Consider the following 72,089-nt stretch of genomic DNA (forward strand, 5'->3'; position numbering starts at 1 on the left):
GGCTCTAGTCCTCTAAAGTTCGAGGATATGGGTTAAGTCAAAAAGGTCCATGGTTAAGAATCCATATGCATTGCACATAAGCCTACCGTGAGGGTTGGAGCGAATGGACACGATTCCGCGAGTTCGTGATGAAATCGAACTCGACTCCATGCTATGGTGGATTCACAAACATTACACGTACCCAAATCTGAACTTTGCACATGATAGTGGAATATTCCATTGGGCAGGTGAAGCAGGAACCCCCAGAGGGTTATATCCATATGTAGAACACATATGGGTTCAGAAAAGTGAGAAAAGGACTCAATCAATAAGCAAAATCAAGCCAACAATGCTAGAAATGGTCAAAGCAAGAAGGCAGACCCCTGGCTCGGTATTGGAAGAACTTGGCGCCAGACTACAGGGACTGTCGCCGCAAAAATCTCCTGTCGCCAAGCGACAGAACTGTCGCCACGCGACAGAAACTTTTTACGGGCGACAAGCCCTGTTTTCTAGACGCTAGTTCCTACATGCCTTGGCAAGTTTCTGTGTTCTTCGAATTTTCCAGATTTCGCATCATCTTTTCGATTCTAGTCATGAAAGATATTTCTCAAATTTCCTACGTGTAAAATTCCTATGGATTTACTCATGGGGTATTCCCATGACCTTTTAATGCATATGACAATAATGTTAATCAAATCACGCACATGAAATACTTAGAATTTTTCGAGTCTCATCCGCTCACTCTAAGTAATTGCCAAAATTAAATAAATCCAGGAATATAAATAGAAATCCTCCCCAGTGGAGTCGCCAAAAACTGTAGGGAATATTTCAAGCATTATGATAACCCCAAACTTGAACCCCACTGTGATCATACACTAAAGTACGGTGGCGTTCCAAAGGGAAAGACAAAGAGCAAAAAGAGTCGCCAACAAGTTTTAGGAACTTGTAAACCCAAAAGACAATCCAAAAGGACCATCAACTACTCCATAAGATCTTGAACCAAACAGGGTCCGGGGATGAAGGTACGAATCCAATCTACAAAAGAAAGGACCCGCCCTATAAAATAGGCCTCTACTTTGTTCTGCTCGTATTCATACGCGCTTTTTGAATAACATACAAACATTATATTGAACCTAACCTGTTTATCTATGTTGGTTGAATATCAATGCACAAACAAGACTATTATTGGCGATCACTTGAGTTAAAATCACATTAGCCTAAACCAAATTATTAATTATCTTATTAAGCGTGATTTCAAGTACAAATTCCCTTTAACCTGCATAAAAGGTGCGATCAAGCAATAACAATAAAAAATATCGAGCAACATAATAATAAACCAATAACAACGCTTAACAATAATAGCAAGATCCTAGGCATGATACTAACAAGATTAATAACAAATCCTAGCATGTCACTAAACAATAAAGATCCAAGCTTTAAACCTAACATGGTACTAACATGATATTAGAAAGAATAAAGGCACCCTAAACATGATATTAGAAAGCATTAAAAGCATCCTAACATGATACTAGGAATAATAAAACAATAAACATGCAATCTACATTGTTAAAGAAATAGGGAGTAAGCTAATCTACTTATTTTGAAGCCTCGTACCTCTTTCTAATAACAAAATACATAAGTTAGTAAACTTCAATGAAAATAATAAAGAATATTAAAGAATTAAATTGAAATCAAATTAAATAAAGTTTAGACTAGTTTTGGACCAAACCCTCAGAAATTATCAAACCTTTCACGTCTAGGGCGAAGGCAACTTCGAACTTGGCTAAGAGACTCTAAGTCTTGTGAATGCGGAATATTGTATGTAAAAAACTAGTTTAGAAAGAGAGGGAGAGAGAAAGAATATATTGCTCAAGAGAGAAAAGAGAGAATTAAGGAATAATTGAATATGAATTGATGATTTTGAAAACAGGGATCCGGACGCTATTTATAATGAAAATAGTCTCGAAAAATCATAGAATTTGATAAGGAATAAAACTCCACGCTTTCGCCAGGAATTAACCTGTATTAGCGCGTTTTTCTTCACGCGGAATCCGATCTTTAATCAACTTGATCTACGGAATCCGTACAGAAGATAAAATATATATTTTTAAGATAATAAAACAATATTTTACTCCAAATAAAAATCTATTAAAGATAATTAATTATTAAATCTAATAATATTAGAATTAAAAGGAACTTTCTAGAAACTTCTAGAAAACTATAATTAATCCTAATAATTTTAGGGATAATAATTAATATTGAGCCCTCCTCTAGATCATGGGGCCGCATTTAAATAATTAACCAGGCCCAGTTTAGTATTTTGGCCATAACTTCCTCAATATTCATCGGAATTGATCTTATAATATATCGTTGGAAAGGTCCCTTCGAGCCCCATCCATCTACACTATTATTGAACCTTAATTATGGACCAAACTAAACTGATTCGGCTATTTTCAAATAAATTTGTCATTTTCAAAAACAGAGAAAAAAGAATTTTGATTAAAACTAAACCGCAACACTTGACTTTCAATCACTTTCACCTAATTCGATAATAACACAACGTGAAAGGCGTTCATCACTGGGTTTGGTTTTGGGGAGACACAAATGGGTGTCTACAACATGGAATAGAGAAATTCCCCGAATCCTCCATCTTTTCAGGCAATTCCTTATGAATGAGGGCACTAAAACACTTTCCAACTTCAACCGAGTCAACCTCATTGCACTCTCTCTTCCCATCTAGAATCTCCTTGAGGAACTTAGAGTACCTATGCATTTGGGTGATAGCATCGGTGAAGGGAATAGAAAAGTGGACTTCCTTGAGCATCTCAAGAAACTTACCAAATTACTTATCCATTATGTGCCTCAAGAACTTTTGTGGATATGGTAGATCGGGTATTCTCACTTCCTCACAGTCTTTCTCATCATCCTTCTTTTTCTCTTACTTCTACTCATAACTAACACTCTTAGACACACCTTTCTCATCTTCCTCTCTCAAAACACTCCTCACCTCGTCCTCCTCAATGGACCTTGAAACACCCTCATTAAGAACTCTCCCACTCCTAGTGGTGACGGAATACACGGGTTTCTTAGGTTCCACTCTTTAAGAAGGCAAAGAGGATGGACTAGCACAATCCTTAAGAGTGTTGGCAAGTTGGGTTATTTGTGTCTCAAGCATTCTGTTATGAGTCATCATCTCATTAAATTTCTTATCACTCACCGCCATATAGGTGTTAATGATCTTGGTTTGATTATCAATCAATTCTTCCAAATTTGTCTTAAATGATGATGGTTGGGAATAAGAATTTTCACCATTGGCTTGGGGCTTTGGATCAAAATCGGGAGGGGGTCTTCTTGGTTGTTGTTTGGAAAACTTCCCAGACTTTTGTTATTGTTCGAATTCCCTCCGCCTTGACTATTGCCACCATTATGATAATGGTTACCAAAGCCTTGAGATTGACCTTGGTTGCCATACCCATGGCTTGAGTTTTGATTACTATAACCTTTGTTGTTATAGTTGCCTCAGAAACCTTGGTTTCCTTGGCTCTTATAACCTCCATTATTATACTTATCGAAACCACCTTGAGGGTGAGAATTCCTATTGCCAAAATTCTTAGGTCCATCAAACCTTTGACCACCATTGGCATTAGACACAAAATTCACATGTTCATATTCATTATTCTCAACATCATCACATCCATCAACAAAAGCTTGTGAACACATGGAAAAATCATGACCATAAGATCCACAAGAATCACAAAATAGACATCCACTTGGCAAATTATTGGAAGTAGAAGGAGAAGAGTTAGAAAGTGTACCTGTCCTTTTGGGTTGGGAGTGAAGACTCAAAGAATTCGTAGAAACACTCTCAAGCTTTTCTTTGATCGATCTCATCTCCTTCCCTAGATTTGAATTTGGGATGTCAAGTTGTTAATTGCGTTGGGATTATCCACGAAATAAACCGTTGAGCCACTCTTACTCATAGACTCTTTCTCTCCTTCTTGCTAATCTCGATAGTATCTCACCACATCCTCAATTATGTCAACTACCACTTCTTCCGTCCTATTCATTATAAGACCACCGGCTCCTCCATCTAGGCATGACTTTCCTTGAGCACTCAATCCTCCATAGAAAATTTGTATTACTTTATAGGTAGGAATCCCATGATGTGGACACTCTCTTTGGTATTCCTTATACCTCTCCCATGCTTCTTAAAGATTCTCATTAGGCCTTTGTTTGAATCCTTGGATCAATGCCCTAGCCTCCGTCGTCTTCTTTTGGGTGTAAAAGCGAAACAAGAAATCTCTAGTGACATCATCCCACGTTCTAAGAGAATTAGGCTTAACCTCTTTATCTAATCACTCTAAGGCACGACTAACATGAGAAAAGGGAAACAACTTTAGCCGAATGAACTCTTGAGAAATTCCGTTCACCTTGATGGTATTACAATACTTCTCAAATTCTTTTAGGTGATTCAACGAGCTCTCACTCTTGGCTGCATTAAATTGCCTCCGTTCTATCAAAGTAATCATGGCCGGTCTTATCTCAAAATCGTTCGCCGGTGTTGTAGGTGGAGCAATGCCACTCTCAAACCTATAAGCACCGGGAATTCCCAACTCATTCAAAGCTATTCTTGGAATCTCTCCCATGCCTTGCTCTTGCTCTTCTTCCTCAAACTCTTCTTCACTTGAAGAACTTAGGCTCAAAGATCGGTTGGCTATCCTTCTCCGTGAAAGAGTTCTTTCAATTTCCGGATCCAAAGGAACTAAAGGCCTGTCTTGAGTCCTACTATGCATGCAAAACCTCAAAATAAATTGTTAGTAACACGGCTACAAGTGTAGCCTAAACGAAAGAAATAAAATCTTTTGGTGTTTTTGAAATAGATTTAATAGACACAACAACAATACACAATCACGACACCATTCCCCGGCAACGACGCCATTTTGATCGAGGGTCAAAGCTATGTTGTTGAGGCTAACCCCTCCCCAAGGTCAAACAAAATTTATAAACACTTAACCAACCCTATACTAGTGTATGGTAAGTCAAGGGTCGAACCCAAAGGAATGGTGGGCTATTACCTATTATCTATAATCAAGCTATCCCAAAGTCTATAGGTAGGGTGTGAATTCTATGCTAGGACAAACACGACAAATAAACGAGAAGAAATCAACTGTAATAAGCACTAGGGCTACGATCCACATGCATTCATAATGGTATTGACTAATTGAGAGGTCAAATTGGCTAAGTCAAACAATGTGAGGGAAGATCAATCATTGATGCATGCCATTTTTGGCACTCTTAGGATAGGTTTTCTACGTATTTTTATGCTCGTTTCTAGCCTTTTATGTCGTGTTTTTAGGGAATAATGCTAAATTTGCATGTTTGTGTGTTACTTTAGAGAAATGCGTGCTTTTAATGTTTTTCTTATTATTTTATTCATCTCTCGGCTATTTCCCTCGCCTCTCCGTTTGTTTGACTTGTTTTGTAGGTGTGTCGAGCTTCCCGGGATTTAATTATCAAGGAGGAAGCTCAAGTGCATTCAAGGAAATTAACGAAGCAAAATAGGGAAGCCAAGGATGCAAAATCAAGCCAATCAAGCAAACTTCGGAGACACGAGTCCCAAGGCAGCAGCCCCGAGCAACAAGGCAGCAGCCCGGAGCCCAAGGCCGCTGCTCTAAGATGCCTCGCACAGCATCCCCAAGACAGCAGCACTGCGTGCACAGCAGCCATGCATCGCAGCACAATGCAGCAGCCACGCACTAGCAGCCACGGGCACGGGTTGCTGCAGCTCAAAACCACCAGTAAGCCCCCGCGGGCGCGGCTATCGGGGTGTCCGTTCCCCTGTGCGTGCGCGGCCGATTTCTCGGAGGGCGCGGGCTTCCGGGTCTTTTACGATTTTAAGCTTCTTTTCTCCTTATGTTTTGGGGGATATGTTTTATTATTGAATAATTCTTCATTCATGTAATTCTTAGTTTTAGAATAGTTTTCTTTCTTAGAATAGTTTTCATTTTGGGCCTTTGGGCTTTAGCGTTATTAATAAAAACTGCAATATGGGCCTTGACCATAAACTGCAAGAAGTAACATGAAGGGTCATTGGAAACTCAAAAGTAGCTGTTGAATTGTTGATCCAAGACTATAAGTGGAGTATACACTATTATGTAAATTTCATAATCCAAGCTTTTCTAATTTTTATTTTAAGAATAGTTTTCTCTCTTAAGTTGAGAGCTTCTCTCTCTAGATTAGGCTAGTTTAGGAGTAGGTTTAGAGAGAGAAAGTGAGGGATTTAAATGGTGGTTTGAGAGATTGAAGATTCAATGGTGACGATTGTATTGAAGATCTTCTTAATCAATCAATCAACATTTCTCACTCTCTCTCCTCTTTATTTGCTTGGTTTTATTTCATATTGTTTGGTTGATTTTGTTGATTGATGTTGTTATTGGTTTTGATTGATTTTTGATGATTCTAATTTTTTTATTATTCATTTGATCATGTTTCTTGAGTATTTTACTTGCTAGGGTTTGGGAAAAAATGTGTGATTGATGGATTTTGATTGATTTGGGAATTTGAGTAGTTCTTGTGTTGTGATTAAATTGATTCATAAAGGTTTGCATGTTGCATAAGTTTGATTAGAATAGCTAACCATGATTGCTAACATTGATTGCATGATTGAATTGATTGACATGACCACTTGATATCGATTTAATCATAATTGGTTGAGTATTTAATTATGTTTCTTCATATTGTTTAGCACTAGGGAAATCTATGTTAGAGAGTATGAGGATGATTAGTTGAATGCTCCTAATTGCTCCTACTATTTGTCTTTGCATTGCTTGGATTTTTTGACACCCTAATTAGCTTGTTTGCATTGCTTGGATTGCTTGACACCCTAATTATCATGAATGCATGTTGATCCCATTCCCTAGTTTTTCATTTGTTTGTTTGGTTCTTGGTTTAGGAAGTAGAATAGTGTTACCTTTCACCTTAGACTTTGACCTAGCTTAGGCGTTAATTAGAAATACTTGAACATAACTGTTCCTAGTGGTTCGACCCTTGACTTACCTCTATACTTGTTTTTAGGTAGTTGAGTGATTATAAATTTGTTTACCCGTAGGGAGGATTCGTTTAACGACCTAGTTTTCCCCACGTCAAAATGGCGCCGTTGCCGGGGAACGGTGTCTATGTTTAAGTGTTTTTGATTGCTTAAGTCTAGGTCATTGTGTATACTTTTCTTTTATTTGATTTTTGTTTGTTTTGTATAAAATGGAAAATTTCTCGTTTCCTCAATTAGAGGATGAGCCATTTTGGGTGTACTTTAATAGACTAGAGAGCTTCATTAGTTAGTTACCAAGGTTGGGATATTTGGGAGGCTTGTGAGATTTGTTATCATAATTTGAATGAGCAAACTAGAAACATTGTTGAAAGCATGTTTAGTGGTAGATTTCGGGCATTGTCAATCGATGATGCTTGGGACTTTTATGTATGGTTTGCTAGAAATAGTTATGATCGTGGTCATGGTTATTCAAATGCTTCCATTAATGATTATTATGGTCCATGTTCCATGAATGATGAATCTTGCATGCCTACTTGTGCCCCCATTCCCCAATTTGATGCTGCCACTCATATCTCTAATGTTGATCCTTGCATGCTTGCACATAATTCTTTCCCCCATGATGCTCCTCAATGCTCTTCATCTTTCCAATCTTTAAACCCTACCTTTGAGTCTTCTTTTAATCAAATTGGTGGTTCTTTGAGAAAATTGGAGAAAAATTCTAATTTGGAACCAAATGAGATGAGATATTTGGAGATTGTGTGAAGCCAAATGGAAATGTTGAAAAAGTTGGAAGAGAGTAATGAGGGTGTTTTTAGGAAGAATGAGGAGATAGAGAGTCAATTGTCATCAATATTGAATGTAAATGAAGTTTTTACCACGTTGGTAGATATGGAAGATGATGACGATGATTGTTTTAAGAGCTCCAAAGTATGCAAGGAGGATGTTAGAGAACCTATGAGTGAGTAAAAGGGTGTAGAGATGGACGTTCCTAAAAAGAGTTTGCATTTTGAACCTCCTTCTAAATTTTAATATTGTTCCATTGAGCCTTTAGACGGAGTTGAAGAGAAACTAAAATTTTTAGCTTCTCTTAATGTTGAGGAAATGGTAATTCAAGTTATGAAGGATGGGACATTGCAATTTTTGAAGCGTGAAGAAGTTGTTAGGAAAGAGAGTATGGATGAGGAGGATGAAGTTGTCTCCATGGGAGATTGGATGTTTGAGGGTGATGAGGACCAAGAGGTTTTGAGTGTTGACAAACCAATTAGTGAGTCAATTCTCCCACCCACCTCCCTTGATTGTAATTTCATTCCTCCATTCCTTAATTTTGAAAACCACCTTCTTCCACCCCATCTCCTTTGCATGATGACTGTTTAGGGTAATATTACCCCTCCATGTGGCCCAATTAGAGGGTGACACGTGTCAGCCCGGGGATGGTCCAAATTGGACCTATCCCTGTTTGACACGTCTCATTCCGGATATTAGGGGAAAAGGTCGGCCTTCAGGCCCAAATCCCGAGAAAGCCGTAATACGGCGCAGCCCATCTCTGATTAGGGTTCTGTCACCTGATCAGGGGCATAAATTCCAATGACCCTATAAATAGGGAGATTCCCCTCTTTTGGAGGGCACGTTTTTCCATTTACTACAAACTGTCCCTTTGATAGAGACAATTGAGCTAGGAAACCTAGCAGATCCCCACCTAAATTTCCGCACCTTTTTCTCTCCTTCAAGTTACTAACTTGAGCGTTGGAGGCGGAGCACCACACAAACGGTGTCTCCGTTGATTTTGCAGGTACAGAAGCCCTCCGGACCAGTCTTCGAGTTGTAACTCTCCCAAGGGACAAAAACACCCAAAACATTTGGCGCCATCTGTGGGGAGAGTACCTCAAGATGGTTCAAAGTTCTGTGCCGATTCTCAATTCTACCTCTCTACGTCCGGGCCCTCAGACGGGTACCCCGGACGACATGCAACCGGTTATTCAGCCGGTAGGATTTGAAATCCCTCAGCCTCCCCCTCATCCTCAGCCAGAGGTATTTACTAAGGAGGAGGAAGAAGATGAAGATGATGATGTGGCGACCTACACATCTATAGATGGCTCTCTCATCTCTAAATCCATTCGTTCCAGGGATCAACTGAAACGAAATGAAGACCAGGCGGGCCCAAGTAGGCGCTCATCTAGAAGGCCAGAAGGGGAAACCCAGAAGGCCAAAGGCCAAGCCCCAGTCACCCGAGATGAGCTCATGAAATTCATGAACTCTTTCAAAGGTGAAATCAAGGCCATGATCAACCAAAACAAGGCAGGCTCTAGCAAGAATCAGCCGGCTAAAAAGACTCCCAATGATGGGAAGAAGAAGAAGCCGGTCAAGGACAGGCAGCCAACTCCTCACCCAAAGGAGAAGGCAGCCGCAAAACTTGACTGGTCCAAGATTCTGATGCCCCGGCGACCCCAGCCGGAGGGCAAAAAACCTCCACCTTCGATGCTCGAGAAGTCATCAATCGAAGGAGGCAGCAGCAGTCTGAGTCAGCTTCTACTTCAAGCTTTCCAGACAGCTTCAAGCAAGCTTCCGCAAGGAACTCTATGTCCTTGCATGAGAGTCGGACAGGCGGTAAATCTGTCAACACCGAACCTCAGCTGATGATAGGGTCTATGCCATACGCACCTCAGGCGCAGTATGGGCAATATGGCCTCCAATTCATGCAGCCACCTCCTTTTGGAGGTCAGGCGGCATATACTCCTGCCCAGCCTCTGGACTGGCAGCTTCGGCTAATGAGGCTAGGCGAACAACCGTCTGCCTTTGCAACCAATATAACCGAGGCGGCTCAGCCGGCCAAGGTAAAGAATGTACTGGTGGGCACCTATGATGGTACCACCAACCCAGAAGACCACCCGATGGCATATACCAACCTCATGTGCTTACAAGGTTGGGACGATGCCACCTGGTGTCGTTGTTTCCCGGCTACACTGAAGGACATCGCCCAGCAGTGGTTTGGCAACTTGCCAGCCGGTTCTATTGACAGCTACAAGAGGCTAGCCTTCTTTTTTGCTACCAACTTCTCTATGAACATTCCTGCCAAGAAGACGAGCCTTGATTTGAGCACCGTTAGGCAGGGTGAGAGAGAAGGGCTACGCTCATATGTCGGGCGGTTCAACCTGGTCAGAATACAGATACAGGGGCTGTCTGACGAGGTAGCTTTCACAGAATTCTTCAAAGGTCTGAAGGACGGGTCGGCCTTTAAGTTCGACCTTGTCCGAAAAGGGGCATTTACGCTACAGGCGGCCCTGAGGGAGGCGGAGAACTACATTAAGGCTACCGACCTCTGCTCGCCTGGTAGCCAGTCAGACTCCAAGAAGTATGACAAACAAAAAGAAAGCCGGTCTGCTTAGCCGGGTAACAAAAAAGAAGAGAGCAAGAAGAGAAAAGAAGTCTGGGCGGTTAGTGATTCTGACCAGCCGTCCCAGAAGAAAAAGAAAGAGTTTAAACCATACGTCCCCAAGTACGAGTTTAACAAAGATTGTAACTCCATCTTCATGGAGGTGAAGGATCTGTTGTCTATGGAGAAGCCGAAACCGATAAAGAGTTCCGTCCAGTCGCGGAACAAAAATAAATTTTGCCAATTCCATGAGGAGGTTGGCCATGACACCAACGACTGCTTCAGTCTACAGCGGACGTTGGACCGTCTGGCTGACAAGGGGCTCCTAAAGTCCTACATCTCTAAGTCCCCTGCCGGGACAAAGAAGAAGAATAAGGGACAGTCCTCCAAGGCTGGCCCCCAGCCTGCTAGTAGCTCGGAAACCGACAAGGATCCGGTCAACACTATAGCAGGCGGATTTTCATGTGGTGGCCCTACCATCCGGTGCACCAAGAGCCATCTTCGGAAGATGGATAAGGATGATGATGAGCAGGCGTCTGCCTCCTCCACCTTCCTAGACGTCCTCATAACTGAGAAGGATAGGGGCAGCGTCCGCCGTCCGCATGACGACCCGGTCGTCATTGAATGTAAGGTTGCCAACCAGCTGGTTGGACGGATCCTTATTGACACCGGCAGCTCGTCGGATATTATCAGCCTCCGGTGCCTGCAGAAGCTGAAATACAATGTCAGCAGCATGCATCCGGTTACTCACCCCTTGGTCGGTTTTGGGGGTGGGATGGTCTACCCAGCCGGCAGAGTTGACTTGCCCATACGGCTGGGAGAAAAAGGCCAGGGACGGCATATTGTCGTCAGGTTCTTGGTCGTTGAGGAGTTGACCGCCTACAATATCATCCTTGGTAGGCCAACCCTCAACGAAGCTAAGGCGGTTATCATCCCGTCTCTCATGCTCATCAAGTATAAGCGGGATGACGGCTCTTTTGGTTCCCTGAACGGGGATCAAAAGACGGCAAGGGAGTGCTATCTCTCAGTCGTGAAAGATACTGTGGCCTCAGACGGCCAAGAGAAGGAACCAATAGACCTTGACGTTGTCAAGGATGCCAACCCTGCCCCACCAGCCGTTGGTAAGAAAAGGAAAGCGCCTCTGCTGGTGGAGGTGAAGAAAGAGAAGAAGTAGCAATCATTGACCAGTGAACGGTCAGACGAGCTCCGTCCCCAACCGGCTGGAGAAAACATTGATCTCGTTTTGGACGACAGCCGTCCAGAGCGTACGGTGAAGGTTGGGACGGTTGCTATTGCTACTCTGGGTGCAAGCTTGCACCTTCTGCTGAAAGAATTCAAAGACATCTTTGCCTTTGAAGTGGAAGAGATGTCAGGCGTTAGCCCGGATCTCGCTGTCCACAAACTCGCCGTGGATCCCAAAAAGAAGCCCATCTGGCAAAAGAAAAGAAACCATGGCGAGGAAAGAAGTCAGGCGGCAGCTGCCGAAGTCAAAAAGCTGCTAGACGCCAGGTTCATTCGGCCCTGTATTTTCCCCGACTAGGTGGCCAATGTGGTCCTTTTCAAGAAACCGAATGGGACCTGGCGCATGTGTGTGGACTACACAGACCTCAACAAGGCGTGTCCAAAGGACAGTTACCCGCTTCCAAAGATCGACAGTCTGGTCGACTCTACAGCCGGTCACGCCTTGATGAGCTTTATGGATGCCTATTCCGGCTTCCATCAGATACCCCTCTGGAAGAAAGATCAAGAGAAGACGGCCTTCGTCACTTATTTGGGGTTATCTGTTATACTGTGTTGCCGTTTGGCTTGAAGAATGCGCCTGCCACTTTCCAACGGATGATTAATACGGTCTTCATTAATTAAATTGGGAGGAATGTGGAGGCGTACATAGATGACATGATAGTCAAATCCAAGCAACAGGCGGATCACCTTGCTGATCTCCGAGAAACATTCACCACCCTCGGGCGGCATAAGGTCATGTTAAACCCCAAGAAATGCGTCTTTGGTGTTGAGTCTGGGAAGTTTCTCGGATTCCTGATTGATCAAAGGGGGATAGAGGCTAACCCCGAAAAGATACAGGCGGTAATTGACATGAAGTCACCCCGTTCTGTCAAGGAAGTTCAGAGACTAACTGGTTGCCTAGCCGCCTAAGGACGGTTCCTCAGCCGGTCAGGTGACAAATGCCTTTACTTCTTCCAAGCAATCAGGAAGAAGACCAGGTTCGAGTGGGGAGACGATGCTGAGACGGCATTCCAGAAGCTGAAAGAGCACTTGCACTCTCTGCCTAGGCTGGTCAGCCCTCTACCTAGGGAGACGTTGTATATGTATTTAGCCGTCTCAGATCATGCTCTCAGTGCCGTTCTCCTTGCTGAGCGAGACGGCGTTCAACTCCCGGTTTACTTCATTAGCCATGTTCTTAAAAATGTTGAACTCCGGTACCCGGTGGTTGAAAAATTTGGTCTTGCTTTGTACATGGCATTCAAAAAGTTGAAGCCTTACTTTCTGGCTCATCCGGTGGTGATTTACACCGACCAGCCACTCAAGAGGCCAATGTCTACCTTGGAGTCATCCGGCAGAATGTTAAAATGGGCTATTGAAATGCAAATTCTTGAAATCACTTACGAACCGAGAAAGGCAGTGAAAGGTCAGGCGTTTGCCGACTTCATTGTGGAAATGACCCGTCCGGTGGCTCCGGATAATCTCAATCAGGTTTGGAAAGTGTATGTAGACGGGAGTTCAACAAAAAACGGCTGTGGTGCAGGCGTAATTTATGAGTCTCTTGAGGGGGACAGATATGAGTATGCACTACGGTTCAAGTTTCAGGCCTCAAACAATGAGGCGGAATATGAAGCTCTGCTAGCCGGAATTCGCATGTGTAAAGCAGCAGGGGCAACCAAAATTGACGCCTACTCTGATTCCCAGTTGGTCGTTAGCCAATATGAGGGCACATTTGAAGCAACTCACCCGGCTATGATCAAATATCTTCAGGCGGTCAAAGAGGAGGCTGGGTCACTTGAGGAATTTCATTTGAATCAAGTACCTAGGTCTGATAACAACCAGGCGGATGCTTTGTCGAAACTCGCATCCTCCGCCTGCCATGATACGCCTCGGTCAGTCTTTTGGGAAGTACTTGAAAAAAGAAGCATCTATGAAGATCCCATTGGAGTCCTAGACCGAAGCTCTACCTGGATGGATGGCATCCGGGCCTATCTCTCAGACGGGACACTTCCTGATTCGCCACAGGAGGCAGCCGTTCTGAAAAAGCGAGCTGCAAACTTCTAGTTAAGAAATGGAGAGCTCTTCAAGGCGGGGTTTCTTAAGCCTCTTTTGAAGTGTGTAACCCCAGAGAAGGGGAAGGAAGTTCTCGAATATTTGCACTCAGGGTTTTGCGCCTCCCATATAGGCGGCATATCTCTAGCCGTCAGAGCCAGACGACATTATTTTTGGCCCACTTTAGAGGCAGACGCCAAGGAATTGGTAAGAAAATGTGACAAGTGCCAGAAATTTGGCAAACTTATTCACCGTCCGGCTACTGATCTGACGGCCATCCACAGCCCAATCCCGTTTGCAAAATGGGGCATGGACATTTTGGATCCTTACACGCCTGCTCCAGGCGGAAAGCGCTACATCTTGGTGGCTGTGGATTATTTTACCAAGTGGGTAAAGGCTGAGGCGGTAAAAAATATCAAGACCTTAGACGTGATCTCCTTCATCTGGAAAAATATCATCACTCGGTATGGGGTTCCTATGTCTATGGTGTTTGATAATGGGCCTCAGTTTGAGACGCCTCAGCTTAAGACTTGGTTGGGAGATCAGGGGATCTCAAGTTATTTGCATCAGTTGGCCGGCCCCAAGCAAACGGCCAAGTTGAAGCCTTCAACAAATTAATCTCAGACGGTATAAAGAAGAAAATTGAAAGAGCCGGTGGCTTATGGGCTGAAGAATTAATTCATGTCCTATGGGCCATCCGGACAACTGCAAAGGGGGCAACCGGCGAAACCCCATTTCTCATGGTTTACGGTGCTGAAGCCGTCTTGCCCATTGAGCACTATGAACCGACTCTCCGAGTCATGTTATATGACGAAGAGGCAAACTGGGAGGCAATGCGCCTGGCATTGGACTCACTTCCAGAACGCAGGGGCAATGCCGCCTTGCGTCATGAGATTTACCGTCTGAGAATGACAAGAGCCTACAACAAGAGAGTACACAGGCGTCCTTTGAAAGTGGACGACCTAGTGCTACGGAAAATGGAGGCAACCGGTAGGGCCGATGAGCTTGGAAAGCTAACTCCTAATTGGGAAGGCCCCTACCGGATTTATGAAGAAGTAAGAGACGGCACCTACCGCCTGGAAACTCGAGACGGCAGGCGCCTGCCTAGAACTTGAAACGTAGATAATTTGAAAAAATACTACTTCTGAGATTTTGTAATAATTTTTGTAAACAAGAAGTGTACATTAATGAGAAATGGCTTTTTGTTTTCATTTTTGAAGTTTTTTATACCCCGTCTGAATTACAGATGGGTTACATGTTTGTTTTTCTAAGTTTGATACTTGGAAATTGAATTGACGTCTGATTGACGAAGAGGCCAATGGCCAGATAATTAAGCTAAGCAAAAAAACGCTTAGTGGCTACACAGCCGGTCTCAAACAAGACCAGAGGCCAATGGCCAGACGGCTGATTTTCCCATAAAATCGCCAGTCCCTACACGGATTAAGGCGTCCGGCGACACCCCTCCGGGTGCAATCGTCGCAGAGAGAAGCCAACTTGCTTACTCTACGTACCAATGCAGGCGGCCACGATTGGACGGCTGAATCAGCCATTCATAGCCGTCTGCCTGAACAACTTAAGGAATGATTAAGGTTGGAAAGCTGGATGTCCCTGGACATCAGCCGGCTACCGGCTGCATTCCTTACTTAGCGTTTTTCGCATTAAAATTGTACTCATCCTCGTTTAGGGCAAAAGAGTTGTACAATGGCTAAATGAACTTCACCTAGATGGACATTACCGTCTAGGTAGAAGCGGAAACGCCTGTAAATGTACGGCTGTGCACTTGGTTTGGGGCAATCACTACTGTGATTGATTGACTTACAAACGTATCATACTCTTTGCAGCATCAGACGTTCCCAAGTCAATCAACCAACTCCACTTGAAACCAAGCACACAGCCGTCTAGGGGCAAGGACAGCTGCATGCTTTTGATAAGTTAGGCAAAAAATTGAAGCCGCATGCTTTTGAAAAGTTAGGCAAAAAATTAAAGTGCAAACACAAGCGCAAAAAATATCAAAACCGACTCAGTCGGTGCATTCATTAATTACTCACCCAACCAAACGGCTGTGGTGGGAGAAATGTTATCCGGACCCCGTCCGGGAAAAGAGAAATTGTTTAATAAACACGGCTCCTTAGCCGGTAATTACAGAGATACTCAGCACACAGGCCGGAAAAGCAAACAAATGGCATACTGCCGCGGAAAAAATAATAAAAAAAGAAGAAGACTTGGCACACAGCCGCTGAAACTACTGCCCTGCAGGCGGCCCCTCCTGGTCCCTCTCCTCCTCGATGATCTCAACCTCTGGAGCTTCAGCCTCAGGCTCAGGTTGCTCTGTCTCAGCCCAGACGAGGAAGGACTCAGGCTCCTGCAGACCCTTCTCCCGCAAGTAGATGACTTCATCGGCATACTTGTGGGCCAGAGCCCAGACGCCATACTCCTTCCCAGGATACAAGGCTTCCCAGACGATCCTCATCATGGCATCATTGTCGGAGGCCATCTTAGTAACCAGACGGTTTTGCTCCGCCTCAAGGGTTGCTCGGAAGTTCTCTTGAGCTTTGGCCGCCTCCTCCTCTAATTTAGCAACTTTGCTCTTCAGATCAGCATTCTCTGAAGAGGCACTTCGGAGTGCTTGGAGGCTCTCTTGGGCCTTCTTGAGGTCCTCCCTAAGTTTAGGGACCCGTCTTACCTCATCCCGTTTGCGGGTGTAAGGACGCTTGAGCCCGTCTACCCGCAGCATGGCCTGCAAAAATGAACAAGGTTAAGGATGCAGGCGGGGAAAGGGGCAGAAAAAGTTATAAACAAAAAAATGGCTAAGTAAACTACCTCATCCAGAAGGGTCAAGATACGTTCAAGATTGAACGTCTCAATCCCTGGGATAGCATCCTTATCCCGTTTGCCAACAGCCTCCAGCATGGCCTTCGCATGTTTCTGGACGTCTGGCCAGCGAGGCGATTGATTTGCACCACAATCAGATCAGATTGAGTTACTAAAGCAGCGCCTATCTGGTTGCGACCGTCTGTGGATGACGTTTGCTGGGAGTGTGATTTCACTCGCAACGGCCATCCCAGTTCAGGCGGGGATTCAAAAGGATTCTTACCTGCAAAGCCGGCGCGGCGAGAGCCGCTGGCAGCCGTTGAGAGCCCCCCGGTTGCAGGAAGACGGAGGGCCAAATCTAGGCCAAAGGGGCCTGCCACTTGCTCATTTCTCCCTCCAACCCTCATTTGCCTCCCAGACGGGGCAACAGGGGTGGCAGAGGAGGCGGCCTTTTTTGAGGACTTACTAGGGTTAGAGACGAGGGTCTCCTCCCTAGCCCGTTTGAGAGTCTTCTCAAACGTCTTGTCCACCTTGCCACCCTGGAAAAATAACAACTTAACGTTAGCAGGCGAAGTGAGGAAACTTTGAAAGTAAACTCACAAAGCAAGTCAGGCGTTTACCTTGTCCCTAAGCTCTCGCGCCTGGGCTTCCGCCACGTCTCGGCGGATCTGTGCGGAGGACCGCTTGGGGGTCTTTTCTTCAGGCAACATGTTTAATGCGTCTTCTGTAAAGATCAGACGGGAAAACAGTTAGAACATTTTCAAGAAATATATTTCCGACACAAAAGTACTACAGACGGAAGTAATTCAGGCGCATACGTCTATCAAACAAGTGCCCTAGCCCGCAGGCGGCTAGGAAGAACTCGTCCTTGAACCAGGCGCACTTGGGGATCCAGTTTTTTGGAACCTTTATTGTATCCCCGGTTGACAGGGTTGCATCTGTGAGGCCGAAGAGATCAGCCTCAATTATTTTGTCGTAATCCTCATCCGGGATTCGAGGAAGACAACACTTCCGGCCCATAAGTTCGGGCTTCTTATTATACTGGCGGAGCTCGTAGTTCTCCCGCTTGGTGGGAGCCGTGCACAGGTAGAACCTGTTTTTCCAGCCGTCGAATTTGGAGACCTTATCCAAGGTCATCATGTATTGGGGGAACGTGGTCAGAGTATACCACGCTCTGTACCCGCCTGGGTTGCGATTGAGATAGTGCATCTTGGCAAATGCTTCCCAGTCGGGGTGAACCCCTTGGAATTCACAGGCGGCAACATACCCCAGAATGTTTGCCCAAGAATTGGGGGTAAGTTGCCAGACTCCGAGGCCATAGCCCCTCAAAATTGCCTTCACCGCCTGGTGAAGGGGGAAGCGAAGACCCGCCTTGAACGTCGCTTCGTAACAGCCGAAGTAGCCGTTTGCGTTGCGTTCAGTGTCTTCCCAGGAAATGGTGCCGTCTGGGGGAGGCACCCTTATTTTCGACCCGTCTCCCATGGGGTGTGCCTTCAAAAATTTGTCAAGACCTTTTTCCATAAGGTCAATGTCTTTTGAGGAGACGTGGATCTTAAAGGGATCATCTTTCTCCTTCCACGTCTTCCTCTCTTCATCCTCGCTAGCCTCAAACGGAGGAAGATCGTCACTGCTTTCTGAGGAAGAGACGTCAAGACCACTTCCCGTCTCCTCCCCAGACAAAGATATGGAAGCTGAGGCGGCCTCCTCACCGCCTTGGTTGTTGACCTCCTCCACGCTTTGGTCGCATTCCTCCAAAAAGGAATCAGGAGGAGTTGGGGGGCCACGCGGAGGAGATCTCTCCGGAGCCGTCTGGTGTCCAGAGCCAGACGTCTCCCCTTCAGGCGTTTGGCCGCCTAAGCCATCGCTCCTATAATCTGGATCTCGTGCCGTTTGCATAGTCCGAGCCATTGTGTCCTGCACAGACGCGCAAATGGTCGGAATCCAAGCATGAGGGTGGTCCCAACACCCTGAGACGGCACTACCAGTCCTAGACTCAGCCGTCCCTGGTGAACGGCTGGATTTCACCCTAGGTTGTGTCGTGTGTGTTGGTGATGAATCCATTTATTGCAAGGAATATATACAAGCGGAAAAATGAAAAAAGAGCTGAAAGAGTCAGAGACGGTACCTTTAGATTTGATATCTGAAGGTAGACGGGTCCGCCTGTATTGGTGCGATTAAGTTTCTTCGAATTTGCGCCTGACTCAAACGGATGACTTCTGTTCTCTCTTTCAAGATTCTCTCTAAGTTTACTCTGAAATTTTTGTGAAGCGTAAACAAAATTATGAGGGTAAACGGATATATAAAGGGGGTAAATGAAGGGGTATTCCCGTAATTTACTCAGAAGTTGAAAAGTTAAATTTAGGCGGTAAAATTACCACCACTCAGAGAGTGACGCGTGTCACAGATGCCACGTGGCTTGCCACATCACACCTGTGAGGGGCAAATGTTTAGGGTAATTTTACCCCTCCATGTGGCCCAATCAGAGGGTGACACGTGTCAGCCCGGGGATGGTCCAAAATGGACCTATCCCTGTTTGACACGTGTCATTCCGGATATTAGGGGAAAAGGTTGGCCTTCAGGCCCAAATCCCGAGAAAGCCGTAATACGGCGCAGCCCATCTCTGATTAAGGTTCTGTCACCTGATCAGGGGCACAAATCCCAATGACCCTATAAATAGGGAGATTCCCCTCTTTTGGAGGGCACGTTTTTCCATTTACTACAAACTGTCCCTTGGATAGAGACAATTGAGCTAGAAAACCTAGCAGATCCCCACCTAAATTTCCGCACCTTTTTCTCTCCTTCAAGTTACTAACTTGAGCGTTGGAGGCGGAGCACCACACAAACGGTGTCTCCGTTGATTTTGCAGGTACAGAAGCCCTCCGGACCAGTCTTCGAGTTGTAACTCTCCCAAGGGACAAAAACACCCAAAACAATGACCATGGTTGGTTTGAGGGTGGGGCCTTGAGCTTATTTGATTTTGATGAAGAAAAGGTTCCTTATGATAAGGTTGAGGAGGTAGAGCCTACTTTTGATAATTATGAAGATGAGAGTCAAGTGTTTGGTGAGGTTGAGTCTCCAACTCCTATCTTAAATCTTAAACCATTGTCTTCCTCTTTCACCTTTGATGATCCTTTCTCTTCTACATTTACACCATTGAGAATGGTAAGGCCTTTTTAGAGGGAGATTGTACTTCTCATGTTTATCTTGAGCTACCTCCCAAGTTAGACCCTCAACCCTTTGATGAGCTTTCTTTGAACCTTGATGATGATTTGAAGCTTTTGAGAGCTTATTTAGGGTGTGAAGTTTATGAGGAGGTTGTGATTGAGAATGAGCTTAATTTGAATGATGATGAGTTGAAGAAGAGCCCTTTGGATGTATGTTCATTGGATGAGAGAGCTTGTGTTTCAATGGATAGTGGTGTAAATGAGCAACCAATTCCCATTCTTCACCTTACACCTCAATTTCAAGAAAGCTTGATCTTGTTCCCTACTATCCCATGTCATTACCTTCTTTTCTCATATCCCCTCCTCTTGAAGAGCCTTTAGTCCCCCAAGTGCCTCATTTGATGACTTTTGAGGATAATGGTGGGATTTCCAACCAAAAAAATTTTGTTGAGAAGAGTATGCCTTCTTCTTTTTCTTTTATTTCTCTTCCTTTTTTCTTATATTCTTGTTTTTCCCTTCTCTCCTTTTTCTTCTTGGCATTCATCTTCTCAACCTCATAGGCACGCACTAAGCATGTTGCATGCCTTCATTTTGTCATGTGCATACTTGCTTTCATATGAAATGTGTAGTAGTGAATTTGACAAGCTCTTGAGTTCGTTGCAATACTATTTTACTAGAGCGATCAAGCTTGGACCTTAAGCAAGCCTTTCTCGGGAAGTAACCCGTGTTTTAGATTAGATTTTTTAGAATAGACTTTCTCTCATGGAATTGTTTGTGTGCTTTTTCCTAGGTACATGACTTGATACACTTTGGTGCTTCAATGTGGATCAAGAATCAAGGAAGGTTGACTCCTATTTTTGCTAGCATATGGAAGCCAAAATTCAATATTAAAGGATGTTAGCTTTGAAAGGTTAAAATTGGTCATTTGCGGGTATTTACACCCACCTAATATCCGTTAATATCCTTCCTCGCTCTTTCTCTAGTGGATGATGACTTGTTGGACATATGTTGGTTCGTTGGATTGATTTCCTTGTTTTCCCCTCCCATGGATTATTTGATTTATGTTTGAGTGTATTGTCTCATTCAAGCTTGGGGGAGGTTTTTCTATCATGTTTGGTGGGAATTTGATTCATATATGCTATGCACCTTTGTATATGCGCTTCCGTGTTTCTTATGTCTTGAAAAACTCCAAAAAAGATTTTTGTTTCTATCAAGGCAAATTCGCAATGTGTTTTGTTTTGTTCTTGCTTTGGACATAATAACATTTGGACTTGTATACTTTGCTTTTCCTCCTAAGTGGTAGTGGTGTGCACGGTTTGAGATTACGTTGGTTGATTCTAGGATAAAGCATGCTAAGGTAGTTGTATAGATTTATGGGGATCATGAAGCCGGATTCTACTTGTTTGTGGCATGTTTGGTAATTGCTCCCCATCTTCGATTTGATAACCTTAGTGAGTTTTTGCTACAACCATGTGAGATTCATACTTTTTAAAGCTTTCAACATATTCTTGCATGAGCGGCTTGGATCCTTGACTTTCGCAAACCTAATCTAGAATCTTAACGTATGATTCCTAAGATCAAGACCGAACCACCTAGGGAGGACAAAGGCATCTTTTCGGGGAAATATTATTTGTTAATCTAGAATAGTTTCCTTATTTTTAGTTTTAGGTTTAGGGATACATTTGCCTACGTGCAAGCCCTTTGAGCCTTTTTCCCTTCTTTTCAAGCCACATCTTTAGAATCTTGAGCCTTTTTGTTTCATTTTCGTTTCCATTTTTGGTTTTGGTGAAGCAAAAGATCATTATTGTTGGAGTTTGTGGTGGAGGAGTTTGGATATTTGGTTCTCTTGAAAGCAAGTTTGTGTTGTGTATATTTTGTGAATAATGGCAAGTGAATAAATGAAAAAGTCGTCCAAAGTGAAAAAGGCAAGGACAAAGCAAGTGCAAAGTTGAAAAAGTCGTCCTAACTTAAAAGAGGCGAGGACAAAGCACTATTAAACAAGAAAAAGAAAAAAAAAAGTGAAAATGAAAAATTCAAAAATAGATTGATGTGAGTATCCTTCTCCCTTTTTGAGCATTGAGGACAATGCTCTATTTAAGCTTTGGGGGGAAGCGTTCTCAAGCTTTTTGTGTATATGTTTGTGATCTTAGCTTTGAATAAGCTTGGGAGTGTTGGCGCTTTTGTTTGGTGCTTACTTGATTTTGGTGTTGAGGTTTGATCACCCTTTGCTTCACAATTTAGGTTAACCACCAAATTTTAAATCTAGCCTACCTTTAGCCTTTTTGCCTTACGTTAACACCTTTGGAGAGACATTTTGACCTATGAGTTGCGTCATTCATCGGTGGAGGGAATCATGGGTTATAGCCTATGGAAAGGGGATATGTAGTCAAGATGTCGAGTAGCCAAAAATTTGATCTTTTTTCGGTTCTTTCGCGGAATCTATAAGATGCTCACTAAGGGGAGATATGAGATTAGTAGGGGGAACGCGGTAAGACCGTTTGGGATGAAAGTGGAGTGTGATAACTAGTTCCTATGCTTAGCATATTTATGTTTCAATCAACCTTAGGTATCTTATAGCGTGCACTCCCTTAATCATGCAACCAATAGAGCATATCAAGCTATTCTCCTAGAGGTCTAACTAGTGTCAACTACGATAAACTCTAGCTAGGAAACATCACAAGACACCTCAATTGTGTAAATGCAAGCCACAAATTAATTGTCCGTATCAATGTGAACTTACAATGCAATCTAGTGCAACAATAAAAGTTGGCCAATCTTCAATCAATCACACACATGCACATGATCATCAACCAAATTTAATCACATTATCAACTCCATCAATTATCCCCAATTAGCACTAATCCATTACTCATACATGCTTCACCATTGCCCTAGCAAGTAATCTAATCACTAGCCATTGTAATGAAGATCAAAATAAAACTAAGCAACACATTCATCATGATCATATCAAATAATCTAAAATCAAATCACAAATCAATCAAACTTAAATCAAACTAAAACAATGAACAAGGAATAAGGAAAACAAATGGAATCAACTAAGATCAAACTATAGATTGAATTAAAGAAAAGGAATCCTTACAATACTTGATCAAAGATCAATGGAAATGGAGAAATCTTGAATTATCAACAATCAACCATGAACTTCTCTCTCTAAAAACCTAGAGTTTCTCTCTCTAAAAATTTGATCTAAAATTATCTCCAAAAAGTTCTCTAATTAGTCCTCTCTCTTAAATTAGAAGGAAAGACTATATATAGGAAAGATAAAAAAAGAGTTAGTTAGATAGTCCAAAAATAAACCCCGGAAGGTATGGTCGCATCAAGGAAGAGGCGCGGCCGCGGGAAAAAGATTACGGAACAGAAAGCCAGGTAGGTGCAGCCGCACTAAGCTGATGCGTGGCTGCACCATGTGCGTGCGCACTCGCACCTGGCAGCAGGACACCCTTCCTCTCGTTCGTCCTAGCTCATCCTCGTGCGCTCGTCTTGGTGATGATGATGAACACTAAGGTAGGTAGTCTTGAAATGGATACTTTGGTGGGTTTATGGCAAAGTTGATGCCCCCACCACATACGTGCACCGAACTCTTGACTTGCTCCTTGCGTTCCATCAAACTTGAAGCTCCAAAAGGCGTACACGAGGCATCCAAATTGATGAGAAATGTGAGAGGAAGGCTCGAGAATCCTTGGAAACACGATCATAACCTAAAAACAAACGAAAACAAACAAATAAAAGGGAAAAAGAACAAATAAACAAAGATATGCACAAAACAAGGAAACTAACTATGGAAAGCATAAACTAATGAAATAAAGAACAAAACTAAGAAAAACTAAGGAAATGAGCTATAAAATAGCACGAAAAATCATCCTAAAAGAGGCCAAATTAGTGCCATAAATGACACTCATCATCTTCACCCTCCAAATACATAATCCTTTATTTATAAATTATTTTGAGCCTCGTCTAACGATAGACCTTTCTTTTTTCAACCTACATCTACCTGACCTTGGGATGGGATAGTGTGCAACTTATGCAATTTTGGATTTTAATTTATTAAAAGCTTGAGTAATTCAAAAGATTAAAATAGCAAAAATAAGCAAACAAAAAATAATAAAAGTGTACAAAAGGGCAAGTGTTCCAATGTCTATGATATGAAAATATCTTTGATATGAACACGTCTCAGCTTGCGTCTCTTATCGAGTGCCTGGTACCGTGTCTGAGAAACATGAATGCCAAGTGAGTGATAGACCGCATGATCGAGATTGCCCACACTTATCAAAATAAAAATGCAAAAGAAAAAGAAAAAGAGAGAGAGAGAGAGAGAGAGAGCAAAAAATAAACAAAGAGAGCTCAAAAGTGAGAAAGCCTCAAGCATAAACATATAAAGATTCAAAAGTAAGGTTGCACACCTTGGGGGGCTTATCTAGGGTCTTTAGCCTTTATCCCTTTCTTCTTCAACCTTTAGCCTAACCACTTTACAACCCTTAAAAACACCTTTTTGAGGTATACACACACTTGTGGTAGGTTCGGCTAGAGCTACGTTCGGCCTGATTCCTAATGGATACTACGTAGGCAACCTCACAAAGACGTGCGGCCGTAATAAAATGCATTCATATTCACATTCACACACCCACACCATGATCATATCAAAGGATCTCCTATGCTCATCCCTATTCGCTTAGCTTAGAGCTGGACTTGGGGGCTTGATCCCTACATCATTAGCCTACCTAGCATAAGAGTCACCATCATTTGACTCTTCTCAATATATTTTCCATACACTTCGCCTTTGCAGTCTAACTTAATGTCACAGATACGTGGCCCCCATATTAAATTATGCGGACCTCATACAACAATTTCAGATTCCTTGGTTCGCTAGTTAGCCCATATAAGCAAATTGACATGATTAATAGTCGGCTCGATTACAATCGTAGTAAGTGATTGGCCTGATGAAATTAAACATCGTCTCACTTAGCTTAAAGCGCCTAAGTATTGGCTCATCACAAGCACCAAAGCATCGGTTCAAAAGCAAGCGCATCACTTATACGACAAATGTTCCAAGATTGGATTGTCATCCCCAACTGACAAGATTTCCAAATGTGGATTGTCGCGTATCTTCGTCAAACGACAATTTTTCCTAGATTGGATTGTCACCTATGGCAAAGATTCCAAGTATGGATTTTCGTGCTCCTTCTCTGTTTGGAAAATTTTTCCAAGTTCGGATTGTCATATATTCATCAAAACCTTGGCAATTTTTCTGAGATTGGATTGTCATATACCTAGTTCCCTATGGAAAAATTTCCCAAAAGATTGTCGTAGGCCTTTGTTCATCATAAATTTCGGCAAAGGTTCCTTAACGTGGATTGTCATTCATTTCAGTAGGTGGCAAATTTTGCCGAAGTGGATTGTCGATCGGCTCTTCTTTGCAAATGTTCCAAGATGCGGATTGTCAATAGTGGCAATATTTTCCTAAGAGCCGAGACGTGTGCTCGACGATGCAAGATACGCGTTTCTTAACTCTCGAGAGTTATGTTTTAAGATGTGGATTGTCAATCGTATCAAGGTTCTTATGACAGATTGCTACGAAACATTGGCAACTTTTCCCAAAAATTGGATTTAGGCAAATTTTCCAAGGTACGGATGGTCGCTTCATTGTGGCAACATTTCCAAGGATGGATTGTTACGAAGCATTGACAACTTTCCCTAAATCGAATTATTATTCAAGAGTTGTGTTGACAACTTGTTCTTGAAGAAAAGAGGATTGTCATCACCCCAAGGTATCGCGGCAGTAAAATTCAAGCATATAAAGCTCCATTGCTCAGAGATGAGTGAACATCAACAACAGCAAGATGGTGTTCCCTAGCTTATGGAAGATTGTAACAACAAAAATGGTTACTCCAGATACGTGTGCTTGACGGTGCAAGATACGCGTTTCTTAACTCTATTTATCTATTTAACTAACGCTAGTTTGCAAGTATCGGCATTACAAGAATGATTTAGGATCACAAAACGTTCTGAATCATTCTCCGTCCCTATCGATACTTTGACTTTTTTTTTCGAAACCTAAGTTTCTCCAAACTCAGTCAAAGTGGGGGATTCTGTAGACACCCATTTGTGTCTCCCCAAAACCAAACCCAGTAATGAATACATTTCACGTCGAACCATAATTGAATCAAGTAAAGTGTGAAAAGACTAGTGTTGTGGTAAGTTTTTATTAAAAATCTTTCTTTCTGTTTTTGAAAATCAACTCTATTTTATGAAAATGTCCAATACAGTTTGTTTGGTCCATGATAAGGGTCCGATAATGGCGTAGTTGGATGGGGCTTAAAAGACCTTTCCAACGATATATTATAAGCCCAATTCCGATGAATAATGAGGAAGTTATGGCCAAAATACTAAACTGGGCCCAAACCGAATTCTACCTACGACCCAATGATCATGAGGAGGGTACAAAGGTTTAATCCTATTCCTAAAGTAATTAGGATTGATTAGAATCTTCTATAAGATTGTAAAAGATCTTAATTATCCTTTTTTGAAAAGATAAGATCAAAGAGTTTGAATTTGAATAAAACTTTCCGTTTTTAGAGTCCTAATTCTATTCGGATTTAAATATGTTCAAAGATAGTCAGATATTATTTTTTTGTCAAATAATTTTTATCCAAATTTTATATGGTTGGATAGATCTTGAAATTATCTTTCTAATGATATATTATAATATTAATTCCGAGCTATAACGAAAAAGATATGAAAGAAATACGAAACTCCATCCAAAACTGATACCCTGCCACTATTTCGGCCATATCTTTTTATATACAAAATATTAGAATCAAATTCTAGTTGGGTTGGAAATTAGACTTCAAGATCTTTCCAACAACATATTATATGACTTTTTTGGACTTCTGGATCAAAAGATATGATAAAAACAAAATACGCAAAAAACTGACTTTGTCGCAAAACGACAGGCTTGTCGCCTGGCGACAGCTGGCGACAAGGTTGATTTCCAAGAGAGAGCGTGGAGTGTTATTCTTTTTCAAATTCTGACTATTTTTCAATCAATTTCCAGACTGTTTTCCTATAAATAATGTCCTGGACCTCCGTTTTTATTCATCAACTCTCATCAAGAATTACTTGATTTTCTCTCTCTTTCTAAACTAGTTTTTAGAAACACAATACCGCATTTATTAGATCTTGAAACACCTAGCCAAGTTCAAAGTTGCCTTCGCCCCAGACGTGAAAGGTTTATACTTTTCTGAGGGCTTGGTCCTGTATCCAATCTAAACTTTATAACTCTTTCTTTCAATTATTTAATTTAATTCTTTAATTTTATTATTTTCATTGAAGTTTACTAACTCGTATATTTTGTTAATACAAAGAGGTACGAGGCTTTAAAGTAAGTAATTAGCTTACTCCATTTTTATTTCAATGTAGAAAGCATGTTAGATTTGTTTAATTCCTAGTATCATGTTAGGATGTTATTTATTGCTTTCTAGAATCATATTTAGGGTGCCTTTTACTCTTATCTAATATCATGTTAGGTTTAAAGCTTTGATCTTTGATGTTTAGTGACGTGCTAGGATTTGTTATTAATGTTGTTAGTATCATGCCTATGATCTTGCTATTATTTAGCTTTATTATGCCTTATTATGATTATGATATTGATATTGTTATGATCATTATGTTGCTTGATATATTTTATTGTTATTGCTTGATCACGCTTTTTATGTATGTTTAAAGGGAATTTGTACTTGAAATCATGCTTAATAAGAAAATTAATGATTTGGTTTAGGCTAATATGATTTTAATTCAAGTGATCGCCAATAATAGATTTATTTGTGCATTAATGATCAACCAACATAAATTAAACATGTTTAGGGTAAATATAATATAATGTTTGCATGTTAGTCAAAAAGTGCACATGAATACGAGTAGAATAAAGTAGAGGCCTATTTTATAGGGCGGGCCCTTTCTTTTGTAGATTGGATTCATACCCTCATCCCCGAACCCTATTTGGTTCAAGACCTTATGGAGTTGACGATCTCATGGATCGTTAAGGGGTGCAACCTTCACCTCATGAGCGGTTTAGAAGTTCCTAAAACTTGTTGGCGACTCTTTTGCTCTCTTTTCTTTCCCTTTGGACGCCACCATACTTAAGTGTATGATCACATTGGGGTTCAAGCTTAGGGTTAATGCTTGAAATATTCCCTACACTAAACCTAAGCAATAAATGAACCACAACATTCACATTTGCATGTGCTTTCTGTATTGAATCCTGTGGAACCTTATGGATGCAGCACCAATCAAAGCATGTGCTTAGCTGTCAAATTCGATCTATCGTCCAACGAAGACCAATTTCACTTACCTGCGTATTCCTCTGTAGTAGAATCATAGACGATGAGTCCGTGTATATAGTTACAGCTGGCAATGACTTTGCTGCCGCCTAGAGTAGACCTTGTAGGCAGGCGTTCATCTCCGAATGGAGAGCAGATTGGGTCAAACCGCTGCCGCCCAAAAGTTGTTATTTTGAGATTATGCTTTGTGGCGATTATTTAATATTATGTATAAAACACAAACATTGGTTAAAGCGATGTATATATTCTTTAAGTCAAATTATTGCACTTAAATAAAAAACAGACGGGATATTAAATATGTTCTAAAATTTATGCTGCATAATGAAAAATTACAAATGGGAACCATGTTAGATTTGTTTGAGTTATTATTTTAAACTTATGATCAATCGAGTCCAATTTAGTTTCTTTAAAAAAAAATCTAATTCAATAAAGTTTAGCTTTATTCAATTTTATAGTTCATCTGATTTCATTTCAGTCTAAATCAGGGTCTTTTCTGATTTATTGAACTGAGTGAGATGAACTACATTGTTTATGAGAGAAGGAAATTAGGAACTGAACTGAACTAATTGGAGCTGAGCTGAAATGAACTAAACTGAAATTAAGCAGAAGTGAACATGCCCTATCATAATAACACGTTTTTCTTGTTTATGCAGCAAAAAAATTAATTCTAAAGTAATGTTCTCAATCTATTAATAAGCAAGCTCTAGCCAAGCTAGACTCATGAAACAGTGTTTTACCATTATTAACACTTGAGCTTAAAGAATTGATAAATGAAATCAAACTGCTAGAAACACTTTCAGGGAAAAAAAAAAAGTATGTATTTCTCATATTAAGTTATGCTTATTTCCAACAAAAAAAAGTCTCTCGAGTAGGGTTTCTGCGAGTCTCTGGTAGGGCTTCGTTTGTTCTTGTTTCTTCGTGCTTTCAATCTGATTTGGTGCGCTTTTCCACTACAATTTGTTCTTTGAGAGTCTTGTTCTTAATTTATTCACTATGGCTGATGAATTGGTGAAAGATTGGGAAAAACTCCGATTGACAGAAGAGGAAGATAAGGTATATGGGGTTGAATTCTATGCCTCTGCTGATTCGATCTCGATGACTTGAATGGATCTCTCGCTGGTTGGCAAACTGGTAACCAAAAAACCATTCAATGTTGAGGCTATGAAAAGGGTTATGAAGAATCTCTAGCGTTTGATTGACAATGTTGCTATTCGTATGGTCGAAACCAATTTGTTCATCTTCCAATTTTTCAATGAATCTGATAAGACAAAAGTTATGGAAGGAACGCCATGGGCTTTCGATAATCAGATATTGCTCCTCCGGGAACTCAATGGAGATGATCAACCATCTGAAATTTCCTTTCAATTTTCCCCGTTCTGTATCAGAGTTCTTGACGTTCCCTTTAACCGCCAGAATGTTAGTTTTGCAAAGGAGATTGGGGGGTGTCTTGGTCGTTTTATGGAGTTCGATAAAAAAGACCCGCTTGGTTGGGAGAAGTTTCTGCTGGTTAAAGCAATGATTGATGTTGAGAAGCCTCTTAGAAGGGGTATGAAGATTGCTATTAGTAGTTAGGCTACGAAGTGGGTGGGTTTAAAATATGAACCTTTGGGTGACTTTTGCTACTACTGTGGTCGATTAGGACATTCTGATAAAGAGTTTCCCTACTTTGAGGAGCAAGGTGTAGAAGAATGTATAGTGTTCCAGTACGGCCCTTTCCTTAATGCATCTCCGATGCAACGAGCCTGTGCTAATGATGCTGATCGTGAGAAGGAAAAGAGATGGTTGGAAAATCTGTCCCGTGGGAAAGTGGTTCGTAAACCATCATACAGTGATCCAAATGTTATACGCCTCGGCCCACCTAGTGCTGCTCGCAAGCTGCTGTTTGACTCTCCATATGGCAGCAATGTGGACTCCCCGAAGCCTAGAGAATCTGCTTTGATGATAGTCATTGATCCGGTGAGTAATAAGGTCGTTCTGTGCCTGAGACAAGTTCCATCTGCCGAGAAAGATCACAATGCTGCTGCCGACCCCACGGCTACTAGTGTGCATGAGAATGTAGAGCAATCTGTTTTTAATATCACTAATCTAACCCTTGGGTGAGCAAAACATCACGACACCTGGAAGAGGAAGGATCGACAACACCTAGGTAATGATGATGATATTCAAATGATGTGTGATGGGGGGGTTGGTTGAGAGTACTAAAAGAAAATGTGATGATTTTTTGTATAATACAGTGGGTATGGGAACAAAAAAAATTTAAAAAAATTTTCTTCTATTGATTGTGATGTATCTTTTCAAATAGAGGGCCTTGGCTTGCCAAGCCCTTGAAAAACAATGAAAATATTAAGCTGGAACTGCTTCGGGCTAGGCAACCCGAGGTCCGTTAGAGCCCTCCAAGATCTTTGTTGGAGGGAAAGGCCGAATATTGTGTTTGTTATGGATACTAAGGTTAATCAAAGTATATATTCTTAATAAAATCATAAATCGTTGTGGCTATTCGAATGGTCTTTATTTGAGTAGTGTTGGTAGCTCTAGTGGTTGGGTCTCTGGTGGAATGATATCAATATTGACATTGTTTCGTACTCTATCCATCACTTTTCTGTTAATGTTCTTGATAAAAATAATGTGCCACTATGGCGTGCTGTGGGTATTTATGGGTGGCCGGAACAAGCTAATAAGCATAAAACATGGGATCTCATGACTCAAGTTAAAGCAACAAGTCATCTCCCGTGTATTATATTTGATGATTTCAATGAAATTTTATGCTCGACAAGGAAAAGGGGGAAGTCCAGAGAAGAGAATGCCTCATGGATGCGTTCCGGGAAGCTATTGATTTGTATGCTTTGCGGGACCTTGGCATCAAGGGTAGTATTTTTACTTGGGAAAGAGGAAATTCAATGACAGCATTATCGTTTCTTGCGGATGAGGGGTGGTGTAATATGTTACAGGATCATGAAGTTCGACACCTCCCTATCTTGAAGCCGGATCATTCCCCCATTATTTTATCTATTGAGAAAAGGCAATAGAATGAAGATGGTAATATGGGGTTCAAATTCGAACAATTTTGGCTTGCTCTAGAAGATTGCAAGGAGGTGGTTCAGGGGGCGTGGCTTGGGGCGACAATCTTAATTAGTCTCCCTCAAAAAATTGCGATCTGTGGTGAGAAATTAGCTAGCTGGGCTAATGTTACTTTTGGGTCAATCTACAAAAAAAATCAAGAAAGCAAAAAATTCCCTTAAGAAACTTAAAGAAGGGGCAATGGATGGTGCGAAGCTGGATAGGTGTCGTGAATTATCTAATGAGCTTGATGCGTTGTACTTGATTGAAGAATCATATTGGTTCATGAGGGCTCGAGCTAATGAGTTACGTGTTGGTGATAAAAATACAAAATATTTTCATCATAAGGCTAGCCAACGAAAAGCTCGTAATAGAATCAAGGGACTCTTTAATGATGATGGTAAGTGGAAGGGGGAAAGAGTTAACATTGATAGACTTATTGCTGCATACTTCTCCAAGTTGTTTGCCACTAGCTCGCCAACAGGTTTTCAGAGTGCCATGGAGGGGCTGAAACCGGTGGTAACAAACGAGATGAACCTGATCTTGGATGCGAAACCCACGGCTGATGAGGTCAAAAATGCTTTGTTTCAGATGCACCCTAATAAGGCCCCAGGCCCCGACGGTATGCACGCTCTAATTTTTCAGAAATTTTGGCATGTTGTCAGCCCTCGTATTATTGCTTATGTTCAAAGGTGGTGGAATGGAGAGATTGGTATTGCTGGAATTAATAATACATGTATAATTCTAATTCTGAAATGCAATGATCCAAAATTTATTTCGAAATTCAGACCTATAAGTTGTTGCAATGTCATCTATAAGATTGTTTCAAAAGTGCTGGCAAATAAATTAAAAAAAATTTTGGGTGATATTATATCCCTGAATCAGAGTGCTTTTGTCCCGCAGAGGCTTATCACGGATAATGCCATCGTAGCATTTGAGATTTTTCATGCTATGAAACGTGGCGGGGAAGGGAAGGAGGGTAACACTTGCGTTGAAACTGGATATGAGTAAGGCATATGATAGTGTTGAATGGGTGTTCCTAGAGCAAATTATGTTGAAGATGGGTTTCTCGACAAATTGGATTCACCGTGTTATGTGTTGTATTAATAGTGTTTCCTTTGCTTTCAAGATCAATGGCCGTATTTTTAGGTTAGTGGTTCCGTCAAGGGGGTTAAGGCAAGGTGATCTAATTTCTCCGTACTTATTCTTGTTATGTGCGGATGCTTTTTCGACCTTGATCACCAAGGCGGCAAATGCTAGGCTTCTCCATGGTGCTAGAATTTTCAGGAATGCTCCCCGGGTTTCCCATTTATTTTTTGCCGATGACAGCATACTTTTTGCGAGGGCTAACTTGCAAGAATGCTCTACTATTGCTAATATTATTAGCAAATACGAGAAAGCATCCGGACAGAATGTCAATCGGAGCATAACGAAGTCTTCTTTAGTAAAAAGGTTTGTTCGAGTCGAAGGTAAGAAATTATTGATATTTTGGGTGTTTGGGAAGTTGAACGTCATGAGAAGTATTTGGGGTTGCCTACTATCATTGGGAGATCGAAGAAAGCTAATTTTGCAGGGTTGAAAGAAAGATTGTGGAAAAAGTTGCAGGGGTGGAAAGAAAAATTGCTATCAAGACCGGGAAAGGAAGTCCTTATTAAAGCCGTTGCACAACCCATCCCGACGTACATGACGAGTATTTTTAAAATTCCTGGTGCCCTAATTGATGAAATCCATTCTATGCTTGCTCGATTTTTGTGGGGATCCACGGAGACTGCAAGTAAGATGCATTGGCTCCTTTGTCAACCAAAGGCCCTTGGTGGGTTGGGTTTCCGAGACCTCAAAAGCTTTAACAAAGTCCTCCTAGCCAAACAAATGTGGAGGCTTCATCACAATCCGGGTACTCTTATCCATTCGATCCTAAAAGCAAAATATTTTGAAAGTTGTGATGTTCTTGAGGCTAGCATCGGCTTTGATCCAAGCTATGCTTGGAGGAGTATGTGGGGTGCAAAGGAGTTGCTGCTCGTGGGACTTAAATGGAGAATACGGAATGGCGGTAACATCAATATGTTTGGAGCGATGCGTGGCTTCCTGGTAATACTTCAGCATTAATTCCTACTCCGTTGGGCACAAGCGACATGGAGCTGCGGGTTATTGATTTAATTAACCACCACAACAACTCCTGGTATGTTAATGTCATTAGCTCTAATTTTAATGAGACTGACAAGACATTTATACTCACAATTCCCTTATCTTCCAACTGCCCACCTAATAAGATGTATTGGTGGCCAACAAAGGATGGTGCCTACAATGTAAACTCAGGTTATTGGCTTTTAAAAAATGTGGCTCACTCTACTGCTACTGTCGACATGGATGGAGTTTGGTGATGTGTTCATTTTATATATATATTTATCCCCGTCCCTTGGTCGTAATTAGTAGTGTTTTTGGCTCCTACCAGCCACTTTTATTACTAATTTGTGTTTTCCAGTGCTTTGGTAGTTTTGCTTGAGTTTTGTAGGAATTTGTGTACTTGGAGCAATTTCCCGGGCTTTTAGAGGAGCATCTACAAGTATTGGAAGACCGCGACCCAGTTCGATAGCCCAAGGCCGATTGGAGGTATTAAATCGGTGACTAAGGGCTCGGTTATGAAGATCCAAGTCCGGAGGCCCAAGGGATGAAGATTCGAGGCCCAAAAGCCTCGCCCAAGTTCATGAGCTCCGCCCGGAGCACGCGCCCGGCCGGGCGGGCCAAAGCAAGAAGCGCCCGGTGCACGCGCCCGGACGGGCGCGAGAAGGTTGCTGAGGAAGAAAAGGCGGGCCCGGTCGGGCGAGCCACTGCCCGACCGGGCGCGAGTGTAGCCCTTAGGAATTTTGGCTTTCCGATCAGTTTTGCTTAGCGAATAATACTTGCTTAGTATTAATATGTTATTATTAGGCAAGATTAGATTATCTCTTCTTTTAATTGCTAGTACTCTAGTTTTATTTTCTCTTCCTTCTCTCTACTTAACTTTCTCTCTCTAGGTTTTATTTTCTTTCTTGTTCCTCAACACTTTTGTAATTCCGCCGTCTTGGTACGATTTCTTCCTTAATTAATCTCAGTATTTTATTCTTTCCAATTCCCTTCATGTCTTGTTTTATTATTATGTTTTGTTTAGTTTTGATTATGTCCGAGTAGTTTAATTCTAGGGTTTATGGGGATCCATAATTAATATGAAGGGGTAATTTATTATTTTTGATTATTGACTTTGCATGATAATTTCTTATTGAATTGTTTTAATTCTTTGCAATTAGATTATGAATCGAGCAGATGTAATTTGATTGTGATTGTTTAGCAATTTTGAATTGATGAATCGAGCAGATGTTAATTTAATATTAGAGGCTATTTTCAATAGGAACTTAGATCTAGTAAATTGCGAGAGCCTGTTAGATCTATGTTGGTTAGTAAATTGCGAGAGCCTGTTAATCATGTTATTTGTGCAATGTTGATTGATTGATTGTTATGCTTTATCCCGGAATATTAATTATTGGTGAACCTGTGACCTTAGGCCTTCTTATATTTGATTTTCTCCCTAAACTTAATCTCCATAGCATAGTTTCATATTAAATACAACAAATTGGTTACCTTGGTAATTTAGACTATATTAATTATTTAGGAGTAGAAAGACCAGTTTCCTTGTGGATTCGACCCTACTTCCCTATCTACTTTAGTTAGAGGATTTAGGTAATACTTTTGATTAGGTGATACGACTTTAGCCTGTCAAAATTTGGCGCCGTTGCCGGGGAAACGGTTTTATTTTTATTTCTATTTGTTTTTATAGTTTAGATTATTTTCTCTTTTGCCTCAAGGGACATTAGTTCTTTGAGGTAGTACTAATATCTGTTTTTTTTTAGTTCTTTGTTTATGCCCAGGTGTTCCAGATCAGGTTACATTCCATTCGATCCTGAGATCGAACGCTCGTTTCATAGATAAAAGAATCTTTACAGGCAGATCTTAGCAGGTTACGGGAGTAGTAATATTCCAGGAAATCCATTACCTACCTCTAGCGATTCGGAGCATTCTTCTGATTCAGAACTAGAGATGGGTACACCACCTCCACCTCGTAAGCTTAGCGATTATTCGCAACCATCGCTGACAGATTTTCCGCATCTTTCTCCTACGCCCGATCTCGAGGGAGTCCAGTTCGAGATCAAGCCCCAGTTCATAACTATGATAGAAAGAAAGCAATTCAGTGGAGCAAAGGGTGAAGATCCTAATCTTCACATTGCAGATTTCTATCAATACTGCAATATTATTAGGCAGAATGGGGTAACGCAGGATCAAATCAGGGAGATTCTTTTTCCCTTCTCTTTATGTGGAAAAGCTAAATTATGGTTTAATGGTTTGAATAGAGCTGCACTTGGTATTACTAACTGGGAGACTCTTGCGTTGAATTTTTATAACAAATATTACCCTGCAGAGAAAACAGCTTTATTAAGAAGCGCCATCCAGAACTTTACCCAGGAGACAGATGAAGCATTATATGAAGCTTGGGAAAGATTCAAAGATCTGCAGAGGGAGTGTCCTCACCACAATTTGGCTAAGTGGCAACTGATTCAAGCTTTTTACAATGGATTAGGAAATGCATCTAGGACAATTTTAGACTCCGCAGCTAGCGGTAGATTTATGAATTTAAATGTTGATGATGCAGGTCAGGTTATTGAAGATATGGCAATCCATAATTCCCAATATGGGAATGCTAGAGGTTTTGCTAACAAGGGCAAGCATCATGTTGATTCGGTCACTCTATTGCAAGCCCAGCTTACTTCTATTTGTCAGAAATTAGATAATCTTACCACTAATAATTCCAATTCTGTTGCTAATGTTTCTGCTGTTGCTAATAATGCTAATGATGCTTTTTGTGAAAATTGTGGAAGTGTAGGTCATTATGAACAAGATTGCAGGAGTTCAATGGAGCAAGTTAATGCTTTCCAAACTTACAAGCAAAATAACCCATACTCCAATTCCTACAATCCTGGCTACCGGAACCATCCCTACCTATCTTACCGTAGCACTAATGTTCAAAATCTGCCACCTCCACAACAACCACAACAAGCACCCCCTCCACAGCAGAAATATTACCATCCTCATGCCAATCAGAAACCCCCATCACAACCCCCTACTACATCTTCTGACCCTGCTTTATCAGAAATTAGGGCAATGCTGACTAATATGCAAAAACATATGGAGAGTAGAGACCAACAGATTGACTCTATTATAGCCATAATAAAGTCATGGACACCCAAATTGCCCAATTGTCCTCTACTCTTCAATCTCGTCAGCAGGGAGCTTTACCAGCGCAGGGAATGCAACCAACGGATCATGCAAATGCAATCACCCTAAGGAGTGGTTCACACTACGATGGGCCCCAAATGCCCAAAGAGGATGAACCTGAATTATCTGACATTGCTAATCCTGATTCCTTTGTACCAATTTCCCCTGCAGGGCTGCAGGGTAAAATTCCTGATGCTAATATTTTTGATGATTCATTGCAGGGTACAACCCCAAGGAAGGATGCACCCCAGGAGAAGAGTAGGGAAGCACCACCAGTTATCAAGCTACCTTTTCCCAACCGTCACTTGAAGACTAAGTTGGATAAACAGTTTGGTAAGTTTTTGGAGGTTGTTAAAAATTTGCAGGTAACAGTTCCTTTCACAGAACTTATTACTCAGGTTCCTGCATATGCTAAATTTATGAAAGACATTCTGACTAGGAAAAGGGCCTTTAATGAGGTAGAAACCGTAGCATTCACTGAGGAATGTAGTGCACTTTTACAGAATAAATCCCCTCCTAAATTAAAGGATCCCGGTAGTTTTTCTATCCCCTGTCATATTGGTAATGTCTTCATTGATAAAGCATTATGTGATCTAGGTGCTTCTGTTAGTGTAATGCCATCGTCTGTTTGTGCTAAATTAAATATGGGAGATTTAAAAGTTACTAATATAACATTGCAAATGGCAGACCGTTCTGTTAAATACCCCTTAGGTATTTTAGAGGATGTACCTGTTAGAGTCGGTAAATTTTTTATCCCCGTTGATTTTGTTGTTCTAGACATGGCTGAGGACACACAAATTCCCATTATATTAGGTAGACCTTTTCTCCATACTGCAGGAGCCATTATTGATGTCAAAAATGGTAAACTAACCCTTTCTGTAGGCGACGATAATATCACGTTTAATTTAGGGAAAGTTTTAAAAGGTCCAATGCTTGAAGAAAATTGTTATTTGATTGATGTGCTTGATATAATGGATGATATTTGTGAGGAAAGCTTACCACAGGTTCTTGCAAGGGACCCCTTGGAGGAAATTCTTTGTGGAAATTTGTCTGCAGGTGACATGAGCGTATGGAGCAAGGAGGTGGATGATATAGAAAGAGCTCTTGCCACCGAGGAATTCGATCCTAATGATTGTGTGAAGGTAGTAAATTTGGTTTAGGAATCAAAACCTGCAGAGGTGAAGAAACCTGAACTAAAACCTCTCCCTTCCCATTTAAAATATGTTTTCCTTGATGAGCAGGAATTGCACCCTGTGATCATTAGTACTGCGCTGGATGACCCACAAATTTCACAACTTCTAGAGGTTCTCCGAACCCACAAAAGGGCAATAGGGTACAGTATTGATGATCTCAAGGGTATAAGCCCTGATTTTTGTATGCACAGGATACACTTAGAGGACAATTACAAGCCCTGCGTTCAACCCCAGAGGAGGTTGAATCCTAATATGCAAGAGGTAGTCAAGAAGGAGGTTATGAAGTTACTTGATGCAGGTATCATCTATCCTATTTCTGACTCTAAATGGGTAAGTCCTGTACAGGTGGTTCCTAAGAAGGGTGGGATGACTGTCGTTAAAAATGATAAAAATGAATTAATTCCCACTAGAACTGTTACAGGGTGGCGTATGTGCATTGACTATCGTAGATTAAATATCGCCACTAAAAAGGACCACTTCCCTCTTCCCTTTATTGATCAAATGCTTGAGAGGTTAGCAGATCATAAGTTCTTTTGCTATTTGGATGGGTATTCTGGATTTTTCCAAATCCCGATCCACCCTGACGACCAGGAAAAGACTACATTTACATGCCCTTATGGCACTTTTGCATATCGTAGAATGCCCTTTGGTTTATGTAATGCACCTGCTACATTTCAACGTTGCATGATGAGTATCTTTTCTGAGTTCATAGAGTCTATCATGGAAGTTTTTATGGATGATTTTAGTGTTTATGATTCCTCATTTGATGCATGTCTAATTAACCTAGCTAAAATCCTGAAAAGATGTGAAGAATGCAATTTGGTCTTAAATTGGGAGAATTGTCACTTTATGGTGACGGAGGGAGTAGTCTTGGGTCATATTGTATCTGATAAGGGCATACAGGTGGACAAAGCTAAGATTTCAGTGATTGAGCAATTACCTCCCCCAGTTAATGTTAAGGGAGTTAGGAGTTTCTTGGGTCATGCGGGGTTTTATCGCCGTTTTATCAAAGATTTTTCAAAAATTGCTAAACCACTAACTCAGCTTTTGCTTAAGGATGCCCCTTTTGTTTTTACTGACGAGTGTCTTGAGGCTTTTGACAGGATTAAGCAGGCTTTGATATCGGCACCCATCATATGTGCTCCCGATTGGAACCTTCCATTCGAGATTATGTGTGATGCAAGTGACTATGCTCTAGGAGCCGTGCTTGGACAAAGGAAGGATAAAGTTTTGCACGCTATTTATTATGCAAGCAAAACTTTAGATGAAGCCCAAGTCAACTATGCCACCACGGAAAAGGAGTTTCTTGCTGTTATATATGCTTTAGAAAAATTTAGATCATATCTTGTTGGTTCTAAAGTCATTGTTTTTACTGACCATGCAGCTTTGAAATATCTAATAGCTAAGGCGGAATCCAAGCCAAGGCTACTCCGGTGGGTTCTTCTGCTCCAAGATTTCAATATAGAGATAAGAGACAAAAAGGGAGCAGAGAACGTAGTGGCAGATCACTTGTCACGTATCAGGTATGATGAGGGTAAGGATTCTCTTCCTATAGATGATTCGTTCCCCGATGACAACCTGTATGCAGTAGTAGAGAATCACCCTTGGTATGCAGATTTTGCTAATTATTTGGTGGGTGGTACTCTACCTCCTGACTTGTCCTACCAACAGAAAAAGAAATTCCTTTCTGATGTTAAACATTATTTTTGGGATGATCCTTTTTTGTTTCGTGAGTGTGCAGATGGATTATTTCGCAGGTGTGTTCCCGAATGGGAAGTTCATGGCGTCCTTACTAGTTGCCACACTTCACCCTATGGTGGACATCACGGCCCCTCTAGAACGGTGGCCAAGATTAACGAGTCAGGCTTCTTTTGGCCTACCATGTTTAAAGACGCTAACACTTTTGTGCAGGCTTGTGACTCTTGCCAGAGGACCGGCAACATTTCGCGGAGGCATGAGATGCCCCAAACTGGGATACTTGAAGTTGAAATATTTGACGTTTGGGGTATCGATTATATGGGGCCGTTCCCATCTTCCAATGGGAATTGCTACATACTTGTAGCCGTAGATTATGTGTCCAAATGGGTTGAAGCCATAGCATCACCAACAAATGATTCCAAGGTAGTCATCAAGCTATTCAAGAAAATCATATTTCCCAGGTTTGGTGTCCCACGAGCTATTATTAGTGATGGGGGTTCCCATTTCCACGAGAGACAGTTGGACAACTTACTTAAGAAGTATGGTGTGTATCATAGAACCGGGCTTAGTTACCATCCCCAAACTAGCGGTCAAGTTGAGGTCTCTAACAGAGAAATCAAGGCGATTTTAGAGAAGGTAGTAGCCAAGTCTAGGAAAGATTGGAGTATGAAGTTAGATGACACACTATGGGCATACCGAACAGCATTCAAGACACCGATTGGTACTTCACCTTATAGGCTAGTTTATGGTAAGGCATGTCATCTTCCCGTAGAATTGGAGTACAAAGCTTTTTGGGAAATCAAGGAGCTTAACATGGATTCTAAGGCCGCGGGCAAGAAGAGACTTCTCCAACTCAATGAGTTGGATGAGTTTAGATTGTCGGCATATGACAATGCACGCATCTACAAAGAGAAGACCAAGAAGTGGCATGACAAGAGGATCCTACCAAAAGAGTTTACACCGGGTGATAAGGTTCTTCTCTTTAACTCTAGATTAAAAAAATTTCCAGGAAAGTTGAAATCTAGGTGGTCCGGTCCCTTCACTGTCACAAAGGTGAACAAATTTGGTTCGGTGGAGTTGGTGAATAACAAAGGTGAAGAGTTCAAGGTCAATGGCCAAAGATTAAAAGTGTATCATGATGGTGCTACTATTAGGGATGTGGAGGAGACTCTCCTAACTCCACTTCCTAAATGAGCTCAAAGGAGGTAAGAAGGTCGTGCGGGACCTAGATAAACCAGCGCTTTGCGGGAGGCAACCCGTACTTTGTCTGTTTTTATTTTTGTTTTTCTTCTTTTTCTTATAAGAGGAGAGAGGAGGGAATTTAATGAGCTTTATGAGTTTTTGGTACAGTTTACAGGAAAAGAGTTAGCCAAATTTGAAGGAAGAAAAAAAAGGCGTCAAAACTTGTTCTCGGGCCCGGCCGGGCGGATCTTCGCCCGACCGGGCGCGAGAGTTGACGTATACGGACTAAAAATTGGCCCGACCGGGCGGGATATCGCCCGACCGGGCGCGAGAAGAAGTATGAAAATTTGAAGAAATTGGCCCGACCGGGCAGTGAGACGCCCGGCCGGGCGCGAGACAAGGGAAACTTTGGTGCGAAAGATCGCCCGATCGGGCGAAATGGCGCCCGACCGGGCGCGAGAGAGGGAGCCAAAACTGATATGTGATCGCCCGATCGGGCAAAACGGCGCCTGACCGGGCACGAGGATCATTTGGGACATTACACAAGATCGCCCGACCGGGCGGGCCCGACCGGGCGCGAGAGAGGGAGCCAAAACTGATATGTGATCGCCCGATCGGGCGAAACGGCGCCCGACCGGGCGCGAGGATCATTTGGGACATTACACAAGATCGCCCGACCGGGCGGGCTCTCGCCCGGCCGGGCGCGCCTACATCCCCTCTCCCCCGTCCCCTTTTTCTTTCTCTTTCTTCTTTCTTTCTTCTTCCGTCTTTCATTTTTCTTGAACTTTATCTCTCTAAAACTCTTATTTCCTCTGACTTCTCTCTAAGATTTCTTCTTATTCTCTTACCCAAATCCAAAACAAATTACATATTATTACTCCTCTCTTCATCCTCTACATTCTTACTTCAAAAATTTTCAAATTCCACAGAATATAAATTTTGACCACTTATAATGGCGGCTAAAAGAGCAAGAAGCTTACTCGGAGGAAGCTCCAGCTCCCAACAGTACGACCCGGCGCTCCAGCTCCCTCAGTGGCCGACGATCAAAATCGCGACGGCGGAGCAACGGGAAAAACTAGAGGTGCTCTACGGACGCGAGGTAATCCCTTCACGGTGGTTACACCGCCCTACTTTAGAAGCTTTAGGAATTTTTGGTTTTGTTAGGAGATTTATGAATGATATTGGTATGAGAAAATTTGTAGATATGCATTATTCAACATACCGTGAATTGACTTGTGAATTCTTATCTTCTCTTGTTATTCAAAACCATAAAAGTGGTCCAAAATTAATATTTAGGCTTAATAATAAAAACATCACTCTTTCTTTTGCGGAATTTTGTAAATTGTTTGAACTGGAACCGGAATTAAACCGCCAATGGAATGCTGAATTTAAAATGGAGGATGTTTATTTAGCTTTAACTGGTATTCCACATGTGAACGCCCAACATGCTAGTGCTAGGCCTATTCATCACCCCATCCCCAAATTGTGGCAAAGATTTGCCGGTGTATGTTTCCTAGGTAGAAATGAACCCCATAACTGTCAGACCAATGAACTAGTTGTAATTGGCCATTACATGTTTGGGTATGAAAAACTGAACATCGCCCGGTACATCATTCACCACCTAGGTAGGCACGCTACGGCCAGCAACCACCACACTACCCCTATCCGTCTTGGTGGCCTTATCACTAGGATAGCCATCAAGAAGGTCGGTTTTGTAGAGAGTGGACCTCACAGGATGACTAACATGGGGCCGGACACCTACATGACCTCTAGGTACCTTGAGGAGCTTGGGTGGTTGAGGGTAGACGAGAACCAGGTCACCCATTGGTGCATTAGGACAGGGACTGAACAACCCTTGCCTATTTTTCCTTTGCCCAACCTTGACCTGACCGCCTTTCCCCCAGGGCAAGAGTCTTATACTTATGCCCTGTTAGTTGGCCATGCTAGGGGTGAGGATCCGCAGCAGGCCCAGCCACCTCCTGTACAGCCCATTCCACAGCCACCATCACCACCCCGACAGTCCTATTCCGTCCCTCACGGTGACTCTGACCCAGTTTGGGATTTACAGAGTATTGGCCAGGCCATAGGTCGCATAGAGCAGACCCAGACCGAGTTCAGACAGATGATTGGTTCTGTCGACCATAGGTTAGGCTACCTCGAGAGGAACCAGGGTAGGGGGCTCTACCCTATTTATGATGATTACGCTCGTCGGGGCAACATTCCCGACGATGCGGTTTACCCAGACTGGTTTCAGCCCCCACCCCAGGGATACGATAGGGATCCCACTGCCCATGGCATTTACACAGACTACTCCTCGTTCCATGGGTACGGACAGGACATTCCTTTTGGGGGACCGCCGGGGGGGACTTTTCATGCTAACTATTTTGGTAGTGGCTCTTTCGGTGCAGATGGTGCCGGTTCCAGTGGTGGAGCAGGTGGGTCCTCTCATATGGACCAGGATGAGGATGAGTAGCCAGTTGGGCTACTTTCGAGCCAATGAGGACATTGTCCGATCTTGGCTTGGGGGAGGATTTTTGGATTTGGTATTTACTTTTCTCTTTCCTTTTCTTTATTTTTGTTTTATTTTGGTGTGTTTTGTTAGTTTAGATTTATTGCTTTTTAGATTAGTTTATTGCTTTCCTTATTTGAAAAATACAAAAAAAATTGAAAAATCAAAAAAAAAAAAAATACGAACCAATGAACTGTAAATCATGCTTCCCTGTGCCCCATACTTGAGAAATTTGTTTTGATTCTTGGTATTTGATTGTGAGCATTGTGAATTTGTTGATCATGATTTGAAGTTTAATTATTTGGATTCCTAAACATGCGTCAATTTTGCCCAACTACTTGTGAATATAGTGTTTGACTAGTTGATTTGGTTAGGAATGTGTGATTAGTTCCTGGTATGTCAATGAATTTGAGTATTGATTTGCGACTATGAGTAGTGTTTCATGACTCAATATTATGCACATGTGGAGGACAAAGGCATTTGTTCTTTTAGGTGGCCTTCAGACTTATTTAGATACATTTGTTCCCTTCTTGCTACCCATGTTGTTGTCTTGACTTTTTGTTGTTTATTAGCCACATTACAAGCCTATTTTGCCCCATTGGTTACTAGTCCCAAGCTTGGCTTGGGGGAGCTATTAGTGAGTGAGGTGAGGGAGTTTGTAGTATGCACATTATTTGCACAGTTTGGGTGGGTTTGAGAAGTTATTTGTTCTTGATCATATTTTTATTTGATGAGTTTTATTGTGTATATATTTGGAAAATAAAAGTGTGATAGAAAAAAGAAAAAAAAAGAGAAGTTCAAAAAAAAAAGTGAGAAAATAAAAAAAAGAAAGTGAACTTCTAGGAAAAAAAAAAGAAAAAAAAGAGCAAAAAGAAAAAAATAAGTTGGATGTTCAAATTGTCTAAGTGAAGGTCTATCGGAAAGAAAAGAAAAAAAATTGAGTTTTATTGTAAATATTTCAAGTCATGAGTTCAAAGTTTGTTATTCACTCTAGTTCACTATTATTATATTTTTATGAGTGAAATTGTGAGTGTTGGGATTGTTTATTTTATTTGGAGTATATTTTGGTGGATTTGTGTTGGAGTTGATTTTGTTGGAGATGATTATGGCCATTATTTTTGGTCATGGGTTTATTAGGATATGGCTCCCTTTATGCATAGCTTTTCTCTCACATATTCCCAAATTTATCCTACCCTTTTCCCTAGCCTTACATTACAAGCTTTAAAAGACCTTTTGACCTTGTGCATAGAGTTGTGTAAATATGAAAGTGTTGTTTATCAATGCAAGTTATGATTTGACATATTCCGAGTCGACTATTAGGTTGAGTGTATGTCTTTTTAAACACATGAGTGTTGTGAGTTTGGGAGGGCATTGTTCACATTAAAGGGGTTGGGATGGAAAGCGATCGAGTACATCTTTTACTCGCCACATAAATGAGAGTTGAGTGTGTGAGCACTAGTCTTGAATTCTATATGCTCTTGTGGTTTGCTCTACTTGACAATTGTTGGGGATGAAGGGTGATTAGATGAATAAGATTGGTTGATTTTGAAGCATGTTCACTTGATTTGCCTTGAATCGTTTGTGCTCGATTTTTATATTGGGGTGAGGCATGTTTTATTTGTTCATTGAGGAGCTCTTTGCTTAGGGACAAGCAAAGGTTTGGCTTGGGGGAGTTTGATGTGTTCATTTTATATATATATTTATCCCCGTCCCTTGGTCGTAATTAGTAGTGTTTTTGGCTCATACGAGCCACTTTTATTACTAATTTGTGTTTTCCAGTGCTATGGTAGTTTTGCTTGAGTTTTGTAGGAATTTGTGTACTTGGAGCAATTTCCCGGGCTTTTAGAGAAGCATCTACAAGTATTGGAAGACCGCGACCCAGTTCGATAGCCCAAGGCCGATTGGAGGTATCAAATCGGTGACTAAGGGCTCGGTTATGAAGATCCAAGTCCGGAGGCCCAAGGGATGAAGATTCGAGGCCCAAAAGCCTCGCCCAAGTTCATGAGCTCCGCCCGGAGCACGCGCCCGGCCGGGCGGGCCAAAGCAAGAAGCGCCCGGCCGGGCGGGCCAAAGCAAGAAGCGCCCGGTGCACGCGCCCGGACGGGCGCGAGAAGGTTGCTGAGGAAGAAAAGGCGGGCCCGGTCGGGCGAGCCACTGCCCGACCGGGCGCGAGTGTAGCCCTTAGGAATTTTGGCTTTCCGATCAGTTTTGCTTAGCGAATAATACTTGCTTAGTATTAATGTGTTATTATTAGGCAAGATTAGATTATCTCTTCTTTTAATTGCTAGTACTCTAGTTTTATTTTCTCTTCCTTCTCTCTACTTAACTTTCTCTCTCTAGGTTTTATTTTCTTTCTTGTTCCTCAACACTTTTGTAATTCCGCCGTCTTGGTACGATTTCTTCCTTAATTAATCTCAGTATTTTATTCTTTCCAATTCCCTTCATGTCTTGTTTTATTATTATGTTTTGTTTAGTTTTGATTATGTCCGAGTAGTTTAATTCTAGGGTTTATGGGGATCCATAATTAATATGAAGGGGTAATTTATTATTATTGATTATTGACTTTGCATGATAATTTCTTATTGAATTGTTTTAATTCTTTGCAATTAGATTATGAATCGAGCAGATGTAATTTGATTGTGAATGTTTAGCAATTTTGAATTGATGAATCGAGCAGATGTTAATTTAATATTAGAGGCTATTTTCAATAGGAACTTAGATCTAGTAAATTGCGAGAGCCTGTTAGATCTATGTTGGTTAGTAAATTGCGAGAGCCTGTTAATCATGTTATTTGTGCAATGTTGATTGATTGATTGTTATGCTTTATCCCGGAATATTAATTATTGGTGAACCTGTGACCCTAGGCCTTCTTATATTTGATTTTCTCCCTAAACTTAATCTCCATAGCATAGTTTCATATTAAATACAACAAATTGGTTACCTTGGTAATTTAGACTATATTAATTATTTAGGAGTAGAAAGACCAGTTTCCTTGTGGATTCGACCCTACTTCCCTATCTACTTTAGTTAGAGGATTTAGGTAATACTTTTGATTAGGTGATACGACTTTAGCCTGTCATTTGGAAACTGATTTGGTCTATGGTATGCCCCTGAAGCTCAAACACTTTTTTTGGCGTGCTTGTAAAGGCTTCTTGGCTGTCAAAGAACGTCTTCATAACCGCCACATTGTCTCTGATAAGGTGTGTTCTATTTGCAATTGCTTGGAGGAAACCATTATACACGCAACTTTTGAATTCAATGCTACCAAAGAAATTTGGGCTAATAGCCAGTATGGAACTTATATCTTACAGGCCCCTGACTCCAGTTTTTTGGAACGCTTCCTATGGCTATCAAAGAACGTTTAAAGGAGTGATCCGGTGACAATTGCTACTCTTGCGTGGGCTTCTTGGCACTGCAGGAACATGACTATTTATGAGCATGTATCTTTCAATGTGGTGGATGTTTCTAGGGGCTGGGCTAATTATGTTCATGACTATTTGAATCTCTTGGTCCTTTTCTTCAAAGCTTATTAGCTTCGGCGGAAATTGATTTATTCTAATGAAATACGCATGTTGACCTCAAAAAAAAAAAAAAAAAAAAAAAAAAAAATTATAAAATTAAAAAAAATAATTAAATAAATAAATAAGTTGAGGAACAAGATAGACTAGATTAAAACACTAGAACCAAATAGGAGTTAGACAATGAAATGTAAACCATTAAACCAATAACAAAAAATATATGCATAAGAGTACAGACATATAGCTGATATATGGGTGGTTGTCATGGAACGATAGTGATACCACCAAACTCCTATACGCCGGAAACATGACTGACTCAATAATTTGAAGGGATGATAGGGCAAAAAAAGAAAAAGACTGTACTGAATACAAGGATGTAATGACAGAGCAACGAGACACCTGAAAAACCAGACCTCCAAGTCTCCCCAATAGACTATGCACCAACATTATACCAGGGATACAGGTTTAAGCACTTTCCCAAAGTGGCTCCTCTACACTGTACTTCCTAAACCCTAAATACATTAAAAACATTGAAGGTATAATGAACCTGTCAATGCTCACAATCACTGACAGACACTAAACCTCTGTTACAGGATCATTCAACTGCATCACCATCTTCTCAACCACAAAAACATACACATTCTGCTCCATCCTCACTGAAAAACCAACAGTTGAAGGTGGGTACAAGTACAGACTCTTACTGCAGGCGGAAAATTGGAAACCAAGACAGTAAAAGCTGAGACTTTCGCAGAAGCATTCGTTAATCTCTCACTAAGATGGATGATTTTTTTTTTCTGCCTCATGCAAATTCTGAGAGTGGAATTCGGGTTCAGCCTACTCATTTGAGCTGTCAAAACTTCCCATTGCATTTGCCCTTTTTTTCTCCCTATAATTTTCACCCCAAACTTTAGCCTCTGCGATGGCACGTTCTCTATCTATATCTCGGTTCCTTGGTGTTCTTCCAGAACTAGCAGGACTTCCTCTCTGTGATTCTTGTCTTTCCAGGTCATCTAAGCCCCATCTCCTCCCTGACCCACCCCCCACCTCACTCCTGCCTAACTCTGCACCAGTGCTCAGTTCTCGACCATGGTCCCTCTTTCTAAAGTCAGGAGAATTCCTTACAGTGGAAGGAGAACTCAAACGGGCAGCACGCCTATCTGGACTATCTAAACTATCACCATAGCTTCTCCGATCATCTCGACTCCTAGGTGTAGAGGGGCCCACTCTACCGCTCTGGTTGTTAGGAGCACTTGGATCATAGGTTTGTGATGCCAAATATGTAAGAGCAGTCACAACATCCCCAATAAGAGGCCTGGTGGCAGCTTGTTCTTGTAGACACATTGCTGCAACAGCAAGAGCTTGGTAAAGACCTCGCATTGGATAACGTCCCTGCAGCAGAGGGTCCGCCATTTTGGGAAACTTCCTACGATCTTTGAAAAGAGGACGTGCCTGCAAGAGTGTGTAGTGGTATAAAAATTAATTCATGTTAGATCATGGTCCTTAGTGTTTCATTGTTATAACTAAGTTATGAGGTACACCAATTTTATTTATCATACAATATTCTATGAATTCATTATTAGATGCAAAGCCCTAATCAATCCCCCTACTCTACATGATGAAAGCCCTACTGCAGATGATCAAGATCCCAATCCCAAACCCCCCACCCCCCTCCCCCCTTCCTTAAAAGCCAAAAAAAAAAAAAAAAATCAAATAATTAAATAATATAAAAAAGTAAAATATAAAGATCACAGGGGCTTTTTTTTTTCATTTTGGGATGTAAAATTGTCCTCCTAGTTTGGAACCTCTCATAGGTCAACTGGGTCAGGGAATCCTACCCTCAAAAGTGCTCCATACTGGAGATTGAAACCCCAACCTCAAGGTTGAAAGGTTCTTTCCTTACCAATAGGCCAACACTTTGATGGTGTATAGACTACAGTAAATAGCATCGTTAAATGCATGGCAACCAATTTCAGCTACATATAACTATATAAGCTTCCTGGGCAAATTAACCAGGAAAATAGATCATCAGACTGATACACGCTCAACTGACGGTTGCTAGTATGGATAAAAGACTTGCTTAATACCAAATGCAATTTTGTTTACATATAATGAGGCAATTTAATATTAAAAGATAAATGTTATTCAAGTAAATCTTACCCAAGCAACAAGATTATGCTCTCCAGGTGCCCGAGTGTTATCAATGGCCTTTCGTCCAGTGATGAGTTCAAGAAAAACAACCCCAAAACTGTAGACGTCAGACTTCAAAGTGAGTTGCCCAGTCATAGCGTATTCAGGTGCACAGTAACCATACGTTCCCATAACCCGAGTGGAGACATGAGTCTTGTCTCCAACAGGGCCCAACTTTGCCAGTCCAAAATCGGATAACTTGGGATGATATCCCTCATCCAAAAGAATGTTGGACGATTTTAAATCTCGGTATATAACCGGGGGATTTGCTTTGTCATGCAAATACTCCAAGCCCTTGGCAGCACCAGCTGCAATCTTCATCCGAATATTCCAATCAAGAGGCTCTTTGCCAGGTGGGATGTCTGTTAAGAATGGTTTAATTAACAGCATTTTAAAGACTATGTAAAAGTGAAAACTCAAATTACACAGTTTAAAGATTTGTTTTTTATCATGAATTTATAAAGATGCATCAGAACATAAATGTACTGGAATTGGAATCTCTCATAATATCCATCAGTACCACAACACAATGACCCTTATCTCCAAATAAAAAAAAAGGATTATATACTTTATCCATTTCCTTAAATTGCAACACTTATATGCTTGGTAAGGCTTACTAACCATAATACCATAAAGGCCCTTACTTATGGATTGGAAGTGGGTCACATAGACAGATAATACAAAGTAAGTGAAGTCTTCTCTCTCCTTCCTTAAAACGTGTGCCATTATGTGTTATGATCAGAAGGAAATAAAGGAATTATACAGCACTAAGCAATAATGTTTACCACAATACTTCTCTGTCAACCTAATATGTACAGGCAGTACAGCCAACAAGCCGGTTTACTCCCATCATCTTGCTGAAAGTGTAATAGTTGACTTTAAATTATCAGTGTCATTGATAACAATATCTTTCATAGCCAAATAAATGATTAGGTGACTTTGCCTTCAATACTTAGATCGAGACACTTTTTTCCAAAGAAAAAGAAACTAAGTTCTTCAAAAAAGACTTGGCAATAAAACTTGTATAAGAACTAAGAAGTCCAAAGATAAGAGGGCACAAGAGCTCACTAATGGGAATAGATATCAGAACAGATCCAGGATACAAAACAACAATGCTGGACAAAAAGGACCAAGACCTTCGTACTCATTAATCTTTAGATTGGATTTGTCACTCACCACAGTAACAAAACTTTAACATTCATGTCAAGCCCAAAAGAAAGAAACACCTAAGATCAGAAACTCATCCAAATAAATAAATACTTCCTACGTTTCTATTTAGTTGACGCGTTCAATTTAGGCACACATATTAAGGAGAGGAGAGCGAATGAGAGAGAACGATAAAGCAAGTAGGATACACTAAAAAACCAAGGTATAAAACTAAAAAGGGAACGTGTCAACTAAAAATAAACTTCCTAAAAAAAAATACATGTCAACTAAAAAAAATGGAGGTAAATAGTATTGCATCCATAATCCATAACAGAAACAAACAGCCAAGGAAATTTATAAGAAGCATAGAAGAAAAACAAATGATTCAAGGTCCTTCAAAGTTTTTTCCTTCATTCCCACTGATGGGACAGGATGTGTGCAATTTTTACTGTTAACTAGAGTAAGACCACTACACATTCATTGCCTTAGAATAGCATAATATATTTTTGCTACCTACATAACAAGGATATTGTCCATGGGGGTCGGTAAGGTGGCATCAAATGTGCAAAGCTATGTTTAAACTTTGCTGGGAAAAAAAGGGGCGGATGCCAACTGAAATCTGCTTACATGGATAAAATTTAACCTTTTCTGAATAATCTTCCAGACTGACCAACCACTCGTATTTTTCACTTCTAAAAGCTCTAAATGGATCTCTAGTAACTTTGTCCAAAGGAATAAAACTTCGACCAACTTCAGAAAAAGCCTCATTAAATAAAATCTCCAGAGCTCACAAACCACACTTAATAAAAAAAACAAACAACTTTCTTTCTTTCAGAATAGAACAAAAAAGTTCTATCACCAGCAAATGATAACTGAAGAAGCATGAGTGATCAAATTTTAAATACTCAAACTTTTAACATCCATTCAATCAACTCTTGTAGCCCATCAAACTCTAAACCAGTTTCCAAGAGGATACTGCAACTTATATGAAATTGGACAAATTGGGCACTTCAAGTCACTTTTAATAGCAAAATTCAACAAATAAAAAGTTTCCCACAAGTCTTCATAGCAGATTATGTAACACACTTGGGTTTGGTCTAAACTTGAAAGAAGTCCCAGAGCAAGTATCAAACTACTTCATGTCACTACAGGGTTTAACTAATATAGATGTCAGCATGTCGCCAAAATAAAATTGCATCAAATCTAAAGCATAATGACATCTATGATAGAATTTTTCATCATCCCAAACCAGAAATAATGCTGAGTGTTTGCCCAAAAGACAGTTTAAAGTCTGCAAAGCATAAACCTCAGGGACAACATATGACTGGAGTAGTCATCTCAACCAGCACCATGCTAACAAATGCCCAGGAAGGTATAACTAATTATCAGTTAAGATGTCACAAATCGAAAGAGAGGAAGGGTAGGGGAAGAAAACCATGACTTTTGTGCAGCTTTATCTGTATATCAAAAATTGACATTGGTGCTAATGCAATGTTGACTTTGGTTTTTATGCAAGGGAAATCAATAAAAATCAGTTTACTTGATATACAACATCACATATATAACAACGTAAGCTGAAAAGCACCGAGCTAAAGGCCAAATAGCAGTAAAATACAATATCACAGAAACACTAGGGCCAAGCTAGGGAGGCCAAATTTGGCTATTTGACAAGAAATTTGAAGACTACCAACTCCACACACATCAATGGAGTATCGAGGTACCTAAAAAATTCACCCAACAAATATTCAAAAACATTCAACTTACACTGACAAAAGAAAAATAAATACTTCGTAATAAATTAAAAATGAAGTAAATAATAATTCTCTCAAAAAAAAATTATAATAATATTATTAATAATATATAATCAAATAAAAGGAAACGGTAAATACAACTTCAAGTTGCTCAATTTGACAAAGAGTGCACAGCATAAAATGTGTATAATCAAATTCTTGCTTTATCTATGAGCACTCTAAGAGTCTATTTAACAGAAATGAGCTTCAACCATTTTCATGCTACAAAACGTGATATCAAACAGGTCAAGTCAATAATGTACAGGAAGTGCAACATCAACATGCTGGGACAATAAAACATTATACACTGAACAATTCAAGCAGAGCCAGACAAACTCACTCTCAACAAAATGGAAGTCTTAAAAGAGGTTCCAAGGCCTTACATACACAATCAACCATCCTTCAAGAGAAAAGATCAAGGAACATCCATGCCAAACGCCTCTAACTCATAAAAATTGGATCGTTAATCCAAATCCTTCACTAAATTAGAAGGTTGTAGGCTTGTAGCAATTGCTAATCACTGAACAAAAATATTGAGTGATGAGCAAAGGGTAGTCACCACTTACCATGTAAATGATCCTCCAATGAACCCAACGGCATATATTCATATACAAGAAGCCGTTGATCTCCGTCAGCACAATATCCAATCAAATTGACCAGGTTTGGATGGTGCAAAAGACTAAGCATAAGAACCTCAACCAAAAATTCTCTGTTGCCTTGAAGTCCGTTTCGATCAAGCTGTTTCACTGCAACTACCTGCACAAAGATAACTACCAGATTAGAAACACATCCAATGCTAAAAATATAAGCAACTAGCAATGTTGTTGATGAAGCAACAAAGTAGCAATTTGTGATTCCTGCTGTTTCAAGCTCGGAAAGCCCACATCAGATGATATCCAGGTATCCTTTCTCAAGGATGACAAAGGATTATAAAGCCAATAGTTCTAGTTTAGGGGATACAGAACACTTCCCTATTCCAAAGATAGCGAGTTTCCACTTGTATAAAGGAAGGTGTAAACTAGGTGCATTTGTTAAGTAATGCTATAAAGATAATAAGGGATAATGCAATATACCCACAACCTCCACCCACTTTGCTGTACAGCAGGAGGCCAAGGAAGGGACAGGAACAATAGAAGCAGCAGGGCACTTCTCCACCATCTACACAAACAACGGTTCTCTGATTTTGGCAGGGGACAAGTTTTGGTATATTAGCTCTTTTAACTGTGGTAACTCTAGCTTATTGACAAATGATAGTAAAGTAGCAATTAAGGCTTTTGTCCATTTATGCATCAATTGTAGTAGTATAAGTAGAGGAAGTCTAAAGTTGAGAAGCAAGCAGAAAATTGTAAGGAACATTTGGAGAGTAATGGCCTAAAGCCATTGTTACCCTTTATGCAAGCCTTAAGCTATCAATCAAACAACAACCTTTCCTTTAATTTTAATCATACCACGTAGTCCGTTGCAGATAAAAGATAAAATCTATGTTTCAAAAGTCCCAACATTAGCTCTGATATACCTGTCCAGTGCTTTCCAAGCGACCTTTATAAACACGTCCAAACCCTCCTTCGCCCAACAAACTTTCTGGTCTGAAATTCTTCGTGGCAGCTGCAAGCTCCCGGAATGTAAATGTTTGTGCAGCGATATGAGCAGTTGATCCATCCTTTGAAACTGCTGGCTCCTTCTTTGGATCAGAACCATTGCGATTCTTCGATTTATCTAAACATCAGAACAGAATACACATTATAGGGGCCATAATCAAAGAAGAAAACCTGTATATCTTGAGAAGTTAATACAATAATTAAAAACCTGAGATACTAAATCAATATCCAAAGATATAAACTATGAATCATACTGTCACCCTAATCTTCTTCTTTGAGGCACAATGTTTGAACTTAAATATACCTAGCACACAATCTATCCTTTAAACTAAAGGTTACGAAATAACCTCAGATACAAATTACAGATGAGGACTAAATAGCTATTGTCCAGAAGTTCATACCCAAATAACCAAAAAAGGAATATTGAACATGTAATGTACAACTCTTCCCAAAGCCCTTGTGAATATAACAGCTTGAGAATATAGATACAAAAGTGAGAATCATCTGGCATTCTCTAGTTGCAAAGAAAACTCCCCTTAATATCGTTGGAAAACCAGCATTTGTCCTAATACATACCAAATTATCTTCTTTTCAATAATGATTGCTTTCACCCCATAAACTACTAAGATATATGTATGTATCTCACAAGTAACACAATTAACATCAAATGAGCTTCCTTGGTCCCCTTTGCCAATATTTAACTTTAATTTCTGGAAATTCGATAGACATAATAACAAGTTAAAGCAGCTTGTTATATCATAGACAAGTAAAATAGATCTCCAACCTACTTTAGCAACCGACCCTAAAGCAGGAAATGGCAGTCTTAACAGTCAACACTATCCAATTTTTGTAGATGCTAACTATGTTAGTAGGCTAAAATCCAGGGGTGGTATCCTAAACTGAGGATCCAATCCCGTCTACATCATTACCCTTTGTATACTTGAACACTAAAAACGCCATCCAATCTCCAAATCAACTTCAAAGGACACTCAAATTATAGAAGCTACATGAAATTAAGAAACAATAGCAACAAAGGAGAACAGATCAAAGCAATAGGATAGTCAACAGTAAAATCAAACACAAGAAAATTCCAAATACGCCCAAATGACCTTCACCTACCAATTAAAATACCAAATTTCCAAGAAATACAAAATTTCAGAAAACCAAATTAAAGATTATCTCCAATTTTTTCAAAAGAAACAAGCATTTTGACATATTTTAACCTGAATTAACTTTTCCCAGTTGATTAGACTGAATAATTGAAGTATTTTCTTTCACACCGTCTTTGTTAGCGGCTTCTTTGTCAGTCTTCCCAGCTTGGTTGGATGATCCCCAGCAAGGAAAACACCCACCCATATCAGAAAAACCAAGCAAATCCAAGCCACCCCACTTCAACCAAACTCACAAGAATCAATCTTTTTCACCTTCAAAAATCAATATTCATCTTCTTAGGCTACTCAGTGAAAATTGAAAGCATTTGAGCAAAATGAGTGCTAACAAAGATTAATCTCTGTTTGTCGGCAATCCATTAATAAGTAGTAAAAAGGTGGAAGAAAACAAAGATCAGAGCAGGTATGTCTGTGAAGCAGATCAACAAATCGAAGAAAACTGATGGCAACAAAGAGGAGAGAGAAGGGCAACGAAAGAAAGGTAGGGGAAAAATCAATTACTTACACTTGTTTTATTTTTACAACAATTGAAAGGTGAATACTTCGTAAAGTATTGCCCAGATTATTGATAAAACTTTTACTCCTCCGTATTTTAATAAATGTCATACTTATTATATCCAGTCGTATTTTAATAAGTGTTACTGTTTTGGGGTTTTTTTGGTCCCTCGAGATTTCTGCACCTGCAAAATCACAAAACTCGGGTTGATAGGAGCTCCGTCTCCGACAATCAAGTTAGAACAGGTCAAAGAATATAAAAAGGTGTGAAAAAGGTAAAGTGAGATCTTCTCGGATTTCGAGATCATGTGTTTTTTTTTTATCAAAGAGAATTCAGGTGATGTAATAAATGAGGTGAGTGAATGTGTCCCAAAGTGGGAGAAATCTCCTTATTTATAGGGTCGTTGAAAAAAGTGCCCTCTTTTAGGTCACTATGAACTAGATTTGGTGGGCTGCGCCCTTTTGGCGAGTTAGGCCGCCATTCTCTTTGCCATCTGAGGATGCCAAGTGTCAGCAAGTGAGTGGTCCATGTTGGACTTGTTAGGGATGACACGTGTCCCTCTCTGATTAAGCCACGTAGCAAGGGTATTTTTACCAAAACATTTGCCCCTCACAAGGTAACGTGGCAAGCCACGTGGCGCCTGTGACACGCTTCACTTTGCAGGCGGTGAACAGTCTTTTAACTGTTCACCTTCTTAGGTAATTACGAGGATGCCCTTGTTTTACCCCTCTTTAAATATGGATTTACCCCCCCCCCCCCTCTTCCCCTTTTATCTTTGACAATTTCGCAAGTCTAGAGAGAGAAAGAGAGAAAATTTCTAGAGAGAGAGACTCTGATCACTACTTGTAGAAGCTTTTGTAAAACTTCCGCCTGCCTTTCTATTGACACAGCCGGTCACCTTTTGAGACGTGTTTCAGCAAACTACATAAAGGTAACTGTCTCTCCTCTTCTTAGCTCTTTCAAGCTTTTATAGTTTGTGTATCTGTAGTAATATATAAAGTGAAAGGGTTTTTGGGTGATAAATTTTTCTTTCCCAAAATACCATTTTCATCTTCATTATCTTTATTATCAATAAATAAAAATAAAAATAAAAACTACCTTCATTTTTCTAAAAAATAACTACCATCAATAAAATAAAATAAAAAACAAAAAACAACCATCCTTTATTAAAAAAATTAAAAGCTACCTATCCTTCTATTGCCTCCATCATTTCATCAATATAAAATACTTTTTTATTAGATTTTTTTTCCAAAGATTTTTTAATTAGAATAAGGTGGATGATATTTCATGAAAAAGAGAGAATTGAGCCATATATATTTCTTATAATGCACATGCAATGTGCGTGTGTCTCATAACTTGTATATATAGCTTTAAATAAATGGATTCACCAACAACCTAGTACACACAGCACAACCTAGGATAGTAGTCACCCGGTCTCCAAGCTTGGCTAAGTCTAGGACTGGTGGTGTCATCTTTCAGTGTTTGGTCCACCCTTACTATTCTCTGAATCCGATCGTCTCTATGTCTGTATGGGACACTGTGGCTCAGACTATGTGGACGGCCTCAGATCCAGATTTCAGGGAAGACGGTGCTTTTGGAGTGCCGGCTGAGGAGGATGAACGTGACCACTACCCGAGAGCACCTAGTACCCCAAGTGATATAAGTTAAAAGGAGTCCAATGATGAAGGCGGTGAGGAGGCCGCCCAACAATCTAAATCTAAGGCGCCTAGCTAAGAGTAGGAGGAGGCTGTCTGCGAAAAGGTTGAGACGCTAAGGGACCGTCTATGGGTAACCTTACCTATTTTGGGTGATTTTATTCCCTCGAGAGATTTACAGCTCGAAGACTGGTCCGGTGGCGTAGGTACCAACAAAACAACGGAGACTTTAGGTGGATGGAGTTCCACCTCCGGCGATCAAGTTAAAACGCGTAGGAGAATTGTAGGCGTCGTTTGAAGCGCGCCTACTTAAAAGCATGTTGTGAATATGCTTGGCACTCATAGGAAGTGGGAATTGACATAACGATTAGGGATAACGATTAGGGACAAAACAAAGTAGGGAGCCGCCAACAAGTTTTTAAGGAACCTGTAAACTGTTCACGGATCATAAAAGGCAACCACGAAAAAGGGACAACGATTGACCCGTGAAGGTTACACCCCATTCATAATCAATGAGATTACTAACTCCATATGGTTCGGAACCACGAAAGGAGGATCGGGGATGATGGTACGAAGTGAGTCATGGAGTCACATTCGCCCGTATTGGCCTCTACTCGATTCTTAATATGAAAAGTATTCCTACGAACTCAAAGGCATGCAAACAAAGATTCAATTCGCTCCAAACTATTATTATGCTAAATTGGTTGAATATTAATGCACACATAATTCTAAAATATTAGTGATCACTTGATTAAATAACAAGATTAAAGGAACCTAAACCGATTGTCCAAATTATCTTATTAGTCGTGATTTTCAATTACATATTCCCTTTAAACATGCAATATGGTGATCATAATAACAATAGAAACTAACATTAATATTGGAAGCAATTTAACAATAATAGCGTTAGTCAAATCAAATAATAATAATAATCATGATATTAGCAATAGGAATAATAAATAAGAGTAATTTAGTGATTAATTACTCACTTTTCGCGTTTCCTTGAATTGCTACATCATGAATAAATTGTTAGTAACTTCAATAAAAAATAAATCAAATGGAAATTAAATTAAATAAAAGGTTGAGTTGATTTGGTCCAAACCCTCAGTTATTTGTAGCTTTCATGCCTTAGTTTAAGGATGGAACCTCGGGTTAAGTATGGACTCCTTGGAGTGCTTAGGGGAAGAATGATGTAATTAGGAATATAGGTTTGAGGCTTAGAATATAAGAGAAAGAGAAGAGAATGATTTTTAGTGGAAAAAAGAGGAAGAGAGAAGGATTTCATTATCAAGCTTGTTGATGATTGAAAAAGGGGAGATATGACCTCTATTTATAGGGAAAAAAGAGGGGTCGAATCAAGAAAAGATAAGAATTCGAATCGGATAAAACTTTTGCGATAGACAGCAGTTTTTGCGGTTTTTGTTTTTATCATATCTTTTGATCCAAAAATTGGAATAAGATGAATAAGATGTCGTTGGAAGCTCTTGAAGTCTAATTTCTATCCCAATTGGAATCAGATTAAAATATATTGTAGAATAAAAGATATGGCCGAAATAGAGGGACGGTGTCAGTTTTGGATAGAGTTTCGTATTCGCTCATATCTTTTTCGTTATAGCTCGGAATTAATATTATAATATATCATTGGAAAGATAATTTCAAGAGCTATCCAACCATTTAAGAATTAGATAAAAACTATGAAGCACGAACATAATATCTGACAATCTTTGAACGTCTTTCAATTCGAATCGAATTACTAGAAGAGTTTTATTCTATTTCAAACGCTTTAATCTTATCTTTTCAAAAAGGATAATTAAGAAATTTTAGAAATTTATAGAAGCTTCTAATTAATACTAATTGGATTAGGAGTGGGATTTAAGCCTTTGGACCCTCCACATGATCATTGGGTCGTAGGTAAGGTGGGCTTAGGTTCGATTTAGACCCAGTTTGGTATTTTGGCCATAATTTATTCGTTATAACTCGGATTTGGGCTTATAATATATCGTTTGAAAGCTCTTTTCAAGACCAATCCAAATATTTAACCATTGAACCCTGATTATGGACCAAAATAAACTGTTCTAAACGTTTTTATAAAATAGACACGAAATGAATGATTTTAATGGACACGAAATTAAGAAAATAAGTTATGGTTTGGGAAAATGAGCTATGAATTGGGTTGGTTTATGAAATGTATCGGGATTGAATATGGATTTAAGCACTCCAAAGATTAAATACTCAACCCGACCAATAATGGCGGTGAAAAGGTTGTTCATCATCGGGTTTGGTTTTGGGGAGACATTTTTAGGTGTCTACAAGAAAGTAAAGGGTGCTGAAAGTAAAGTGAGATCATCTCGGATTTCGAGATCAGGTGTTTTCTCTGATGTGAGAGAATGTAGGGTAGTGTAATAAATGAACTTGCCCCAAAAGTGGGGGAAATCTCCCTATTTATAGGGTCATGGGATCGGAATACGTGGTCTTCTTACATAATGGGCTACGCCGTTTTGCGGCTTTCTCGTGAATTGGGCCTTGAAAGTAGCAATTCCATCTGATATACGAGGCTGACACGCGTCAGCTGGTGAGTGGCCCATGTTGCACATGTCTAGGCTTGACACGTGTCCCTCTTTGATTGGGCCACGTGTCTTGGGTATTTTTACCCGAAACATTTGCCCATCACAGGGGTGACGTGGCAGGCCACGTTGCGCCTGTGGCACGCGTCTTTTTGTGAGTGGTGAACAGTAAAAACGACTGTTCATCTTCTAAGGTGTGATGGGGATGCCCCCGTTTTACCCCTCTATAAATAGGTTTTACCCCCTCTAGGGAATATTTCAAGCATTAACCCCAAGCTTGAACCCCACTGTGATCATACACTTAAGTATGGTGGCGTCCAAAGGGAAAGAAAAGAGAGCAAAAGAGTCACCAACAAGTTTTAGGAACTTGTAAACCGTTCACGAGGTGAAGGTTACACCCCTTAATGATCCAAGAGATCGTCAACTCCAAAAAGTCTAGAACCTAGGGTTCGGGGATGAGGGTACGAATCTAATCTAAAAGAGATAGAACCCACCTTATAAAATAGGCCTCTAGTTTATTCTACTCTTATTCATGTGCGCTTTCTAACTAACATGCAATCATTAGATTAACCCTAAACCTGTTTAATCTATGTTAGTTGAATTTTAATGCACAAATAAAACTATTATTGGCGATCACTTGAACTAAAATCATATTAGTCTAAATCAAATTATTAATTATCTTATTAAGTGGTATTTCAAATACAAATTCCCTTTAAACATGCATAAAAGACGTGATCAAGCAATAACAATAAATATAATCAAACAACATAATAATCATCACAATCATAACATAATCATATCCATAAAGCTTAATAATAATAGCAAGACCCTAGACGTGATACTAACAAGATTAATAACAAATCCTAACATGTTACTAAACATCAAAGATCAAAGCTTTAGACCTAACATGACCCTAACATGCTATTAGAAAGAATAAAAGGCACCCTAAATATGATACTAGAAAGCATTAAAAACATCCTAACATGATACTAGGAAATAATAAATAATAAACATGCCTTCTACAAGAATAGAGCAATAAGATTACATACTTTGATGCCTTGTACCTCTTTCTAATAACAAAATACACGCGTTAGTAAACTTCAATAAAATAACAAATATCAAAGAATTAAATCAAATAATTAAAAGAAAGAGTTAAAAAGTTTAGACTAAATTTGGGACCAAACCCTCAGAAAGTATCATGCTTTCACGTCTACGGCAAAGGCAACTTCAAATTTGACTAGGTCTTTCTAGATCTTGTGAATGCGGTATTGTTTTTGTAAAAGGCTTGTTTAGAAAGAGAGAGAGAAAGAAAGCATGTATATTGCTCAAGAGAGAAGATAGAATTCTTAATGAGAATTGTTTGATGTAAAACGGAGGTCCGAGGACACTATTTATAGGAAAATAGTCTAGAATCTGATAGAAAATAGTCAGAATTTGAAGAGGAATAAAACTCCACTCTGTCGCCAAAAATTGATTTTGTCGCCAGGTGACAAGGTTTGTCATTTTGCGACAAAGACAGTTTTTTGCGGATTTTGTTTTTATCATATCTTTTGATCCAGAAGTCCAAATAAGACATACAATATGTCGTTCGAAAGTTCTTGAAGTCTAATTTCCTACTCAATTAGAATCAGACTAAAATCCTTTGTATATAAATAGATATAGCCGAAATAGTGGAAGGGTATCAATTTTGGATAGAGTTTCGTATTCCTTTTATATCTTTTTTGTTATAGCTCGGAATTAATATTATAATATATCATTGGAAAGATAACTTTAATATCTATCCAACCATATAAAATTTGGATAAAGATTATGATGAGGCACAAAAATAATATCTGACTGTATTTGAACTTCTTTAAATTCGAATAGAATTAAGAATTAAAAAAGGAATGTTTTAAAAATGAAAAGTTTTTATGTAATTCAAATTCCTTAATCTAATCTTTTCAAAAAAGGATAATTAAGATATTTTAGAAACTTATAGAATATTCTAATCAATCCTAATTAGTTTAGGAATAGGATTAAACATTTGGACCCTCCCCATGATCATTAGGTCGTAGGTAAAATCCGGTTTGGGCCCAATTTAGTATTTTGACCATAACTTTCTCATTGTTCATGGGAATTGGGCTTATAATATATCGTTAGAAAGGTCTTTATGAGCCCTATCCAACTACACTATTATTGGACCCTTATCATGGACCAACCTAAACTGGATTGGACGTTTTCATAAAATAGAGCAGGTTTTCGAAACCGCATCACTAGAATTTTCACACTTTCACTTCATTCGATTATGATTCGACGCAAAAGGTATTAAGGGTAAAAATTACCCCATAAACGTGGTCCAATCCATAGTGACACGTGGACCAGTCAGAGGGCGACACGTGTCACCATGGAAAGATGACGCGTGTCAAATGCCTTAAAGGGGCACCTGAAATCAGCAAAGAGAAAAGGCCCTTATTACATCAGGGCCCAACTCCCGAGAAACGTCAGTGAAAGCCGCAAAACGGCGCCCCCAGGTAACTCGTGGCACTCTCTGATTGCGCAGCCTATCATGTAATACCCCATATTTTTATGCGTATTTTATTTAAAGTATGTATTTTATAAAGTATTTAAAATAATTGTAATATTTTAATTATGGTATTTTAATTAATATTGTTATAAAAGGAAAGTTTATTTAATTATTTCATTTATGAAAGTTGGGGTTTTATTTTAAGAAAGTTTAAATTTAACAAGTTTTATTAGGGAAGGGATTAGGAAAAACTGAAAGAGGAAAGTTTAGGGAAAAAGGGTTGGTAGAGAAGGGGTATAAATATCCCTCTTATGAGGCAAATCAACTTTGCCTAGAGTGGAGAAAACCCAAGGTAAACTTCTCCCCCTTTTCTCCTTATATTTCTTTCTTTTTTTTCTTTCTCTTTCCCTTCCCCTTTAGCACGGCCGGAGCACCACCACACAACGCCCGGACCACCACCGCGCACCACTGGCGTACGGCCAGCAGTCGCGGCAGCACAGGCAGGGGTGGCAGCAGCCCAGCCGTTTCGTGGTGGCTGCTGCTGCCGTTTGTGGTTCCCAAAAAAAATAACTAATCTTTCTTGTTTAATTTTAATCTATGATTTAATATAATTGTAGTTTATGAGTTTTGGGATTTAATTTTGATGTTTGATTATGGTAATTATGTTAATTAATTTTCAGATTTGGTTTTTAGTTAAAAAGCCCCAATTTTTGAAATCCTAGGTTCTTGATTTATGAATTATTGAATGTATATGATGTATTATTTTTTAGATCTTTAATTAAAGTGTTTTAAGGCTAAATTACAACAAGTTTTCATTAAAATAAAGTGCTGGAATTTTATGTAGAACACTTAATATTATGTTTGTTGAAGAAATTTTAATTACCCATTAATTGAGACTTAATTATGGTGTTTTAAACATAATTTCAGCTTACTTTAATTAAATTATGAGGGGTTTTAAAATAGTGTATATTGCTGGAAATTTGTTTAGAGTGGATTTTAATACTCTATTATGATTTTAATGTGTAGGAGACTTCGAAGTAAGCAATTTCTATTAGTCGTGGCGATTTTAAGATCGTATTTAAGGTACGTTCGCGTACTTAGCACATTTTAATGATGTAGAATCTTGCTAGGCTTGATTTCAATCAATTGCAAGTAGTATCATGCTAAGGTTTATGTATGGAATTGTGAATTAATGGTGTTGGTGATTGAATTGTGAAGCATGAATTATTTGTAATGCTTTATGGATTGGAAAATTATATTTTGGCATATTGTGTTTGAAGCACACTTTTATTTATGGCATGTTAGAATGCATGATTAATTATACTACATGTTTAATTATATTTGGGATATTGAAAAGGAATTTTATTATGGTTCAAATAATTTTTATTGATGCTTTAAGCATGAGAAATGAGCTATATAAGTGTCTATGTGCACAATGAATAAATTGTATGTTGGTGCCTTTGTGCACTTAAGGTGTTTTTTACACCGAGGGATAGGATTTTTGGCGCTTCATGCGTTTAAGGTGTCTTTGACACTGAGGTAGAATTAAAAAGGGTTCAAAATTAAATAATATGTGGTCACTAATTATTCAAGAATTAAATTGGTATGTTTGGTTGATTGAATAATTATTGTTGATTGATTTATTATACTTTGAGATTCATCACCAAGTCCAATAACCTATAAATAACGTAAAGTGAAAGAGATTACGCACCAAAACTCTTGGAACGTATATACCTTGAGTATGAACAATGGGGGGAGTTATGGGGTTTTTTATTTAACAATAACTTCTAATGGAGTACAGGACACTGTACATTCCTTTTTATTTATTATTATACGCAGGAATTCCGCCACCTTTGAGTGGTTTTGTCGCTGGCACAGTTAGCTCCCGTGTCAGTTAACCTCAATTTATTGGGGGAGGTATAGTTGGAAACCCTTTCGATGCGTAATCAACACTAAATGAATTATTTAGTGTCTAGTTAAAGTGTCTTGTTGATTGTAGTGTGTGCTTGTGAACAGGTGCATTGAGGTAAGTGTATGTTGATAGGTGAAAGCATGTTAGTGTGTTTATTTATGCTTATGTACTCAGCTTTGCTGATTGTGTGTTTGTGTGTTTGGCCATGTCTTTATCTTGGCCCTATGATGACCCATTTTTAATGAAGAGTAGTGGGGACAAGTAGGGATAAACTTTTCAGGTATTGAAGCATATTCATGACGGGGCATGAGTGAAGAGTGAATCATGCTAGTTTCTATTAAATTACGATGTGTTTTATGCTTTATTTATTTATGACATATTCTGTGCATGTGAACTAACCCAAGGGTTTGGTTTTGGAACGGTTTTGAATAAGGGCCTTTGAAGGTTCCAAGTTGTAGTTTGATTTTAATTAACTTTGTTTGTTTGGTTTCAAACTTTACTTTCGTTTGGTTGACTTTTGAGTTGACTTGTTTAAACGGTTTTTAATTATTAAGTCTTCCGCTGTGTATCTTTGATAGTTGCCTTAGCCGTTTTCACGGTGGCGGTAATGTCTTAGATATTCCTAAAACGTATTTTAAAAGAGTAAAGTGGGTATTTAAAGGAAAGGAATTTCTAGGGTGTTACAAATCATGTCACGGAATTTTAGGGTACAAACCCTAAAGGGGCACACACTCCCACCCCTATAAATACCCCAATCATTTATGATGGGAGGGGTGGATTGTGACATAACCATAAAAAAGAGAATTAAAGAGCTCCAACTTCTCTGTAGATTTTTCGTTTCCCGATCTCTAACTTGATCGTCGGAAGCGAATATTCCGACAAAAGAATATTCGATCATTTTGTAGGAGTCCGTGTCTCATTGCCTGAAGAGCGCAACTAGTATCCGAGGAGATCACAAAAAACCCCGAAGCATTTGGCGCCATCTGTGGGGATACTCGTCCGTTATGGCAATAGATTGTCAAACACCTAATATCGGCCCTCGTCTAGGCGAGAACGGACATGTAGAGGATATAGTCCCTACAATACATTCCAGCAATCCACTGACTGCCTCATTCCATGAGGCCGAACAACCTCCAGTTACTCCAGAGAGTACACAGGCGCCCTTTGAAAGTGGATGACCTAGTGTTACGGAAAATGGAGGCAACCGGTAGGGCCAATGAGCTTGGAAAGCTAACTCCTAATTGGGAAGGCCCCTACCGGATTTATGAAGAAGTAAGAGACGGCACCTACCGCCTGGAAACCCCAGACGGTAGGCGCCTGCCTAGAACTTGGAACGTAGATAATTTGAAAAAATACTACTTCTGAGATTTTGTAATAATTTTTGTAAACAAGAAGTAAATTAATGAGAAATTGCTTTTTGTTTTCACTTTTGATTGTCTTATACCCCGCCTGAATTCCAGACGGGTTACATGTTTGTTTCTCTGAGTTTGATACTTGGAAATTGAATTAACGTCTGATCGACAAGAGGCCAATGGCCAGATAATTAAGCTAAGCACAAAAACGCTTAGTAGCTACACAGTCGGACTCAAACAAGACCAGAGGCCAATGGCCAGACGGCTGATTTTCCCATAAATTCGTCTGTCCCTACATGGACTAAGGCGTCCGGCGACACTCCTCCGGGTGCAATCGTCGCAGAGAGAAGCCAACTTGCTTACTCTACGTACCAATGCAGGCGGCCACAATTGGACGGCTAAATTAGCCACTCATAACCGTCTGCCTAAACAACTTAAAGAATGGTTAAGGTTGGGAACCCGGATGTCCACGAACATCAGTCGGCGACCGACTGCATTTCTGACTTAGCATTTTTCGCGTTTAAATTGTACACATCCTCGTTTAGGGTAAAAGAGTTGTGCAATGGCTATATGAACTTCACCTAGACGGATATTACCGTCTAGATAGAAGCGAAAGCGCCTGTAAATGTACGGCTGTGCACTTGGTTTGGGGCAATCACTACTGTGATTGATTGACTTACCAATGTATCATGCTCTTTATAGCATCAAACGTTCCCAAGTCAATCAACCAACTCCATTTGAAACCAACCACACAGCCGTCCAGGGGCAAGGACAGCCGCGTACTTTTGATAAGTTAGGCTAAATTCGCCGGATGCTTTCAATAAGTTAGGTAAAAATTGAAAATGCAAAAAATTGAAAAGTGCAAACACAAGCGCAAAGTAATAAAAACCGACTCAGTCGGTGCATTCATTGAATTTCCACCCAGCCAAACGGCTGTGATGGATTAAATGTTAACCGGACCCCGTCCGGGAAAAGGAAATTGTTTAACACGGCCCTACAGCCGGTAAAGTTACAAATATACTCGGCACATAGGCCGGAAAAGCAAGTTTGATGGCATACTGCCGCAGAAAAAATAAAAAAAAAGGACTTGGCGCACAGCCGCTGAAACTACTGCCCTGCAGGCGGCCCCTCCTGGTTCCTCTCACCCCCCTCAATGATTTCAACCTCTAGAGCTTCAGCTTCAGCTTCGGCTTCAGGCTCAGGTTGCTCTGTTTCTGCCCAGGCGAGGAAGGACTCAGGCTTTGGCTCACCCTTCTCTCGCAAGTAGATGACTTCATCAGCATACTTGTGAGCCAGAGCCCAGACGCCATAATCCTTTTCAGGATACAAGGCGCTACAGGCGATCCTCATCATAGCCTCGTTATCGGCGGCCATCTCAGCAACCAGACGGTTTTGCTCCGCCTGGAGAGTTGCTCGGAAGTTCTCCTGAGCTTTGGCCGCTTCCTCCTCCATCTTAGCAATTCTGCTCTTCAGATCAGCATTCTCTGAAGAGGCTCCTTGAAGCGCTTGGAGGCTCTCTTGGGCTTTCTGAAGGTCCTCCCTAAACGTCCACCTCCGCTTGCTTCTGGGCCGCCTCAGCAGCCTCAGCCCTCTTGTTGGCGGCCTGCAGCTTTGATTCCAGCTCTGTAATCCTGGCCGCCTGCGTCATTTGGGTTGCTTAGTTTTAATTTCGTTAACTATAGAGGAGTGCAAAGCAACATCAGTGGCATTTGTGGCGGATTGCTTGGCCCGTCTTACCTCATCCCGTTTGCGGGTGTAAGGACGCTTGAGCCCGTCTACCCGCAGCAAGGCCTACAAAAATAAACAAGGTTAATAATGCAGGCGGGGAAAGGGGCAGAAATAGTTATTCAAAAATTGATTAAGTATACTACCTCAGCCAGGAGGGTCAGAATACGTTCAAGGTTGAACGTCTCTATCCCGGGATAGCATCCTTATCCCGCTTGCCTACAACATCCAGCATGGCCCTGGCAGGCTTCTGGACGTCTCGCCAACGGGGCAATTGATCTGCACCACAATCAGCATCAGATTGAGTTACTAAAGCAGCGCCTATCTGGTTCCGACCGTCTGAGGATGACGTCTGCTGGGAGTGTGATTTCACTCGCAACGGCCATCCCAGTTCAGGCGGGGATTGAAAAGGGTTCTTACCTGCAGAGCTGGCCAGGCGAGAGCCGCTGGCAGCCGTTGAGAACCCCCCGGTTGCAGGAAGAGGGTGGGCCAAGTCAAGGCCAAGGGAGTCGGACACTTGCTCCTTCCTCCCTGCTATCCGCATTTGCCTCCCAGACGGGGCGACGGGAGTAGCAGAAGAGGCGGCCTTATTTGAGGGTTGGGGTTAGAGACGGGGGTCTCCTCCCTAGCCCGTTTGAGATTCTTCTCAAACGTCTTGTCCACCTTGCCTCCCTGAAAAAATAACAACTTAATGTTAGCAGATGAAGAAAGGAAACTTTGAAAGTAAACTCATAAAAGGGTCAGGCGTTTACCTTGGCCCTGAGCTCTCGCGCCTGGGCTTCCGCCAAGTCTCGGCGGATCTGCGCTGAGGACCGTTTGGGGGTCTTCTCTTCAGGCAACATGTTTAATGCTTCTTCTGCAAGATCAAACGGGAAAAGAGTTAGAACATTATCAAAAAATATTTCCGACACAAAAGTACTACAGACGGAAGTTAGTCAGGCGCATACGTCTGTCAAACATGTGCCCTAGCCCGCAGGCGGCTAGGAAGCACTCGTCCCTAAACCAGGCGCTTTTGGGGATCCAGTTCTTGGGAACTTTTATTGTTTCCCCGGTTGACAGTGTCGCGTCTATGAGGCCGAAGAAATTAGCCTCAATTATTTTGTCGAAGTCCTCATCCGGGATTCGAGGAAGACAACACTTCCGACCCAGAAGGTCGGGCTTCTTATTATACTGGCGGAGCTCGAAGTTCTCCCGCTTGGTGGGAGCCGTCAGCAGGTAGAACCTATGCTTCCAGCCGTCAAATTTGGAGACCTAATCCAAGGTCATCATATATTGGGGGAACGTGGTTAGAGTATACCACGCTCTGTACCCGCCTGGGTTGCGGCTAAGATAATGCATCTTAGCGAAGGCTTCCCAGCCGGGGTGAATCCGTTGGAATTCACAGGCGGCAACATACCCTAGAATATTTGCCCAAGAATTGGGGGTAAGTTGCCAGACTCCAAGGCCGTAGCCTCTCAAAATTGCCTTCACCGCCTGGTGAAAGGGGAAGCGAAGACCCGCCTTGAACGTCGCTTCATAACAGCAAAATTAGCCGTTTGCGTTGCGTTCAGTGTCTTCCCAAGAGATGGTGTTGTCTGGGGGAGGCACCCTTATTCTCCACCCGTCTCCCATTGGGTGCATCTTCAAGAAATCTCCAAGACCTTTTTCCATAAGGTCAATGTCTTTTGAGGAGACGTGGATTTTGAAGGGATTATCCTTCTCCTTCCACTTCTTCCTTTCTTCTTCCTCGCTATCCACAAGCGGAGGAAGATCATCACTGCTTTCAGAGGAAGAGACGTCAAGACCACTTTCCGTCTCCTCCCCAGATAGGGAAACGGAAGCTGAGGCGGCCTCCTCACCGCCTTGGTCGTCGACCTCCTCCCCGCTTTGGTCTCATTCCTCTAAAAAGGAATCAGGAGGAGTTGGGGGGCTACGCGGAGGGGATCTATCCGGAGCCGTCTGGTGTTCAGAGCCAGACGTCTCTCCCTCAGGCGTTTGGCCGCCTGAGCCTTCACTTCTATAATCCGGGTCTTGTGTCGCCTGCATTGTCCGAGCCATTGTGTCCTGCACAGATGACAGGCTAAAGTCGTATCACCTAATAAAAAATAATTACCTAAGTCCACTAGCTTATGCAGATAGGGAAGTTGGGTCGAATCCACAGGGAAACAAGTCTTTCTACTCCTAATTAATTAATATAGTCTAAATTATTAGAGTAACCAATATTTGTTGTGATTAATAACTATACTACGAAGATTATGAGAAAAGAGAATAATTAGGGAAGAAATCAAATATATAAAAGGCCTAGGGCATAGGTTCACTAATAAACAATATTCCAGGGTAAAACACAATAATAAATCATCAATGCATTAATTAATCAGATCATAAAGGGCTTTCGCTACGTATTACAATCACAGAATTAATTTACCGGTATTAAATCTCATCTCTCGAATCTCGACCTAACCATTTATAAATTAATCTGCCTATTGAAACTAAGCCTAAACATCAATTCTCATCTCTCGAATCTCGAATCAATATTGCTAAACTCATACAAATAAACCTGGCCAAATCTAATTGCATAGCATATAAACAATCAATAGGAAATCAATTAAGCATTAATAATCAACAATCATAAAATTACCCCTTCATATTATTTATTAGATCCCCATAAACCCTAGAAGGAAAACTACTCAGACATAATTAAAACTAAGCAAAACATAATAATTAAACAAGACATGAAGGAAATAGAATGAATAAAATACTGAGATTAATTAAGAGAGAAATCGTACCAAGACGGCGGAATTACAATAGAGTTGAAGAATAAGAAGGAATAAAAGTCTAGAGAGAGAAAGTTAAGTAGAGAGAAGGAAGAATAAAAACTAGAATAATAGAGAATAATGAAGAAGATGTCTAATCTTGCCTAATAAAATTACCTTAATACTAAACAAGAATTATTCGCTAAAACAAATTAATCGAAACTAAAACTCCCTAAAACCTACACGCGCCCGGTCGGGCAGTGACTCGCCCGACCGGGCCCACCTTTTTCATCCTCAGACGGGTTCTCGCTCCCGTCTGGGCGCGTCTTCGGGCGCTCTGATGCTTCGCCCCGCCCGGCCGGGCGCCCCTTCGGGCGGAGCTTGAGGTTTGGGCGAGGCTTTTAGGCCTCGAATCTTCCTCCCTTGGGCCTCCAAACTTGGCCCAATCCGAGTTCCTTCCTTGGATCTTCATAACCGAGCCCTTAATCACCGATTGGTAACTCCGATCGGTCTTGGGATATCGAACGTGGTCGCGGTCTTCCACCACTTGTAGATGCTCCTCGAAAAACCCGGGAAAATGCTCCAAGTACGCAAATTCCTACAAAACTCAAGCAAAACTACCAAAGCACTGGAAAACACAAATTAGTAATAAAAGTGGCTCGTAGGAGCCAAAAACACTACTAATTACGACCAAGGTATGGGGATAAATATATATATGAAATGAACACATCAAACTCCCCCAAGCTAAACCTTTGCTTGTCCCTAAGCAAAGAGCTCCTCAATTAACAATAAAACATGCCTCACCCCAAAATAAAAATCAAGCACAAACGATTCAAGGCAAATCAAGTGAACATGCTTCAAGATCAACCAATCCTATCCATCTAATCACCCTTCCTCCCCAACAATTGTCAAGTAGAGCAAACCACAAGAGCATATAGAATTCAAGACTAGTGCTCACGCACTCAACTCTCATTTATGTGGCGAGTAAAAGATGTACTCGATCGCTCTCCATCCCAACCCCTTTAATGTGAACAATGCCCTCCCAAACTCACAACACTCGTGTGTTTAAAAAGACATACACTCAACCTAATAGTCGACTCGGAATTTGTCAAGTCATAACTTGCATTGATAAACAACACTTTCATATTTACACAACTCTATGCACAAGGTCAAAAGGTCTTTTAAAGCTTGTAATGTAAGGCTAGGGTGAAAGGGTAGGATAAAATTGGGAATATGTGAGAGAAAAGCCTTGCTAAAAGGGAGCCATATCCTAATAAACCCATGACCAAAGATAACTCCAACAGAAATTCACCAAATATACTCCAATCAATATAAACAATCCCAATGCTTACAATATTCACTCATAAAAATATGATAATATAAACTAGAGTGAATAAACAAACTCAAACTCAAATATTTACAATGAAACTCAATTTTTTCTTACTTTTCTTTTGATAAACCTTCACTTAGAACATTTGAACATTAAACACTTTTTTTTTTCTTTTTTTCATTTTTTTTTCTCTTTTTTTTCTTTTATAAAGGTTCATTTTCTTTTTTTCACCTTTTTTTTTTGAACTTCTCTTTTTTTTCATCACACTTTTATTTTTTTTTTCTCAAATATATACACTATAAAACTCATCAAAACAAAAATATGATCAAGAACAAATAACTTCTCAAACCCACCCAAATTGTGCAAATAATGTGCACACTACAAACTCCCTCACCTCACTCACTAATAGCTCCCCCAAGCCAAGCTTGGGACTAGTAACCAATGGGGCAAACATGGCTTGTAATGTGGCTAAAACAATAAAAAGTCAAGGCAACAACATGGGTAGCAAGAAGGGAACAAATGTATCTAAATAAATCTGAAGGCTACCTAAAGAACAAATGCCTTCGTCCTCCACATGTACATAATATTGAGTCATGAAACACTACTCATAGTTGCAAATCAATACTCAAATTCATTGACATACTAGGAACTAATCACACATTCCTAACCAAATCAACTAGTCAAGCACTATATTCACATGTAGTTGGGCAAAATTGACGCATGTTTAGAAATCCAAGTAACTAAACTTCAAATCATGATCAACAAATCCACAATGCTCAAAATCAAATACCAAGAATCAAAACAATTTTCTCAAGTATGGGGCACAGGGAAGCATGATTTACAGTTCATTGGTTCGTATTTTTTTTTTTTTGATTTTTCAATTTTTTTATGTATTTTTCATATAAGGAAAGCAATAAACTAATCTAAAAAGCAATAAATCTAAACTAACAAAACACACCAAAAATAAACAAAAATAAAGAAAAAGGAAGAAGAAAATATATACCAAATCCAAAAATCTCCCCCAAGCCAAGATCAGACAATGTCCTCATTGGCTCGAATGTAGCCCAGCTGGCTACTCATCCTCATCCTGGTCCATCCGCGAGGAACCACCTGCTCCACCACTGGAACCTGCACCATCTGCACCAAAGGAGCTACCACCAAAATAGTTAGCATGAAAAGTCCCCCCCGGCGGTCCCCCAAAAGGAATGTCCTGGCCGTACCCATGGAACGAAGAATAGTCTGTGTAAATACCATGGGCAGTGGGATCCCTATCGTATCCCTGAGGTGGGGGCAGGAACCAGTCTGGGTAAACAGCATCGTCGGGAATGTTGCCCCGACGAGCTTAATCATCATAAATGGGGTAGAGTCCCCTACCCTGGTTCCTCTCTAGGTAGCCTAGCCTATGGTCGACAAAACCAATCATCTGTCTAAACTCGGTCTGGGTCTGCTCTATGCGACCTATGACCTGGC

The 72,089-nt window shown here is 40.6% G+C and overlaps 1 protein-coding gene and 2 non-coding genes across 3 annotated transcripts; 1 reads left to right on the plus strand and 2 right to left on the minus strand.

The window, feature by feature from the left end:
• Positions 1-4,134: 4,134 nt before the first annotated feature.
• LOC145609815 (small nucleolar RNA R71) lies at positions 4,135-4,240 on the plus strand. The gene has a single exon (XR_014106101.1). It is a non-coding gene; the product is annotated as a small nucleolar RNA R71 (small nucleolar RNA).
• Positions 4,241-35,517: 31,277 nt separating this feature from the next.
• Positions 35,518-35,624, minus strand: LOC145609866 (small nucleolar RNA R71). Its single transcript, XR_014106140.1, has one exon. It is a non-coding gene; the product is annotated as a small nucleolar RNA R71 (small nucleolar RNA).
• Positions 35,625-46,636: 11,012 nt separating this feature from the next.
• LOC145609701 (serine/threonine-protein kinase PBL27-like) lies at positions 46,637-54,856 on the minus strand. The gene is made up of 5 exons (XM_081665161.1): positions 54,405-54,856; positions 53,100-53,299; positions 52,150-52,339; positions 48,618-49,009; positions 46,637-47,909 (listed from the first exon to the last, which is right to left on the minus strand). Exons 1-5 carry the CDS (start codon positions 54,535-54,537, stop codon positions 47,295-47,297), a joined length of 1,530 nt encoding a protein of 509 aa, XP_081521287.1. The 5' UTR covers positions 54,538-54,856; the 3' UTR covers positions 46,637-47,294.
• Between the last annotated feature and the right edge of the window lie 17,233 nt (positions 54,857-72,089).

The sequence above is a fragment of the Chenopodium album genome, chromosome 23, assembly GCF_948465745.1.
Source record: "Chenopodium album chromosome 23, dcCheAlbu1.1, whole genome shotgun sequence".
Taxonomy (NCBI): Eukaryota; Viridiplantae; Streptophyta; class Magnoliopsida; order Caryophyllales; family Amaranthaceae; genus Chenopodium; species Chenopodium album.

Excerpts from the sequence above, each read along its gene's own strand:
- LOC145609701 (XM_081665161.1), bottom strand. The coding sequence starts at position 54,537 with ATGGGTGGGTGTTTTCCTTGCTGGGGATCATCCAACCAAGCTGGGAAG. Across the intron at positions 53,300-54,404 it reads ACTGGGAAAAGTTAATTCAG|ATAAATCGAAGAATCGCAAT; the intron begins GTTAAAATATGT and ends TCTGATGTTTAG. Across the intron at positions 47,910-48,617 it reads AGCATAATCTTGTTGCTTGG|GCACGTCCTCTTTTCAAAGA; the intron begins GTAAGATTTACT and ends ACACTCTTGCAG.